The sequence below is a fragment of the Notolepis coatsorum genome (genome assembly GCF_963971535.1).
Source record: "Notolepis coatsorum genome assembly, chromosome: 5".
NCBI lineage: Eukaryota > Metazoa > Chordata > Actinopteri > Aulopiformes > Paralepididae > Notolepis > Notolepis coatsorum.
In genome coordinates, this window is record NC_140169.1 from 173,355,947 (window position 1) to 173,428,035 (window position 72,089).

The 72,089-nt window shown below is 44.5% G+C and overlaps 2 protein-coding genes across 2 annotated transcripts in view; one reads left to right on the forward strand and one right to left on the reverse strand.

Moving 5' to 3' along the window:
• The first annotated feature begins 2,169 nt into the window (after positions 1 to 2,169).
• Positions 2,170 to 39,471, forward strand: nmi (N-myc (and STAT) interactor). Its single transcript, XM_084314901.1, has 10 exons — positions 2,170 to 2,248; positions 2,386 to 2,416; positions 2,519 to 2,584; positions 5,388 to 5,546; positions 8,571 to 8,687; positions 8,916 to 9,078; positions 35,916 to 36,034; positions 36,695 to 36,881; positions 37,500 to 37,597; positions 38,816 to 39,471. Exons 3-10 carry the CDS (start codon positions 2,519 to 2,521, stop codon positions 38,999 to 39,001), a joined length of 1,095 nt encoding a protein of 364 aa, XP_084171027.1. The 5' UTR covers positions 2,170 to 2,248; positions 2,386 to 2,416; the 3' UTR covers positions 39,002 to 39,471.
• Positions 39,472 to 59,331: 19,860 nt separating this feature from the next.
• Positions 59,332 to 72,089, reverse strand: part of LOC311228468 (serine/threonine-protein kinase pim-2-like) — a gene marked incomplete at its 5' end in the record, with an annotated part of 31,669 nt that continues 18,911 nt past the window's right edge. Inside the window, 3 exons of the mRNA XM_084314374.1 lie at positions 59,332 to 59,412; positions 67,406 to 67,607; positions 68,038 to 68,190. Of these exons, the coding sequence (XP_084170500.1) occupies positions 59,379 to 59,412; positions 67,406 to 67,607; positions 68,038 to 68,190 (389 nt within the window). The 3' untranslated portion in view covers positions 59,332 to 59,378. The remainder of the gene's footprint in view (positions 59,413 to 67,405; positions 67,608 to 68,037; positions 68,191 to 72,089) is intronic.

Here is a 72,089-nt window from a genome sequence, read left to right on the forward strand (position 1 = left end):
AGAAGGAGTCAGGAAAAGGGAGTATATACATTTGACGTAGAAACTGTACATTGGAGGAGGTTGGGTGGGGGGGGGGTTGGGTACACTGGGATATTGACAACCATACTGGGTAATCTACATTGGAGGTGGTTGGGGGGGGGGCACACTGTATATACAAGCAAAACTGTACATTGAGGGGGGGGGGGGGGAGACACTGTACAAACAAACAAAATTGTACATTGGACTATTGACAAAACCATACTAGGTAAATGACTGTACATTGGAGGGGGTTGGGTTAGGATATTTACAGGGGCCAGTGTTGAATTGCAGTCTCCCGTAGGTGTCCCTTGAGAGAGGTTTTGAAAGTGGGTAGTGATCCACATTCCTTTACAGCTTTGGGTAGGGCGTTCCACATTGATGTGGCATAATTGCGAAACGTGTTTAGTCCCTTATTTGAGCCGAATCTGGGTTTAACATGATTTGTGGAGCTCCCTCTGGTGTTGTGATCGTGGTATTCACTGACCTTTGGGAAGTATTTTGACATGTACATGGGCACCCCGGTCGTGTAGTGTATCTTGTAGACCAGGCCCATTGCAAGTTGCTGTACTCTGTCGTCTACTCTAAGCCATCCTAGGTTGTCAAAGTGGGCAGGGGTGAGGTGGGTTCTAGGAGTAAGGTCACCCACTGTAACTGAGAAGCCGTCGGTCTTGCTGAGTTTGTTATTTGAACCGAAGAGAATGGACTCTGTTTTGCCCATGTGTAATGATAGTTTGTTATCAGCGAGCCATGCCATATGCAGATTCTGCCTAGTTCCGAGCTGAGGGTTTTTTCAACCTGTAACTTGTTCTTGTCAGAGACCAGCAGGGCTGAGTCGTCCGCAAACAGGAACAAGTTGCAGTCACAAGCTGACGACATGTCATTTGCGTAAATTAGGAACAGTAGCGGTCCTAGTATGCTTCCTTGTGGAACACCACAGCTCACTGTGAGGGGGGGGGATAGGGTACCGTTTACCTCCACCATCTGTTCCCTCCCCTCAAGGTAGGATTGCATCCAGCTCACTGATAGACTATCAAAACCAATTGCTTTTAGCTTGTCAATCAGAATGGAGTGATTGACCGTGTCAAAGGCCTTTTGTAGGTCCAGCATGACCATGCCGCAGTATTTGCCTGCGTCCACCTCTTGTTTGATGTGGTCATTCAAATAGAGAAGGCATGTGTCAGTGGAGTGGGATGTTCTGAAGCCAGATTGGAATTCGTAGATTCGATTTTTTTCCGCTAGGTACTTTTCGACCTGTTCGTAGACTATTTTTTCCATGACTTTCGAGATGGAGGTGAGAATAGAAACAGGGCGGTAGTTGCCTGGGTCTAATTTGCTGCCCTTTTTGTGCAGAGGGGTCACCCTCGCAATTTTGAAGTCCTTGGGGACGTGTCCCTGTTTTATGGAGAGGTTTATTATGTGTGTGATGATTGGGGTGATGGCGGCTGCTGAGTCTCTGAGGAATTTGGAAGGGATGTTGTCGTGGCCAGTGGCCTTGTTAGGTTGGAGGGCGCTCAGTTTATTGAGTACCTCATCTGTTGTTACCATTTCCAGCTTGAAGTCGTCCTTGCGGACCCCTAGGTTTTTGTAGTAAGCTACTATGTGTTCTACCCCATAAAGCCCTGAGTGGGAGGGTAGTTTGTTTACCAGTGTTGTGGCTATGTTTGTGAAGAAAATGTTTAAGTAATTGGCTACATCCAGCTTGTCTGTGATGAGCGTGTTGTCCGTTTTTATGTTTATGTTTGAGAATCTGGTTTTAAGTTTTTTACTGCATCCTAGTTGATTATTGAGTAATTTCCAAAGTTCACGTGGTTTGTTTTTGTTTTCCTCAGTTTTGTCATTGATGAAATTCTTTTTTGCAGTTTTGATCATAGAGTTTACGTCGTTTCTTAGTCTGTTTCTTTCTAGTTTGAGTTCAGTCACGTTGTCTGCATCCCCTTAACAATTGTATGTATTGAGCCGTACTGTATTGTACCCATTCTGCAATCTGTTAAATAAAGTTTTCATTCATTCAAAGAGTGCCTAATTATAAGCTTAACCAGTGAAAGAAACTGGCGTCACACGATTGGGCGCACATGTCACATGAAGTGGCCAATCAGAGAGCGTCTCCGCAAAATGCGGCTACGAAAAAAATAACGCCCCCAGCAGTACTGGTGGTAACTTTCACTTTCGGTGTCAACACGCCACTTCATTCTCGGCTCAAATAGTTCACTCTCAGCAGTGCATTTACTTGGTAAGCAAGCAACACCATACAGCTGTTAACATGAACGTTTTATGTAAATCATGATTGTTGTGTTGATAATATATCAATTATGTATGCGACTGATTGCGACATCTGTAACTATCTGTTTCGATTTCTTACAACAACAGGCAGTGTCCGACCTTCCGGTAACACGAGACGGTAAGGAGTTAGGAATTGCCATGACAAGTTTAATCACTTTGATTTATATGCAGAAATCATAATGGTATCCGAATCGACTACATGAGTATTCATTGTTTTCAGATGGATAATGGTCACGACGATCAAGAAGCTCTCACCAAAGCCCTAGAAGAGCTGGAGAAATGGAGGGTAAGTTATGTATGGGGGTAGATTCTATCAAAAATAAACAAACGCAAAAGTAGAATCCACAATCGTAAATACGATCCACACACACACACACCGATTGATTGAAAATTGTATTAACAGATTGCAGAATGGGTACAATACAGTACAGCTCAATACACACAATTGTTAAGAGGATGCAGACCAGAGAAAGACTTTCGTCTTGTTTACATCAGGGTCCCCTATTTTCAATTCATCAGGCCATATATATGACATACATGACATACAGATAGACAGTACTACATCTATACATTTATGACATACCAGATTTACAAACACAGTACTGTTTGTGATACAAAAAGAGCCCAGAAAAGAGAGTATATACATTTGACGTAAAAACTGGACATTGGAGGAGGTTGGGTAGGTGGGGTGCGGTTGGGTGGGTGGGGGGGGGGGGGGGGGGGGGCTGTACATTGTAGGTGGTTGGGTGGGGGGGGGGGGGGGGGGTTGACAGCCTCTCGCCTAGTCTCGCACGGCAGATATCGCGTTCACGTTCGCACACACACATACACACCTGTCCAGCTCATTATAATGCGAGGGCCGCGTGCACAATTAGATTAGATTAAAATGTACAGCACACCATATACTGCTATAGTGGAATATACTATTCATATACCATAATGTATACCATCTTGTTGCTCGCTCCAGTCCTGCCCACCACAGCTCGCGAGCGCTACAAGTGGTCAAAATTGCACATTATCTTTAGCCCTAAGCATCAACATTCCATTATGATGCAGTTGTTTGTTAAAATGTGGTGGCGGACTGTAATAATTTCTGTATCAAATATGAAATATATGAATAATAATAATGATAATCATACAGATATTTTATATCATTTGAAAGCCCTAATTGTTATCTTCAAAATGGTACTATATATATTTAGTTTGAGCATACATTTTCATAATGGAATGTTGATAAAGATTTTGGCCACTTGTAGCGCTCATGAGCTGAACACACACACAACCGTGTTCGTGTAACGGAGGTACCGCAGTATATCCACAGTCACGGGTACAAGTAGTGACGTGGCTGTGGATGGTAAGCGGTACTGCAAGTAAACTCACTCCCCAGAGGCATCCAGACCCGGAAGCAAGCAGTGAATTCACTTCTTGCTTAGTGGTCTGTGATGCCGCCCGCGACGCCGGCGTCCGGGGTTCAACTCCCACTCAGGGCGATCCCTTAACAGGGGTCGAATCGACTTTAAACACAACGCAGACAAGATCACACCGGCTACATGTGGTGCCGTGACCCGGATGCCCTGGGTGGTGTGAGTTTAGTGGGGTGAGTGTAACGGAGGTACCGCAGTATATCCACAGTCACGGGTACAAGTAGTGACGTGGCTGTGGATGGTAAGCGGTACTGCAAGTAAACTCACTCCCCAGAGGCATCCAGACCCGGAAGCAAGCAGTGAATTCACTTCTTGCTTAGTGGTCTGTGATGCCGCCCGCGACGCCGGCGTCCGGGGTTCAACTCCCACTCAGGGCGATCCCTTAACAGGGGTCGAATCGACTTTAAACACAACGCAGACAAGATCACACCGGCTACATTCGGTAGCACCGAAGAAGAAGAAGCTTCACACACGAATCCACACGAGGAAAAACAGCGAAATATTTGTCTCAAAATTCCGTTCGTAACTCCAAGCAGATCAAGCGTGTCCTTAGAATTCCGTACGTAACTCCAAGCTGATCAAGCGTGTCCTTAGAATTCCGTACGTAACTCTAAGCAGATCAAGCGTGTTTTTAGAATTCCGTACGTAAATCTAAGCAGATCAAGCGTGTTTTTAGAATTCCGTACGTAAATCTAAGCAGATCAAGTGTGTCCTTATGATTTACAAAACACAAATTGAGGTGTGTGTGGATAGTTTTTACGATTGTGGATTCTACTTTTGCGTTTGTTTATTTTTGATAGAAATCTACCCCCATAGTTATGTGTTATGTGACAAAAATGGCAACCAATGTAATAAAAAAAGTCAATCAACGAACAATATTCTTGTACCGGATCTCCTCTATGCCTGGTAAACAAGAATACCTTGAAGACTAACAGGAGCACTCATTCAAGGGTACTACGACTGCTTGCACCTCGAAGGCCCTAAAAACAAGACTACAAACATCACAAAACAAACTGGTCAGATTACTGCTTGACCTTACTCCTAAAACCCACCTTACCCCTGCCCATTTTGACAACCCAGAATGGCTTAGATTAGATGACAGAGTACAGCAACTTGCAATGGGCCTGGTCTACAAGATACACTACACCACTAAGATACCCATTTACATGTCGAAATACTTCCCAAAGGTCAGTGAATTCCACGACCACAACACCAGAGGAAGTTCCACAAATCATGTTCAACCCAGATTCGGCTCAAACAAGGGACTAAAAACGTTTAGCAATTATGCCACAAAAATGTGGAACGCCCTACCAACAGCCATAAAATAATGTGAATCCCTACCCTTCTTCAAAACCGCTCTCAAAGAGCACTGCAATTAGAAAATGTCCAAACAAACATTTTTCTGGTCTGCATCCTCTTAGCAGTTGTTTGTATTGAGCCGTACTGTATTCTACCCATTCTGCAATCTGGTAATAACGTTTTCAATCAATAACTCAATGTTACATGAACTGAAATGTCTTACTACTACTTTTAGTCTACTACTCGTGTAGTAAAATAAATCTCTTGAGACATCTTTGATTTAAAAACAACAAAACATTTTAGGTGGTGGGCTATTCCCCTTTTGATTTAGATTTTATCACAAGTTATTTATTTGGTTTGTTTAAGGCTATGGTGGAGGTGGCAGGTGACGAGAAAGCCAGACTGCTGTTAGACAAATTGACGGAAGAGGATGCCAAGAAAGAGGCCCAAAAAAACATGGAGGCCCTTTTGGTGGAACAGGAGCAACATGAACAAGAATTCAATGAGACCATGAAAGGAATACAGGTAGGCATCTATACAGGTACAGGTAGGCATCTGTACAGGTAGGCATCTATACAGCTACAGGTAGCCTACATGGATTCCAATAACAACACTATACTGTATAGCCTATTGTAAATATCTCTTGTTCGTGTCCAGACCTTTTGGACCTCTTCCTGCTGTGGAAACTACTCAAAAACGATTTCACCAAACTACAGCGACAGTGGATCGGGAGGTAGAGCAGTTGTCTGGTAATCCGGAGGTTCCCGGTTAGATTCCCACTCCTCCCGGGCAGTGTGTCGAAGCGTCCTTGAGCAAGACAATTAACCCCTAATTGCTCCTGATGAGCAGGTTGGCACCTTGCATGGTTGCCTCCACCGTCTGTGTGTGAATGTGAGTGAATGGGTAAAATGTGAGGAACAAATGGATAAAAGTGCTATATAAATGCAGCCATTTACCATTTACTAGCTACTCCACAATGATTAGATGTCAAACTACATATTAAATTTAGTTGTTCAAACTGACACTACTTTGAAAACTATATCCACTTATATAAAATCTGTAGCAAAATAATGTAAAGGACTTGCATATTTCTGTTAGGCTTGCCGCGGTAGTCGGTAATGGAAATAGTTGTAATCATCTTTGGAACGGTGTGCATCTGGAGAAAAGCGAGAAAGAAAAAACGATTTCCTCAAAGGGAAAGTTGTTATGCCAAGTTCTGCAAAAAACAAATATGCTGATATATATAATATATAATATATAATAATTATAATAATAATAATAATAATAACTTTATTTGTATAGCACTTTTCATACAGAGGTTGCAGTTCAAAGTGCTTCACAACAGTAAAAAATACAGGCATAAGCGAGCATAAAAAGATAGACAGGTAGAATCACAGTGTTTCACATTAGGATCTAGCATCCCAATAGGCTCTCCGCTTACAGTTTTCAGTAACACAAATAGTAAAAATAGTTTAAAATTATTCAGTTTAAAAAATTCAGTCAAAAAATTATAAAATAGAACAGACATAAAAAATACAGACATGAGCGAGCATAGCAAGATATGGCAAATAATCACAGTGTTTCACATTTGGATCTAGCAAATAATAAAAATAGTTTAAAATTATTCAGTTTAAAAATAGTCATCAGTAAGAAGTAAAAAGTGCAATAACCGACACATGAATTTGATAGGCAGTGTATAAGAGTAGGCAGGGTAAGAATAGTGCAGGTAAATACAAGTTGTGTCAGGATATCCCTGATGTTTCCTCTTGCCACTAGGTGGTAGCAGATATCTATCAGTGAAATGCCTGAGCAAAGAGATAGGTTTTAAGCTGTCTTTTAAAGATGTCTAGCGAGTTGGCTTCCCTGATGTTTTGGGGTAGTTTGTTCCATAGATTTGGGGCATAGTTGATAAAGGCTGCATTACCGATCCTCTTTTGACTGCTTCTGGGAGCCTCTAGTAGTCCAGCAGCTGATGATCGCAGTGTTCTTGCTGGTGTGTAATTTATTAGAGTGTTGGCGATGTAGCTAGGTCCCTGTCCATTTAGAGCTTTGTATGTAAGGAGAAGGACCTTAAAGTCAATTCTAAATGTTACAGGAAGCCAGTGTAAAGCGGCTAAGACTGGACTAATGTGCTCTCTCCTTTTGGTTCTAGTTAGCAGTCGGGCTGCAGAGTTTTGGATTAGCTGAAGCCTCTCTGTGGTTTTCTTAGGGAGACCTGTGAAAAGTGCATTACAGTAGTCTAACCGGCTAGATATGAATGCATGAATTAGCTTCTCAGCATTGTTCTGATTAATAAATGGTCGTACTTTTGCTATATTTCTGAGATGGAAGAACGATGTTTTCGTCACTTTGCTAATATGAGAATTGAAGTTCAGTTCTGAATCTATGATAACCCCAAGACTAGTGACCTCAGATTTGATCCAAGGGGTTAGTCCCCCCAGGTTCTTTATTAATGTTTCTTTTTTAGTTTTGGAGCCGATAATTAGAATTTCAGTTTTGTTCTCGTTTAGTTTCAGGAAGTTCTTACTCATCCATTTATTTATTGCCAGTAAGCAGTCTGTAATGGAGCTAATCGCTGTATCATTTGGTTCAGCAGATATGTACAGTTGTGTATCATCCGCATAGCTATGGAAATCTACATTATGTTCTCTGATGATATCACCCAGCGGTAACATGTAAAGGGAGAAGAGTAAAGGACCTAAGCAACTCCCTTGTGCAACTCCATAGTTGTTGTCGTATATATCAGACATGTGATCTCCTAGTTTAACATAGAATTTCCTCCCTCTGATGTATGTTTTAAACCAGCCCAGCACATGTTCTGAGAAACCGACATGGTTTTCAAGACGATCGATTAGAATATCGTGATCGATTGTATCAAATGCTGCACTGAGATCTAACAGGATAAGGATGGAGATCTTATTCTCGTCAGAGTTTAGTCTGAGGTCACTGATTATTTTGGTGAGGGCAGTTTCAGTGCTATGATATTTTCTGAATCCTGACTGAAATTCTTCTAAGATGTTGTTTTCTTCAAGAAAGGAATTTATTTGAACTGAAACTATATAAGTATCGTGTACATAACAAAATATACATAAATGGTAAATGGCTGCATTTATATAGTGCTTTTATCCAAAGCGCTTTACAATTTGTTCCTCACATTTTACCCATTCATTCACACACTGATGGCGGAGGCAACCATGCAAGGTGCCAACCTGCTCATCGGGAGCAGTTGGGGGTTAAGTGTCTTGCTCAAGGACACTTCGACACACTGCCCGGGAGGAGTGGGAATCGAACCGAGAACCTTCGGATTACCAGACAACTGCTCTACCTCCACATGCTAAATGGATGGGTAGGGCCAAGTGGTAGGGCCATGGGGGGTATTGGGATTGGGCCTTTAGTCTACAGTTTTCACTGTGGATCAGATTGGTACTCCGCATCGGAAAGTTTAGGTCTTGGAACCGGGTATCGGTGGAGAAAAATGGAATTGATGCATCTCTAATGTAATGTATATACTATTGATTGTGATTTCATGTCTTCCTCTCTTTTATGTAGCATTCTATTCTCAAGCTTGAAGAAGATAATGCATATTTGAAGGACAAACTGAGCCGCTGCCAGGCTGACCTAGAAGCCAGAAAGGCAGAGTCTGTTCAAATAAAGCACAAATCCAAGGTAAGTAGCAATAGAATACTTTGTGATTGTGTGTGCTGGGGGGGGGGGGGGGGACGACGACGACGTGACGACGACTTATATATATATATATATATATATATATATATCTGTTATATAACATTTGTTTTATGAATCTAAAATGATCCCTGAACTGTAAATACATTGTAGTGTGGATGAAACAGTGTGAGGTTCTCCAATACTCTTTTATTTGTTACCATTATTATCCAGATTAATGTCCAAATCCCAGAGGTACGGGTGAAGTTCACCGGTCAGGAGAAGAAGGCGAGCGAGGGCGCTGTCCATCAGATCAAGGGGGTCTTCACCGTCACTCAGAGACCCACCGTGCTCCTCACGGGAGGCCAGGCACTCATCACCTTTGAGGAAGAGGAAGGTACAGAATGTCACCCTGCACGTCATCTACACCGACTACACGGCTCTTTCTGGCGTCTATAGGCCTATTTGCTGACGACAACACACGTTAATGTCCCCATGGGCCGTACAGGTCTTCTTTAAACAAGTCAAGAAGAAAACATAACAATAAGTCAAGAACAGAACAAGAACACCATAAGGTCCAAACATTTTTAGATGAATGCAAATAAATGAAAGAATGCAAGCACTCCCAGACATACCCCACGCGAAGGTAAGGAAAAACTCACTAAAACCTAACAATAGGGAAAAAAGCTCCACAGGCAGTGTGGAGGAGAGAAACCTTAGAAGGGCCATTCAAGGGGGGATCTCCCTTCTTAGATATTGGTGATAGTAGTGTTGCAGACGGACAGTTGGTAAGCATGCACTCATGTGTGTAGTGAAACACAGATGAGTGCATGCAATAGCAACTGAACATTTTGAAAGATTAAAGATGGAGCTAATAGCGATAGCAACTGAACATTTTGAAAGATTAAAGATAGAGCTGATAGCGGATCTATTTGAGGCACAGGGGCGGCGCAAAGAGGGTCACGTCCTCCCCGTCTTAGTCACGGGACATTCAACACTCTGGTCATTGCTCAGGGACAGCCGGAGACAGGGAGATAGGGGGCGGCGCAGAGAGGGTCGCGAACTCCCCGACATCATCGCGGGACATCCGGCACTCCGGTCACCACTACGAGACCTCCGGAGACAGGGGGGCACGCAGAGGGGGTCACAACCTCCCGGCCTTCATCACGGGACGTCCGACACTCCGGTCAGCACTCCAGGACAGCAAGTCATAGGGGGACAGGGAGACGGGACAGGCCTTAGACAGCTCATGAGATTGTAGTGGGCGGACATAGCAATAGATACAAGTGGTAAGCATATATGTGAATGGAGTAGATATATGAAGTAAGCGTATTATGTGAATAGAATAGAAGTACTTAACCCAACCTTAGCTAATATATATGCGCCCAACGGGTCGTCCTCAGACTTTTTCCATGAAGTATGTGAGGTGATCAGGAAAATAGGGAATAGCAACGTAATCATAGGGGGGGGACTTCAACCTGGTTGGAAACACCTTAATGGACAAATCGTATCAACCCAGGACCGCTGACAACACAGGGAGACTGGCGGTTGGTGTACTGATAGAGGAATTGGGTCTAGTGGATATTTGGAGGGTTATGAACCCACAGGAAAGAGACTACACGTTTTACTCTCACCCGCATTCCTCATACTCTAGAATAGATTATTTCCTGATCTCTAGCGCGCTGGTAGAACAGGTAGCAGATACTGGGATAGGGAACATTGTAATATCTGACCATGCTCCGGTTGATTTAGTGATCACATCCATGGAGGAAGGGCAACGATCTCGGAGATGGCGATTCAATAACCTGATGTTAAACGATGAAGGATCGTGTGCATACATTAGAACTATATTTAAGGAATTCTGGGAACTTAATGAAGGGTCAATAGATGATAGTGGCATAATGTGGGACACATGTAAAGCTTACATGAGAGGACGACTCATACAATACGGTGCAATACTAAAAAGGGCAGAGAAACAAAAAATGACAGCGTTAGATGAAGAAATTAAAATACTCTCGAAACAGCACAGTCAGAGACCAGACCCAGAAACGTGGAGAAACCTAAACAAATCCAAATACGAATTGAACAACATATATCAAAAGAAGGCTGAATATGCGTTATTTAGGACCAACCAAAGATATTATGAACAAGGGGAGAGAGCGGGTAAAATACTAGCGAATCGGGTTAAACAAATGCAAAATCAAAATATTATATCCTCAATTCGTAATAAAGATGACAAGATTATTACAGACAAAAAGGAAATTAATAATGTTTTCAGGTGCTTCTACCAGGATTTATATACCCCACAGAAGGCGGTGGATCAGGTAAAAATGGACGCGTTCTTCGACAAAATCAAATTACCGTCGTTATCGAAACAACAAGTAAAATCAATGGAGGGGGGGTCTCGATAGAGGAAATACACGCGGCAATCAACAGCCTTAAATTGGGTAAAGCACCAGGAGACGACGGGTTTACTCCCGATTTCTACAAACAATTCAGTGATATAATCGCTCCGAGACTATTAAAAGTATATGAGGATTCATTGTTAAAAGGGGGATTGCCCACTAGCTTGAGATCGGCCACTATTACGTTACTACAGAAAAAGGGCAAAGACCCTCAATACTGTGGAAACTATAGGCCTATATCCCTGAGCAATTTGGAAGAAAAAGTATTGGCAAAGATACTTGCGAATAGAATAGAAGATGTACTACCAACTTTGGTGCATTCAGATCAAGTGGGCTTTGTGAAGGGGAGAAATTCAGCTGATAATATCCGCAGACTCCTACACATAATGTGGAAGGTCAGGAATGATACAGAACCTACAGTGGCCTTCTCATTGGATGCCGAAAAGGCCTTTGATAAGGTGGAATTTGCATTCTTATTTCACACGCTAGAGCGCTTCGGGTTCGGACCATCGTTTACTGGGTGGGTAAAACTGTTATACACAAATCCGATGGCATCAGTATTGACCAACGGGATCGTATCCTCGCCCTTTAATCTAGGGTGGGGGACGAGGCAAGGTTCTCCGCTTTCTCCCCAAATGTTTGCGCTCTTCCTCGAACCACTTGCTATCGCACTAAGGACTAATCAAGACATCAAAGGGGTAATAGCGGGGCAGGTAGAACATAAATTATTTTTATATGCGGACGATATCTTATTGGTATCCAGCAATCCCCAAACAGCAGCTGGGGTCATTGGAACTATTATCGAGTCCTTCTCCGAAATATCTGGATACACAATCAACTGGAGCAAGTCAGAAGCAATGCCTCTCTCTAAATGTTGTCCCCCTGCTATCAGGAGGGGGTGGCAATACAGATGGATGCCGTCAGGGTTGATATACCTAGGAATAAAGCTGATCCCAGGTCTGAAAGAGTTAATGCAAGCCAATATTGCCCCTATAATCGAACACATTAGTGCTCTGACCCAGAATTGGGCCAAGATGAATATGTCCCTCCTGGGGAAGATAAAATTAGTAAAAATGATATTGGCTCCCAAATTAAATTATATCCTATATATACATTTACATTTAGTCATTTAGCTGACGCTTTTATCCAAAGCGACTTACAAGTTCTGTACGACAAGCCATCAGGAAGAGCACAACTCTATCAGCTGAGTAACAATGTTCATCAAAGTGTTGAGTGCTACAGTGTAGGTTAGTTTATTAGGACAAGTGCATGACAGTATGGTTAGTTAGGGTTAGATTTTTTTTTTTTTTTTTTCAGATAATGGTTGAAGAAGTGAGTCTTTAGTCGACGGCGAAAGATTGGACGTGTTTCGGCTGTCCTAACTGGGGTGGGTAGTTCATTCCACCATTGTGGGGCAAGGACTGAGAATAGGCGACTTCTCTTTGATGACCCTCCCGGAGCTTGGATAGGAGTAGGTCTGAGGCGGCCAGAAGATGCAGAGCGTAGGGGTCTTGAGGGTGTGTAGTTAGAGACCATTGACCGGAGGTAGGCGGGAGCAGTTCCCTTTGCCGCACGGTATGCTAGGTCAAGGGCCTTGAAGCGGATTCGTGCAGCAATGGGGAGCCAGTGCAGGTCCCTAAGAAGTGGGGTGACATGGGCCGACTTCGGTAGGTTTGAGATCAGGCGGGCCGCTGCGTTCTGAATGAGTTGAAGAGGCTTAGTGGCAGTGGCCGGGAGGCCAGCGAGCAGTGCGTTGCAGTAGTCGAGGCGGGAGATGACTGTTGATTGGACGAGGAGTTGGGTGGTTTCTTTTGTCAGGAAGGGGCGTATCCTTCTGACGTTGCTCAGGAGGAATCGGCAGGTTCTGGTTGTCGCTGCGATGTGAGCAGAGAAGTTCAACTGGTCGTCGAGGACAACACCAAGGTTCTTGGCGGTCGGGGACGCGGTCACAGCTGCATTCTCGACTGTGATGGAAAGGTCGGTCAGGGGGGAGGATTTGGCCGGCAGGTGGAGCAATTCTGTTTTGCTTAGGTTCAGTTTGAGGTGGTTGGTCGTCATCCAGGCGGAGATGTCGGACAGACAGGCCGAGATCCGCTCAGAGACGTGGATATCTGCCGCTGACTCTCCCGACCCAGTTACTCAAACAGTATGACAAAGTCATTAATGTATATCTGTGGGGGGGCAAAAGGCCGCTATTTGGACGGGCCAAAATGTATTCAGCAAAGGAAAATGGCGGCTTATCCCTGCCTAAACTAGACTGTTATCACTATGCATTCTCGCTCTCCCAGCTCTCCAAACTGAATCACTCTCATCTCTGGAATCCTTCCTGACACAATCAGACAGACCTATACCTTTTAAAAACCCTTTAATGGCATTTATCAGGGAAACTTGGAATCAATCGCACAGAATGACTGGTGATAGCCCATATTTAACTACAAGAGCCTCTATTAGAGCCATATGAAATCCGCGTTCACGGAATCGGCCTAATCTGGACTGAAATTTCGTTTTTGGGTGGAACGTTTGGTGCACACACGACCGGGGACGTTTGGTTACACACAACACAGCCGCGGTGCTCAAGCGTCTGGCTGCTTCAGTGTTAACATCGTCAAGAAGCTAAACTATTCCACAATAAGCCCTCAATTCAGAGCAGAACAGTATCCTAATGACTTTTATGCCTCCGGTGATAAGGTGTTTTGCTAATTCTGTCAACGTTCCGTGGACTGGACCCGCAAAAACACTTGCGACACTATTGTGATTAAATAGCTATAACGTTAGGACGTTTAGCTTCTAGCTAAATCTAGTGCACCCATCCATTTGTTTAATGCAAACGATTGTCATTATACACTGCCCTTTATAAACTAAATACATTTAAATAGCTATGTAACGTTATAGGACTATCTATGGAAATGATAGCTTCTAGAAGTTCTAGCTAAATCTGGTGCACCCATCCATTTGTTTAATGCAAAGGATTTTCATTATACACTGCCCTTTATAATCTAAATAAACTTAAATAGCTATGAAACGTTACAGTACATAGGACTATAGATGGAAATGATAGCTTCTTGCTAAATCTAGTGCACCCATCCATTTGTTTAATGCAAACGATTGCCATTATACACTGTCCTTTATAAACGAAATAAACTAAACTAAAGGTGCCTAAATTATGCATTACTATATTTCATCACAATATAATAGATATAGCTAGGTTACTGACATTGTCATTGTGATAATGTCAGTAGTAGCTAGCTGTATCTATTGTTTACACTTGAAATATGTATTTTTATTTTGTCACAATATTAATTGAAAAATATTGTGTAAAATTGAACTGTATTTCTGAGTTGCAGCACTTAAAAACATTAAATGGACTGTTATATTTATTCATTCCCACTTATTAGACACTATTTCTGATGGTAAAATGAGCATAAAAGGCAAAATACAGAATTCTGAAATATTAAAACGGGAAAAAATGGAATTTGGGAAAAAATAAAATGGAATTTGGAAAATAATAAAACTGATTTCATATGGCTCTAGCCTCTATATCAGGGGTGGCCAACCCGCGGCTCGCGAGCCGCATGCGGCTCTTTGCCCGTCAATGTGCGGCTCTTCCACCCATAAATTTTTTTTTTTAATTTTTTTTTTTAATTTTTTTTTTTACTTTTTTTTTTTTTTTTTTTTTTTTTATGTCACTCATTCCATAAGGACGTAGAATAAACATTTACAATTTTTTTTTAAATGGTCCATTTGCATGTTCTTGGTATCTGAATCTAGGGACATATATGGATCAGTGTCAGAAATAGTGTGTCTGTTACTAGGCTTGAGTAAATTGTAATGAACCAAAGGAGAATATCAATTCTATTTAAAAAAAAATGTATCTTTGACTGTAAATAACACCATGCTAAAATTGACCAGACCTGAAAAATCTAAGCAAATGAATAAAGGGAAGATGAATAAACAGAAGGTTTTGTAGATACAGTACTGAATTCTGCCATCTTTTTTATAATGTAAATTTCTCCACCATTTTCATCATATTGCAACACCGTTTTTTGCAAGACGTTCACAGAAAGGTAGAGAAACTAACTGCGTTCTGTTTTATGGCAATAACGTTCAGGTTTGTGGGAGATAATCCCAAAAAATAAGAGAAATTAAAAAGTAAATCCAGAAGTCAGATGATTGACGGGCTGGTGTGAGCTGGGTAGGGTAGTTTTTCGAAATTTGAAAGCCCTGAGTCTCTTCCTTCAAAAGACTACACTCACTTTTGGCTGTGCCACTTCCTCCTGTCAATATGCGCCGGTTTCCGACTCAATGCCCTGAGATTTCTATAATCTTATATTTCACTAATAACAGTTAAAATAATTGGTAAACAAACATAATGCTGAAAATATACACTTTTACTGTATATCTCGGGCTTAAGAGGTTAACCCTGTGAGGCCCAAATTAAAAAGAAATTAGCAACTTCAGAGGCCAGAGGGTGGGACATATAAACACATTTACTATCAAATAGCATTGTGAGGCTGAACAACAGGACCAATTGACTATACATGTGCTTAAAGGGGAACTATCTTATAAATGGCTTTTTTCAGTGTTTACCATTGTTTCTTAGCTATGTGGACTTATATTAGTGCTTTGAGAAGCTAGTAAAGGGCTACATCTGCTCCTCCCTCCCCATCAACATGGACCCCCTGCAATTTGCATACCGCCCCAACAGGTCCACGGAGGACGCCATATCCCATGTGCTGCACACAGCAGCATCACACCTGGACAAGAGGCAGGGGAACTATGTGAGAATGCTATTCATCGACTACAGCTCGGCATTCAATACCATAGTCCCCTCCATACTCATAGCCAAGCTCAGGGACCTGGGCTTGGGCTATGACCTCTGCCAGTGGGTCTTGGACTTCCTGACTGGCAGACCCCAGGTGGTGAGAGCAGGCAACTGCACCTCCTCATCCATCACCCTCAACATAGGGGCCCCCCAGGGCTGTGTTCTGAGTCCCCTCCTCTACTCCCTGTACACACACGACTGTGTGGCTCAGCGGAGTAGCAATACAATCGTCAAATTTGCTGACGACACAGTGGTGGTGGGCCTGATCTCTGCCAACGACGAGAGGGCCTACCTGGAAGAGGTCAAGGTCCTGGCGGGATGGTGCCAGGAAAACAGCCTCTCCCTGAACGTCAGCAAAACAAAGGAGATGATTGTGGACTTCAGGAGGTCGGGGGTCAAGGACTACAGCCCCCTCAGCATCGACGGGGCACCGGTTGAGAGAGTCAACAGCTTTAAGTACCTCGGAGCCTACATATCCGAGGACTTGACATGGACCACACACATTAACAGTGTTGTGAAGAAGGCACGACAACGCCTCTACTTCCTCAGGCGCCTAAGGAAGTTCCAAGTCAGCCAGAAGATCCTTAAGAACTTCTACTCATGTACAATAGAGAGCATCTTGACCGGCAACATCACCTCCTGGTTTGGGAATAGCACTGCACAAGACCAAAGCAGACTACAAAGAGTGACACGTTCAGCCGAACGCACAATTGGAGGGGGGCTCCCCACCCTCCAGAACATTTACTACAAGCGTTGCAAGGGCAAGGCTAAGAGAATCATTAAAGACTCCAGTCACCCGAACAACTGCCTCTTTGAACTGCTGCGGTCAGGCAAGCGATACAGGAGTCTCAAGGCGAGCACAGAAAGACTCAGAAGAAGCTTCTATCCCCAGGCCATCAGGCTGCTAAACGAACAATGAATGAACACTACACAACAACAACCACCAAACGCACATAGCACACACATCCACACGCACACACTCACTTTAAACAAACACACTGTAGCACCCGCTCCACACACTTATAGCACACACCCACTTTAAACAAACACACTGTAGCACCCACTCCCCACACTTTATATTTATGGATGAAGGATTGCACTACAACTCGTACACCTTACTGTAAATTGTACCTAAAATTGTACCTCATCCCATTTCTGCTTTGCACTAGATAGTACTGTACATTAGTACACTGCATAGTATTGTGTATTGTATATTATATGGTAACTCAGAACATTGTACATATGTCTATACCGAACACTGTGACCTCATTTTCTTCTTCTAAATTCATGCTATATTATGTTATTATGTTATTTGATACTATCTTGTCTAGCGCAGTCTCTGGAGCGTAACAGTAAGAAGCATTTTGTATGAAAGTATTCTGTACTTCTGTATGACAACTATTAAAGAACTTGAACTATTAATAGGATATATGTCTCTAATTCTCATATTGGCGAATTCTTCCAATTCTCCTCTCACAATATTCACCCTCACTGAACTGAGTCATCTGAAAATGTGCATATCTGTGATGTCAGAGATTTCTCAGCTGCATAATAATGTGGCAGTTGATGTGGCAGTTGGCACCAGGCCACACAGTGGTTGGAGCCCAGCCTCAAAACGGCTTAAGATCTTGAGGTAGAAAAATGCGGTTTTTAGTACTTGATTAGAAATACAAAACAATGCATTTTTTTTGAAAAAAACCTAGGTGTTCCATAGACTCACAGGAATTGTGTAAAAGTGCCCAAATAGTGAAAGAAATAGTAAAATAGTTCCCCTTTAACATTTTTTAAATAAACATTATTTTTTTAAATGGCTAAAAGTGATTTTGTAATTTTGCAACCGTGGGTCTCACAGGGTACTTTTAACCCTGTGAGGCCCTAATAAAAAAGACAACTTCAGAGGCCAGAGGGTGAGACCTATAAACACATGAAGGGTGCCGTGACTGAAAAAAAAGGTTGAGAAACGCTGGTATATGGTGTGGCTCTTTGTGGTACCACAGTAATTTTTTTGTGGCTCTTAGTCTCTGACTGGTTGGCCACCCCTGCTCTATATGGTATAATAAAAAACTAAAGATTGGTAAGAAATCAGTCATATGGGACAATTGGATTAAAAGGGGGATACATGTACTAGGTGATATAGCCGGGGAAGATGGGGTTTTGCCTTTTGAGGATATTAAAGAGGATTTTGATATAGATAATAAAAACTTTTATAAATTCCTACAGATTAGACATTGTATATCGTCATCAATAGGAGGGCCAAAGTGTGGCCCGATTACTGCAATTCAAGAAATATTCTATAAAGGATGGCGTAGGAAAGGCGGTGCGTCAAGATTTTATGACGTTATAAGAGAATACAATGCACCCAAATTGGCGGGTCTGAGGTTGAGCTGGGAGAACGATGTACGTGAGGATATTACTGAGGAAATGTGGGAGAAGCTGGTGTCCAAATGGAGTAAATTCTCTCGGGAGGCGCAATCACAACTTATCTTTTACAAAGTGTTGAACAGAAGCTATTGGACGCCTAGTAAACTGGCCAGACTAAAATTAAGGGACACTGACATCTGCTGGAGATGTGAGAAGGAGACAGGCACTTTACTACATATGCTGTACGAATGTGAGAAGGTCCGAAAAATGTGGGATCAAATTGTAATATTCCTAAGTAAGGTTCTGAATGTGAAGATAAATAACTCCCCATTGGCATGTGTTTTGGGTGTGGTGCCGAAAGGGATTAAACTGCCTAAATACCGGGGAATATGGTATAGAATGGCCATGATATCAGGATGTAGAATTGCATTACGACATTGGAAATCACCCGTGGATATTACTTTTAAAGAATGGATGGAATTAATGTTCCGTACAGCATCATATGAAAGGGTGACGTATAGAGTCGCAGGGAGAGAGGATATTTTCGCTGAGGTATGGGACAGTTTTCTACACCTGACTGAACGGTCTGGGGACAAATGATTAAGGTGGGGTTACAATGATATCAAGGATGAATATGAAAAAGGGGATCTGATCTGATGGTACTTGTACTTTATTATGTATGTATGTGCATGGATTTTATGTCCGGATGGTGTATCTATGGAACGGTCACTGTCTCTATCACACTCACATATGCGCATGTATAGCCGCATACAAGTATCTAGGATACACATATTCGTATGTGTACATAATAGGATTACACACACTCGTATGCACAAGGATAAGTTATACATGTCAGGGGCACACATACATGCACATACTCACTTATAGGAAATAGGCATACACACACCTACATATACACATAGTTGAAGTATAGGCTCTCACTGACACATATGGGGGATACACATGTACATAGGAGACACACACATACGTAGCTGAGACGCACATATATATACACACCTGAGATATACACTCACATAGGGGGCAGAGGCACACATGGATACGAGACACACACAAGAGATAGGAGTACAGTCACATACCTGGAAGATGCACACACACACACATGTGAGGCATGTACACATGCTTACGTGATACACGTACCCACATACGTGTGTTGGAGACACACATGCATGCATGCTATCATGCACACCTACATGTATCTGGGACGCTTTCTCTCACATGCAATATGGAGAAGGGTGGCATCCCGATAGAGGATGCAGCACATACCTGCTCGAAGGTAGATCGGTCTACATGCAAAGTATATATATCAGGGATGTATACGCACAATGTATAGTATAGTATTTTTCTTTTTTCGTAAGTCTTTTTTTATTTTTTATGTCAGTTGTTAACACTTTGGCTGCCATGGGTTAAATTCATTATCAACCGTAGGTTGCCGGCTCTATTTGTCTATAGAGAAAGTCCCCTTCTTTGCAGGGCTATAACTTTTTAAATTCTATTGCTACATTGCCATTATTAGGGCCCATTCAAAGTCCTATATGTATTGTTCATTGTGTAGCAACGTTAAACTTTTTCATTCACATATTCATAGTAAAGTATGGTCTAATGTATAAGTATGTTTTCATCTCTTTCTGCAGCTTTCTCCAGAACGTGATCTATAGCCCCAAATACATTATATTGATGATGCAATACAGTTTTATGGCAATCAGCACGATATAAAAAATTCCAACTAGACGTACTTCTAGAAGTTACTACACGTCATCTGATGTTGACCGGATGGGCTAGGGGGCGTTTATAATTCCGTGGGCAGCGTTATACCAATCATCTAAGGGGCGACAGTGGCTCAGGAGGTAGAGCAGTCGTCTGGCAATCCGGAGGTTCCCGGTTCGATTCCCACTCCTGGGCAGCGTGTCGATGTGTCCTTGAGCAAGACACTTAACCCCTAATTGCTCCCGATGAGCAGGCTGGCACCTTGCATGGTTGCCTCCACTGTCGGTGTGTGAATGGGTAATATGTAAGTAACAAATTGTGAAGCGCTTTGGATAAAAGCGCTATATAAAAAAGCAGCCATTTATAATGTGGGTCAAATGTTGATAATGGCAGTTAGTATCGAAGACGGTAACTTTACACGCTAAAACTCACCCCAGTCTCTGCGCGCCGTTGGGCGATCATCGTAGAGTAGAAATGTTATCATTATGGGATGTAGATTTACCCGGTCCATCTCCAGCTTGTATAATGGTATATACGTCTGTAACTGACCGCCAAGGGTAAAGATGCCTATCATCTTTACTGTCAGTAAGCTTTGATTTGCGTTGGTCTAGATGATCAACTTCTCTGTATTGGCTCAGAATACTGAGCTCTCTATTTATCTATTTAAGAAAATAATATTTCGGAGCCACTTGTGCATTTTCATTTAGTGTCCACATGGGGGCAGAGCTCGTCTTCCTTTAGTATAAAAGTCACAGCTTCCTGTGTGACCAAGGCGGAAGTAACTCAGAGATAACGACGGAGCAGGCAGCGAATTATGTATGATAGAAGGACCTTACTCCAGTTAAATTAACTACCCTTGGTAAAGCGGAATAAGGTATGTCGAACACTCAAATGTATTATTATTATTACTGTTGTTGAAGATATGTTGTTGTATATTTATGTGTGTAACCGCCAAACATTTATAAACATATAAAGTGGTGCACTCACGAAGTAGCTTCTAATCAAAGGCACCTGCTGCCGGACAAGTAACGTTATTATATATCATTGTTTTTCCCTGAGTGCCTTTGTTATGGAAGACGAGTTCACCTTTAAATATCTTTGAATGCAATTGTTTGTTTGAACACGTTGGTATAATAATGAACAACATGTGAACAATATTGAACTGTGAAATATGTAACTAATTGTATGTTTGTGTTTGACTGTCCTATGCAGTTTTCACGGTGCAAACGGGGTGCAAACGAGGTGCAAACGGGGTGCAAACGGAGCAAATGAGGCAACCGTCACTACCTGTACAAACGACAAACTACCAAAGAAAAGCTACAGTACTGCTAAGCTGAAATGCAAAAGAGAAAATAAATAAAAGCATCTGTACGAAACATAACCGCATCTTTGTTTCAACATCAAGCCGGGGGGCAGTTACAGTGAAAACTTACCGACTCTGAAGAGTGAAAACGTACCGACCAGTGGTGAGTGAAAACTTACCGACCAGTGGTGAGCGAAGACTTACCCATACTCTGAAGATGATAAACAGTGAGTAAAACCCGTACTCTGAAGATGATCAACAGTGAGTAAAACCCATACTCTGAAGATGATAAACAGTGAGTAAAACCCATACTCTGAAGATGATAAACTGTGAGTAAACCCATACTCTGAAGATGATAAACAGTGAGTAAAACCCATACTCTGAAGAGGATAAATGTATTATGAAACCTCATTCTGAAGTGGATAAATGTGAAGTAGACCTTACTCTGAAGAGGATAGATGTTCTGAAGAGGATGGATGTATTATGAAGACTTTATTCTGAAGTGGATAAATGTACAATGAAGACCACCATCCGAAGAAAATACATGTATGTTGAAGATCTTACTCCAAAGAAAATACATGTATGTTGAAGATCTTACTCCGAAGAAAATACATGTATGTTGAAGATCTTACTCCAAAGAAAATACATGTATGTTGAAGATCTTACTCCGAAGAAAATACATGTATGTTGAAGATCTTACTCCGAAGAAAATACATGTATGTTGAAGATCTTACTCCGAAGAAAATACATGTATGTTGAAGATCTTACTCCAAAGAAAATACATGTATGTTGAAGATCTTACTCCGAAGAAAATACATGTATGTTGAAGATCTTACTCCAAAGAAAATACATGCATGTTGAAGATCTTACTCCGAAGAAAATACATGTATGTTGAAGATCTTACTCCGAAGAAAATACATGTATGTTGAAGATCTTACTCCGAAGAAAATACATGTATGTTGAAGATCTTACTCCGAAGAAAATACATGTATGTTGAAGATCTTACTCCGAAGAAAATACATGTATGTTGAAGATCTTACTCCGAAGAAAATACATGTATGTTGAAGATCTTACTCCGAAGAAAATACATGTATGTTGAAGACCTTACTCCGAAAAGAATACATGTATGTTGAAGATCTTACTCCGAAGAGAATACATGTATGTTGAGGACCCTACACTAAAGAAAATACATGTATGAAGAGAAGGAAGAATGAACCTACTGAGTTAACCCTATGCTGTCTGGTATCCATTCCAGCAAAAGCACGGACGTGTGGCAACTCCTGTATATCTAATTAACCCTATGCTGTCTGGTATCCATCCCAGCAAAACCACGGACGTGTGGCAACTCCTGTATATCTAATTAACCCTATGCTGTCTGGTATCCATCCCAGCAAAACCACGGACGTGTGGCAACTTCTGTATATCTAATTACCCTTATGCTGTCTGGTATCCATCCCAGCAATACCACGGACGTGTGGCAACTCCTGTATATTTAATGAATATTATGCTGTCTGATATCCATCCCAGCAAGTGGAACTCTTAAATACCATCTATTTATTTGATATTTTGAGTGTGTGTGATCAAGCACAATGTCGGCCCAAGAAGACGATGCTGGCAACCTCTTGGAGATGGAACGGAACAGGACAGGTGCTCGCAGAGGAACTCTAACAGAGAAAGGAAAGGAGAATCGTGAGGTGGAAAATATGAAAAATGATCAAGGTATTTAACAAGGTTTACCACACCTGGAGGAAGATGGCAAAGGAAATTAGAGGAAAACTGAGAGCCTTCTGTCCGACAGAAGAACTTGGAAAATTAAAACAAGACATTCAAACAAGTTGTGACCTAGTATATAGTGTGTATGAGTCAATTCTATGCAATCATGCCACAACTCCAGAGATAGCAGATAAAATGGACGCCTGTATCCAGCTGACGACAGACACACAGGAACTTGTTTGTAAACGATTGGAAACAAAGGAAGAAGATTGTAATGAACGACATGAAAAGGAGAGAGTGAGGATAGCACTGAATAAAGCGTCAAGCAGAAGGATGGAAGCTGAACTTGCAGCTAAAAAGGAAGAGGTGAAGGCCATCTGGGGAATACAGGCTCTGCAAACAAATCTCAAACTAGAGGAGGAAGAGGCAGCCATGCTAACGGAAATGGAGCAGATGAAGGTGGAGAGTCGACGTAGGCTGGAGACGGAAAGGATGAAGCTACAGCAGCTACAAGCAGAAAATGAAGTTAAGGTAGCAGCAGCCCGAGTGAGGGCATACGGTTCTGGAAGTGATCAAGATAACAAAGAAGAAGAAGAAAACACTGATCATGAAATAAAAACTGCTCACCAAAAACCTGAAGATAGTGCTCTGCTACATCCAACATGCCAACGTCAAGTATCTCCTGGAGCAACTGTGAACCAAGAGGCCTTCAGTCTAGCCCAAGCAAGCGCACTAAGCAGGAACCACCTACCTAACCCTCATCTGGACAGACAAGGGAGTCAGAGCTTCGTACATAGAGTCGCAGTAAAAGAAATACCAGCCCCGTCTACAACAGATGTCCTGAAAGCCCTTGAGTCCGACTTCTCTGAAAGGAACTACAAGGACAAGTACGTGTCTCAAGAAGATGTTCGCTTCATACAAATTCTCAGTAACCACATCAGACAGAAAGAAGATGGACACTACGAGATGCCTTTACCTTTCAAGGGTAGCGGCCCACCATCTCTACCAAACAAGAAACGAGCCACTGTCCGCCTTCAGAAGAAACTAAAGACAAATAAAGAATATCACGAACGCTATAAGATTTTCATGAAGGAAATCATTGAGAAAGGTGATGCAGAACTGGACCATACAACAGCAAAGGGAGAGACTGCCTGGTACCTTCCTCATCACAGCACCTACCATCCCAAAAGGCCCAACAAGCTAAGGGTCGTGTTCGTCGACTGCTCAGCAAAACTATTCGCCACGCCTGAATCCCGAAAGTACCTTAAGTTCCTATGGTGGGAGGAAGGAGATTTGGGAAAAGAACCACCGGAAAACAAGATGACAGTTCACCTATTCGGAGCTGCTTCGTCTCCTGGATGTGCCAACTTAGGCCTAAGGTACATGGCACACCAACACAGAGAAGACTACCCATCAGCCTCAGCCTTCATTGAGAAGAACTTTTACGTTGATGATGGGTTAGCCAGCGTTTCATCAGTCGAAGAGGCCAAGAAACTGATCATCAAGGCACAAAAATTGTGCAAACGAGGAGGCCTACGCCTCCACAAATTCAACTCTAACCACAAATACGTCCTCGACTGTGTGAAACCCTCAGAAAGAGCAACAATCACTGACCCTCTCGAACTTAAGCTGGAAGCGACCCCAACTGAGCATGCACTTGGCCTTCAGTGGTCTATAGACAACGACACCTTCAGCTTCAATGTCAACATGAAAGACCAGCCTTCAACCCGTCGAGGAATCCTCTCCATCGTTGCCTCTCTTTATGACCCACTCGGGTTTGTTGCCCCATTCACCCTAAGCGGAAAACGCATACTCCAAGAACTATGCCGCAGAGGCATAAGATGGGACGATCCACTGCCAGATGACTTAAAGCCACGGTGGGAGGAATGGAAGATCGGGCTATATAACTTAAAGGAATTCACAATCCCTAGATGCTATCACCCACATGACTTCGGCAACATCATCAAGACGGAACTGCATCACTTTGCCGATGCCAGCAGCATGGGGTATGGCGCTTGTTCCTACCTCAGGTACAAAAATGACAAAAATACAGTACACTCCAGTCTTGTGATGGCCAAAGCAAGAGTAGCACCCACAAAGGTCTCAAGCATCCCACGACTAGAGCTCTCAGCGGCAGTGGTCGCAACCAAATTAAGTGTGTTGCTGAAAAGAGAACTGCAGATGAAGATCGATGAAGAATTCTTCTGGACAGATTCACAAGTAGTTCTGGGCTACATCAATAATGAGGCAAGAAGGTTCCATGTGTTCGTCGCGAACAGAGTCCAACTGATAAGAGAAAACACTGACCCAAGTAAATGGCACTATATCGAAACAGCAGAGAACCCGGCAGATCATGCCTCCAGAGGCCTTCAGGCATCTCACATTCCTTCAACAAACTGGATGTCAGGTCCTACATTTCTCTGGGAGCAAGAAGTACATCCCAAACTGAATCCCTTCGCAGACCTACTCGTAGGCGATCCTGAGGTTAAGGCTGTCCAAGCTTTCACAACCAAAGTTAACAGTTGTACAGACACTCTAATTCGCCTAAATCAGATCTCTTCATGGTCAAAGATCCTGAAAGTAGTCGCAAGAATCAAGAGGCTGGGATCGGGAAAAGTACACAACACCGAACTGGTGACAGTCGAAGAACGAGAAAGAGCTGCCAAAATAGTGATCAAGCTTGTCCAGCAGCAAGCCTTCTCTCAGGAAATTAAGAGATGCCAGGAAGGAGATGCTCTTCCAAGTTCAAGTGCTCTTCATTCCCTTGATCCAATTCTGCATCGAGAACTTCTCTGTGTGGGTGGAAGATTGAGACGCTCATCCCTCAGTCAAGAAATGAAACATCCCATCATTTTGCCAAAAGACAGCCCTATCACCAAGCTAATTACGGCTCATCACCACGCTCAAGTTTGTCACCAAGGCCGAAGTCAAACCCAAATGGAACTGAGAGCAAATGGATTCTGGGTCATTGGTGGGAGCAAATTAGTAGCCAAGCTGATTCACAACTGTGTACGATGCAGGAAACTCCGACGACCTACTGAAGAGCAGCAAATGGCTGAACTCCCTAAAGAGCGTGTGAAAGACTCACCGCCTTTCTCATACAGTGGCATGGACTGCTTCGGCCCCTTCCTGATTAAAAAGGCTCGAAAGGAGTACAAAAGGTATGGCCTGATACTAACTTGCCTAGCTTCACGAGCTGTCCACATCGAGATGCTTGAAGACTTATCAACAGACTCATTCATTAACGCCTTGAGATGCTTCATCAGCCTCAGAGGAGCTGTTCGGCAACTTCATTGCGACCACGGTACTAACTTCGTGGGAGCTAGAAACCAGTTTAAAGAAGCACTCAAACAATGTGACGCCAGTTTACTGGAGATCTTTCTAGCAGAGAAACAGTGTGAATTTGTCTTCAACGCTCCATCCGCCAGCCATGCAGGTGGTGTCTGGGAACGTCAAATCAGGACAGTAAGAAATGTGCTGAACGCCACTATCACTCTGTGTCCAGGCAGACTTGATGACGCCTCTCTTAGAACACTCTTCTATGAAGCTACAGCTATTGTAAACAGCCGACCACTGACAGTAGATGGTATCAACGATCCTATGGCGCTAGAACCCTTAACACCAAACCATCTCGTCATGATGAAGTCTAAAATCGCTCTTCCACCCCCTGGGAGATTTGTTAAAGAGGACATGTATGCAACCAAGAGATGGCGCAGAGTCCAGTACCTAATCGAACAATTCTGGAGCCGCTGGAAGAAGGAATACCTCCTGAACATTTCTACACGCCAGAAGTGGCACGTACCACGGCGTAACCTCAAGGTGAACGACATAGTCATCCTCAAGGACAGTAACCTGCCAAGAAGCCAGTGGCAACTATGTCGGGTCGTCGAAGCCACTCAAGAGAGCGACGGTCTAGTACGTCGAGTAAAAATACAGACTGGGGAGCGAAAAGATCACTCTGCCAGACCTTCAGTCCTCGAGCGACCGATCCAGAAATTGGTACTCCTCCTCGAGAGTAATTAGTATAGAAACGCTTGAATTGTATTATTTTGATGCTATGTGAAATCTAAAAGGAAATCCTGTATGACTAAATTAATTGTTTTGTGCTTATCCGTCATAGCAGGATTTGGTGGGAGTGTAACTGACCGCCAAGGGTAAAGATGCCTATCATCTTTACTGTCAGTAAGCTTTGATTTGCGTTGGTCTAGATGATCAACTTCTCTGTATTGGCTCAGAATACTGAGCTCTCTATTTATCTATTTAAGAAAATAATATTTCGGAGCCACTTGTGCATTTTCATTTAGTGTCCACATGGGGGCAGAGCTTGTCTTCCTTTAGTATAAAAGTCACAGCTTCCTGTGTGACCAAGGCGGAAGTAACTCAGAGATAACGACGGAGCAGGCAGCGAATTATGTATGATAGAAGGACCTTACTCCAGTTAAATTAACTACCCTTGGTAAAGCGGAATAAGGTATGTCGAACACTCAAATGTATTATTATTATTACTGTTGTTGAAGATATGTTGTTGTATATTTATGTGTGTAACCGCCAAACATTTATAAACATATAAAGTGGTGCACTCACGAAGTAGCTTCTAATCAAAGGCACCTGCTGCCGGACAAGTAACGTTATTATATATCATTGTTTTTCCCTGAGTGCCTTTGTTATGGAAGACGAGTTCACCTTTAAATATCTTTGAATGCAATTGTTTGTTTGAACACGTTGGTATAATAATGAACAACATGTGAACAATATTGAACTGTGAAATATGTAACTAATTGTATGTTTGTGTTTGACTGTCCTATGCAGTTTTCAGGGTGCAAACGGGGTGCAAACGAGGTGCAAACGGGGTGCAAACGGAGCAAATGAGGCAACCGTCACTACCTGTACAAACGACAAACTACCAAAGAAAAGCTACAGTACTGCTAAGCTGAAATGCAAAAGAGAAAATAAATAAAAGCATCTGTACGAAACATAACCGCATCTTTATTTCAACACCAAGCCGGGGGGCAGTTACAACGTCCAAATCATGTTGTTTATCGAGTTATTGGCAATCGATCGCTATGTAGTGTGACGAGCCAGAGTCCCGGCACATGTACCGAGTGCCCGGAAGTAATACGGCCGTCCAGCACAACCTCTACAGCACTTCCTGTTAAGCGATTGCGCCGATCGGCCACCAGATGGCGCTCCTGAACCGCCAGAGAGCTCAGTGGGTCCTCCTGGTGGATCTCAGGCCAGCGGAGGGGACATATGAATCCGATCCCAGATTTTTGAAATATTGATATCAAAGACGCTGTAAAGCGTGTTCGGCAACTTGAGCATGGCCGGGAATGACGTGTTTAAGCGTTTCCCGGCACCCAAAGTGTTAATGTATTTGTATGAGTCCTTTACATGTTTTGTATGTTCTTACAAAAAAGAAAAAGGCAAATCTTGGAAGTTGCATATGGTGATGTGGAAAGAGATGTTTTGAATATTGGAGAGATTTGTGCAAAAAAGATAAAAAAAAAGTACTTAACCCAGCAATGAAACCGCGTTGACTGTTAATCTGTTAACAGTCTGTTAATACTGTTAATCAGTTGACAGGACCACGGACAGACGACGGTGAATAACTGATCCAAGGCCTCGGAGGTGCATGTAGAGCAGTCACTACAATCTTGGCCAAGACCCCGAGGCATCCATCACCTTAGTCAGCGCCAGGAGACGGGCACTCAGAGAGATGGGGGAGGGAGGGGGAGAGTTGGAGAGTTCCCATGTTTGTGGTGCTGCAAAAGAGCAGACATGTAGTACCCTGTGGTGCCATGTAGTACCCTGTAGTACCCTGTAGTGCCATGTAGTACCCTGTAGTACCATGTAGTACCATGTAGTACCCTGTAGTACCCTGTAGTACCCTGTACCCTAACTAAACTAGACAGATTAATCTAAAGGTCAGTCCCCGACCAGGTGAGATCAGGGTAGGTTGAAGGAGAGAGAGAAAAGATGAGTCTTAAGCAGGGATTTAAAAGCTTCGACAGAGCAGGCGCCCCTCATGACGGCAGGTAATTTGTTCCACAGGTAGGGAGCGCAGTAGACAAAGGCTCTGTGGCTGGCGGATTTCTTTTTAACCCTAGGGGTCGATAGAAGCCCCGCATTTTGTGAGCGCAGAGCACGAGCGGGCGAGTATCGGGAGATGAGATCGGATAGATAGAGCGGTGCAAGCCCATTTCAAATTTTGTAGGTGAGGAGTAGCACTTTAAAGTCAGAACGGGCTTGGATAGGAAGCCAGTGTAGGGCGGACAAAACTGGTGTGATGTGATCAAATTTTCTAGTTCTAGTTAGTATCCGTGCAGCCGCATTTTGCACGAGTTGAAGATTTTTGATGCTTGAATTAGGTAGGCCTGAAAAAAGTGCATTACAGTAGTCCAGACGTGATGAGACAAAAGCATGAATCAGGGTTTCAGCATCAGCCAGAGTTAAAATGGGGCGTATTTTTGCGATATTACGAAGATGGAAGAATGCAATTTTGGTGACATTTTTTATATGTGCATTAAATGAGAGGGAGGAATCAAAAATGACTGAGGTTTTTTATGGTGGAGCTCTGGGATACATGACGGGTATCAAAGTTGAGGGAGATGTCCTGAAACAGGCCTCTGTGGTTTGGGGGGCCAACAATTAACATCTCAGTTTTATCTGCATTAAGGAGTAGAAAGTTTTGCGACATCCATTTTTTTGACGGCAAGCAAGCAGGCCTCAAGGTTTTGTAGTTGGGAGGAATCATTTGGCTTAATAGGTATATATAATTGGGTGTCATCAGCGTAAAAATGAAAGTTTATGCCAAATTTGCGTATGATATCGCCGAGGGGTAGCATGTAAATCGAAAATAGCAAAGGGCCCAGGACGCGTGTTGCTTTTTAACAGCGCAGCAGTGCAAGAATGTGACAATTTGACCATGTGACCGCGGGAGAGCGGCTATCTATCTAGGTCGTCCTCGGACGGGCCCTCCATCGGTGCTTCCAGTCATCCCGATCCTCCATGCATCTGGCTAGCTCGCCGGTGCTTTCTGTTCCCACATCTCTCCTGAGTACGTCCACATAGGTTAACGTGGGACGTCCTCGTGATCGATGCCCGTGTGTTGGTTCCCACAGTACAAGTTTGCTGGTTGGCATCTCATGGTGTCTCTGGCAGTGACCTGCCAGCCTCATTCTCCTGACTGCCACTTTATCGCTCACCTTTAGCACCCCCCCATACAAGTTTGCATTAGTGACATGCTCATCCCTGTTGATGTTGAGCACCACACGCATCATTCTGGTGTAGCACCCATCCAAGGACTTCTGCAGGGTGGGCTTCAAGGTCCAGCATTCACTGCCATACAAAAGGACAGACTCAACTGTTGCATGAAAGAAGTTGAGCTTGATTTGACGGGGGAGGTTGGATTTCCACACACTGGTCATGCCGTTCAGAGCCCTCCACGCAAGTGCCTTCCTCACTTTAAGGTCTTGCTCGGACGAGTTGACCCACGAGCCCAGGTACTTGAAATCACTGACTTCCTTTAGAGCAGAGCCTCCTGTTGTCCTTAGAGGCAGTGCGGAAATAGGCTGTCTCTAAGACAAACTCTAACCTTAACCAGCTCCTTAACAGCGCCTAAACTTAACCGTTCTAACCTTAACCAACTCCGAAACAATGCCTAACCTTAACCTTAACCTTAACCATGCCTAACCTTAACCATAGAAAGAATATTGCCATTCTCTAAGACAAACTCTAACCTTAACCAGCTCCTTAACAGCGCCTAAACTTAACCGTTCTAACCTTAACCAACTCCGAAACAATGCCTAACCTTAACCTTAACCTTAACCATGCCTAACCTTAACCGGCGAAAGAATACATGTTAAAAAAAAAATCACGTTAAAAAAAAAATGTGATGGGATTCGAACTCGTCAACAACGGACCGCAGGACCGCTGCTCTGCCAGGTGAGCTGAAGCGCCGAATGAAAATCATGGCGGGTTACTGGGGCGGTTAGATAATTCCGCAAGCTCTGCCGCTCCGCTCTGCGGTTGCCGCGCCTGCCGCGGGGCATGGCGCAGCCAATCAGGGAAAACACGGAAGCAAAAGCAGCACTGCTGCGCTGTTATTAAGCAATAGGCGCCCAGGACAGAGCCTTGTGGGACACCACATTGCACTGGGAGGGTCTCGGATGTTAAATCATTATAGACCACGCAGTGTGTTCTATCAGTTAAATAGGATTTAAACCAAGCTAGTGCGAGACCCCGAATGCCAACATGATTCTCAAGCCAACCTAGAAGAATTGAGTGATCGATAGTGTCAAAGGCTGCACTGAGATCAAGCAATAAGAGCACAGAAGTGAGGTTTGAGTCAAGAGAGAGCAGTAAGTCATTTGTGACTTTGGTAACCGCCGTTTCGGTGGAGTGTAAGGCTCTAAAGCCAGATTGAAATGATTCATTAAGATTATTGTTTGATAAATGGTCAGTAAGTTGCGTTGCGACGATCCGTTCTAACACTTTGGATAGGAATGGAAGATTGGAGATAGGTCTGTAATTTTTCAAGATTAGAGGGTCGAGGTTCGGTTTTTTAAGTAGTGGTTTAATGACGGCTGATTTAAAGGCCAGGGGCACCACGCCAGTAGACAAGGAGGTGTTGAAGATATTGAGTAGTAGAGTTGGGAAGAGTTTTTTGATGAGAGTTGCTGGGAGAGGGTCAAACAGACAGGTTGAGGGTTTAGCCGCACCAACCAGTTTAGAGAGGGCACTAAGTGAGACGTTTTCAAGGCAGCATAGCGTATGACTGGAATCAAAGTCAGGGGGAATGCCCGTCAAAGGTTGGGAGGGACTCTTGATTGTTGAGTAAAGCAACAATTTCATCTCTAATGAGGTCAATTTTCTTGGTAAAAAATTTCATGAATTCGTTAGCCGAGAACGCATGGTTTAGGGCACTTGGTTGTTTCTGCGTAAGTTTTGCAACTGTGTCAAACAGAAACTTTGAGTTGTTTTTGTTTTCATTTATGAGCCTGGAGAAATATGAGGTTTTGGCAAGTGAGAGTGCCTTTTTGTAGTTACGTAAACTATCATTCCAGGCGAGGCGGAATACTTCGAGTTTGGTCGAACGCCATTTATGTTCAAGTTTGCGACAAGCCTTTTTAAAGGAGCGCGTTTCCTCCGTAAACCAGGGAGTTAGTTTTTGCGGAGCACGTTTAATTTTAGGTTTAAGGGGAGCGACAATGTCGAGCGTGCTACGAAGGGCGGCATTTAGTTTGTCTGTAAAGAGATCAAGGGGGCCAGAGTAAGAGAGGAAGGGAGAGAGGGTGTCTGGTAGGCAGTTAACTAGAATTGGGACAGTTGAGGCGTTAATACGACGGCTCATGTAGGATTCTACACTGTCTGGGCGAGAAACCGTCAGATCAATTTGAAATTTGATGAGGTAGTGGTCTGAGAGAGCAGGAACATAGGGGGAGACGGTCAAATTTGACACAGTGAGACCGCAGGCTAGGACTAGGTCAAGGGTGTTCCCACCACTGTGAGTGGGTTGGTCAACGATTTGAATGAGACCGACAGAGTCAATGATGTCGGTAAAAGCCTTATTTAGGGGATCTAGAGTTTTGTTGGAATGAATGTTAAAATCACCAACAATTAAAATGTTATCTGAGCGCATAACAAGCTCAGAGATTAAAGTTGAAAATTCATCTAGGAAGAGGGTGTAAGGGCCTGGGGGGCGGTATAGGACAGCCATTACAAAGGATGCAGTGGAGGTAGGAATCAGACCGCCACACTTTCTGTTGGGTGGAGAGGGATGCAACAGGAGCACCTCAAACGAGGAAAACTTACAGTTTGCGTCGGATGTAAAGTTGTGCTTAGAGTCATAAATTAGAGCAACTCCGCCTCCTTTCTTGGAGGTGCGTGCGATGTGGGAGCTACTAAAATTAGGGGGCGAGGCCTTGTTTAAGGGCAGAAAGTCATTAGGTTTAAGCCATGTCTCAGTGAGGCCCAATAGGTCGAGACTATGGTCTGTTATCAGTTCATTTACCAAAAGAGCTTTGGTTGGCAGAGAGCGGATGTTGATAAGGCCAACCTTCACACACTCTGTATACTTAGCAGCGCGGTTTTCAGCCATGCGGGTAGGTTTAATCGCAATTAAGTTGGCATGGTTTATCGCACAAGGACGAGCTGGGTAAAGCGGAGCGTAACGGGATATTCTAGTTTTGATTGGGTATACAGGTTTAAGGGTAGAGATAGAAAGAGAGGAGTGGGGAGCCTGGTGGAGGAGGGACCGAGCAAGAAAGGTATAAGGATTGGCAGGCTCCATCGGTTTAGCATGACTAGCAGGCTCGCTAAGAGCCTGCACCCTGGCATGCTTGTGGGGTGGCTGTCAGCCCGAAGCTATAATCTTGTCTATATTGCGAGATAAGAGAGAGGCGCCTTGCATGTTAGGATGCACGCCGTCCTTTCTCAGCAAGCCAGGGCGCCCCCAGAAAGAGGACCAGTTATCCACGAACCCTAAGCCCTGTTCTTTACAGTATTTTTCCAGCCATCGGTGTAGAGAAGCTGTCCTACTCATGAACTCATCATCATGCCGGTTTACAGGCAGGGGGCCAGAGAAGATTACTCGATGCCGACTCATCTTTCTGGCGAGGTCAGAAAGCCTAACTATGTTGATCTTTGTGACCTCAGAGACTTTCATCCTACAGTCATTATTTCCGACGTGTATAACAATATGGTCGAATTTATCTTCAGTGGGTGGGATATGTGGGTTACCTTTTGCCTTGACTATGCTATTCGCCAGAAATCTCAGGTTGGCTTCAATGTCGGTAGCTCTGGCTCCCCCATAACATTTGATCTCGGCTGGCTTACCTAGCTTAATATGCCGGGTGATGGAGTCGCCAATCACAAGGACGGGAAGACGGGGTTGCAGTGGAGGCCGCTGCGTACTGGGACCGGAACCCGCAACACGTGTAAAATCATGTTGCGGAGCAGGTGCTGTTGAGGCCGAGGCCGAGCGGTTACACTGCCGCTCCGTATTGGGCGCAAAAGGCCTTGTCCTGAGCACTATGTCTGGGACTCTCCAGACAAGAAGACCTCGCTAGAGGCTCCTTAGAAAAGCCTGTAGTGTCCGAGACGTCTAAAGCTGACTGTTTTCCTGACTCAAGTTCAAGGACACGACTCTCTAACCGAGTTAACCTTTCTAGGAGAGAGGGACAGACAGGACAGACAGAACACATAGCCATGCTTACACCAGGTAGAGCAGGAACAAATAAAAATACGAAGTACTATGGATCAACTGCTAAAGGCTATGTGTATGAAGCCGATTTAAGATTTAGCTAAGGAGCTAAAACCAGTGGGTCGAGTTAGTTGACAAGCTAACAAGGCAAGACCAGAAAAAGCAGGTACAAAAGAGTGGCCTGCTAGAGGAGGGCAGGTGAGGGGCAGTAGATATGCACTCGGTTGGCTCCTCGGAGAACTCCAAGTCTTTGTCTGTCTTAGTCGGTCGCCGGCGCTCTGCTGGCGCTTGGATAGATAGACTACACTTAAATCCCTAATAATCCCTAATCCCTGTAGGGGGCTGGTCTCTGAGTGATTGGACTAATTAGCACAGGCTGCTCAAGTCAAACCCAATAGGGTGAATAGAGCCTGATTGATTCAGAGAACAAACAATTACCAAAATATACAATGGATTGGGAACTAACTTACATTACTCAGCAAGATCAGTGTAGTCATCTCAGGCTTAGAGCAATGTGAGCTACAGGCAGCTGTATTTAACACAGGCCTTGACTCTGAGTGATTGGACTAATTACCACAGGCTGCTCAAGTCAAACCCAATAGGGTGAATAGAGCCTGATTGATTCAGAGAACAAACAATTACCAAAATATACAATGGATTGGGAACTAACTTACATTACTCAGCAAGATCAGTGTAGTCAGCTCAGGCTTAGAGCAATGTGAGCTACAGGCAGCTGTATTTAACACAGGCCTTGACTCTGAGTGATTGGACTAATTACCACAGGCTGCTCAAGTCTACAAACTAGGGATGCTCGATATTGGCTTTTTTACCGATACCGATATACCGATATTGTCCAACTCTTAATTTCCGATACCGATATCAACCGATACCGATATATGCAGGGTTTCCCCCCCCCAAAAATGGAATAATTTCAGGTAATTAACATTACATATCTCTTGTTGTGGAATTAACACAACATTATGCATACTTTTGACAATAAATAAAATCAGAATTTGTTCTTACTTGCTTGCCTGGGTAAATAAAGGTTCTAGAAATGTAAAACAATTTTTTTTTTTTTTTTTTTGAAAACCGATACCGATATTTTCCGATATCACATTTTAATGCCGATATCGGCCGATAATATCGGTAGGCCGATAATATCGGACATCCCTACCACAAACCAATGCAAAGTCGATAGGACAAGCTCTTGTCTGTACAAGCTTACTGAGGCTCACTGAAATGTACTCCACAATGCACGCGCACGTCTTTTTTCAGTGAGCCTCAGTCCGCTTCTACAGACGTGAACTCAACCCCATTGACTTAGCATTGGTTTGTGGCTACCTAATCAGAGCTAGTATGGGGAACAGAATGGATGCGCTGAGAAAGGACTCTTACCAAGCAACATCATCATTGGCAAGTAAGAAACAGTGCTAGGGTTGCAAACATCAGAACTATCCCTTTTAACTTACATTGCGCTGAATGTTGTTTAGTGACGTTTTGTACCGTTATGTCCCGTGAGGTCCTACTGTCCCCATACGCTACCACGTGTGTCAGAATGTACTGTTTCTTTCTTTCTTTCTTTCTTTCTTTCTTTCTTTCTTTCTTTCTTTCTTTCTTTCTTTCTTTCTTTCTTTCTTTCTTTCTTTCTTTCTTTCTTTCTTTCTTTCTTTCTTGCTTTCTTGCTTTCTGTTCTCTCTTCCAGTGGCGTCTCAGATCCTGAGGATGGCCCAGTGCTCCGTGACCTGTGAGGGCACAAAGTTCAACGTGAAGCCCAAGCGTCTGACGCTGGAGCCCAGCGCGAAGCCCGGTGTGAAGTTTGAGGTACATTTCATGTCACGCCAACATTATGGGAAATGCGTTTGCCGTCTTCTCCAGAGTCGGACAAGACGATGGGATACCACTTTTCTCTCTGCGCATTCAGTAGAAGGCTATCTGGCTGCACGCTCGCCTAGCTTAGCACAAATGAATGGAAGAGGTGGGAGAGGTGTTTTTGGCCAACGGCTGGGCTACCTGATCCGTATCTTGCAGGCTAGCTTGCGGTCGGATAGCTTTCTACTGGACGCACAGAGATGAAATTGGTATTTATCTTCTTCTCGTCTGACTCTGGAGAAGATGGTAAAGGCATTTCCCAAAATGTTGCTGTATTCCTTTTAAAGCAGACACGACAACCCCAGCCTTTCTCTCACTCCATTACAAAAGCTGGGGAGCTTTGTGACAGACTCACCCACTGAAAAAAGGTGGCCACTTAACTGTATTTGTCTTGCTTTCTTGAGAAATTAAGTTATAGGAGAGGTCTTTGTATAAGTCCTCAGGCCTTCTACACCCTGCTTTACATACATTGGACTTCACTTTCTTCAAAACGAGTTTTCAAGTTCTTCAACACTTTTGCTGTGTGGATTAGTGTTCACAAAACCACGACATCTCTCACGTTCAATTCTAACCGTCGCCAGTACATGACACCGTGGCTGCCGTATGTCGCAGGTCCACATCGACGTCTCCAAGAAGGAGCTCATGTTCTCCAATGCCCTGCCTTCTCCGTCGGAGGAGCAGACGAGGGACCGTCTGGAGATGAGTTTCTCCCGGCCCAGTAGAGGAGGAGGAGAGGTGGAGCGAGTCGACTACGACCCCGACACTGGCGAAGGCAAAATCACCTTCCTTCACACTGGAGGTACAGTGCAAGCTGTGGGGGGGGGGGGGGGGGGGGGCTGAAGAAACAGATGGCTGGGCTTCTGAAAAGGTTCTCTCCTACACACACACACACACACACACACACACACACACACACACACACACACACACACACATACATATACATGCACACTGAGAGAGACTGGCTCAATGCCAGCGGTTATTTAGACACACACACACACACACACACACACACACACACACACACACACACACACACACACACACACACACACACACACACACACACACACACACACACAGTGACTGATACCATTTTCAAAAGCGAGTAATTTCATTCAGTAATTGGCTACATTTTTATCAAAGCAGCAGCAAATCCAATTTGTAATATTTTTGTTTTAAATCTGGTCATCATACCTTGTATCTTGGATGAACAAGTGCTTGGTCACCAGAAATCTTCCCTGTTTGTCCCATCTTATAGGCAGGGCTGGGGGGGAGCAATATATTCATGTGGGGGACTGTCTTTTCTTGTGAGGTTATTCTAAGAGATAGCTAGACTGAGTCTTTACTGAGAATACTACTGTTTTTCTTTTACTGAGAATACTACTGTTTTGACTGAGAATACTACTGTGTCTAGTTGCCGAGAACCTGAGCCTGGCGACTGAGTATCCAGTGGACTCTCGAGTGAGCGTGAACGTCAGCCCCGCTTACAACGTCCAACTGCGGCAGTTTCAGGTACGACCTAGCGAGATAACGACAACCTGTCTTGTACAAAACGCGTTTGGTTTGAGAGTTGTTGAGCTAAAGAGATGGAAATGTGCAATGTCTCATATTCCAGGAAGTATTAAATATAGCTCACTGAAATGATGGAAATTAAAACAATATTAATGCATTAGTGAGCGATTAACAGCTCTTGGAAAGGAACATGCAAAGGCCTTGATGATGATACCCAACCCCATTGTCAAAAGAAAGTCTAAAATGCCTATAAATAATTATAGTATGGAACTTCACACTAAGCATGTATTTTATTACGTGCCCATAATGGCCCCCAAACAGTATTGCTAACTTCATCAGACGCACGCCCCCTACCACATTACCCATAATGGCCACCACAAACCAAAGGTGTGGATAGATGAGCAGTGAGAGTCACCAGGGCTATCGAGTGGGCACCTCCGTTTGTTGGTGTTTCGTTAAGCCCACAACACCTTGGGAAGGCTCAACAGCTGGCATCCCAGAACCACCCCCTTCCATACCATCCAAGTAAAAAAAGAAAAATAGTATACTTACTTCCTATGTATTCAGAAAGTATACTAAAGTTGTGTTAAATTTATACCACGTAAGTTGTACTTAAGTTCTACTTGAATATATTGAAATTATACTTTTGATGTATTTTTGGTTACTTTTGCTCATCAAAATAGTACACTTTGAATACGTTCATTGAAGTACAACTTACATTTGGTAAACATATTTTCTTAAATGTATTTATTATACATTTATTTTGTGATGCCTGTAAAAAAAAATATCCATTCTAATCAAGACATGAGTGGAATAAATTCTGTTTATCTTGAAAATATGAATGAAATAAGGAGGCAGAGGGTGAAGGTACACAGGGGAACCTTTGTGTTTGTACCTACCATGTTTATCTTTTTTCACCTACAATTAACTCACTTTGGGGTCCAGGGGTACACAGTGTGCACTTCATGAAAATGTGTTATTTTACACGTTCTTCACAGAAAATTAGGCCAATAAGTCTCATGTTGAAAAAAAACTATTTATTGTATCATTTATCTTTTTAATAAAACATTGAAAACGGGTCCCACAGATCCGAACACCATACAAGTGTTGATGCACGGGTAGCAGAATGGTATAAATGAATGCAGCACACACACAGCCTCCATCAGCATTTCCTACAAACTGTGGCCTGGCTTGATATTCACTCCCTTACTACCCCAGACCTTCTGTGGCGTCCCAAAGCGTACCGTCCTCCTGGACGGCATAAAAGACATGGGAGAAGAAGATGACCTCGAGGACATACTGGTGATCCACTTCCAGCGGGACACCAATGGTGGCGGCGAGGTGGAGAGCATCAAATACGTCTCTTCTGGCAAGAACTGTGAGGCCTATTTCAGAGAGGCCTAATGGCCCATAGTTATATATATAAGATAAGATATTACTTTATTGATCCCCTTGGGGAACTTCAGGCATCATAGCAGCATGGGGGAAGGGGGGGGGGGGTACAGGTAGTAAAAACAACACAAGCAGTGTAAACAAATAGGTCAATATAATTTACTATCTAACTAACTGAAATATATATTATTCACAGTATCACAGTATCCACATAAGGTGCAGTATGCCTAAGGTAGTGTTATTGTCCTCCTTGGGTTCCTAGTTCCTAATATATTTGACCATGTGTGCTTATACAATAACAAAATATAAATTAATATGATAATTTGTTTTCCAACTGAAAGAGTGTGAGTTCTATTTTATGTTGCTTTTATATATATGCAATTGTGTCCGTTCTTTCAAAAGGAGCATGACTGCATAGTTGTACTACGGATGTATTGAAAACAAATAAACACTGATTGAGGGGGGAAAAAAAGGTGTGTTTGAATTGGCGTCATTAGTATTGGTATATTACTATTATGAAACATGTACTTTTTCCAGTGCTTGTGCACATACATTTGGGTTTCTGATGGGCCTACTAACACAAAATTTGAATAAAACACTCCAGTCAAATGGTCTGGGGCTGCCTATGTCAGAAAACATGTCATTCAACAAGCCATTCAGATTTGCCCCGCTCTCATACGTTAAGTGGGGGCTCATGGACCATGCGTGGAAAATGTTATCTATAGCACCTTTAAGACATGTATTTGTACAAGGTATACTATACACAAGACTAGGTTTGGAGAGGGTGTACAGAGGACTGTACGGAGATACTGGTAACTTGCAGTGATGCCGCAACTCTGGCGGCCTATTGCTTATTAACAGCGGAGGAGTGCGCCGAATGCTTCCGCATTTTCCCTGATTGGCTGCGACACGCCCCGCGGCAGGCGCAGAGCTCTGCCGCGGAGCGTCAGAGCTTGCGGCATTATGTAGCCCTAAACCGCGATGATTCTCATTCGAAGCATAGCTCACCTGGCAGCGCGGCGGTCCTCCGGTCCTGCGGTCCGTTGGTTTCAAGTTCGAATCCCATCATTTTTTTTTTTTTTTTACCGTGTATTCTTTCGCCGGTTAAGGTTAGGCATGGTTAAGGTTAAGGTTAGGCATTGTTTCGGAGTTGGTTAAGGTTAGAAAGGTTAAGTTTAGGCGCTGTTAAGGAGCTGGTTAAGGTTAGAGTTTGTCTTAGAGAATGGCAATATTCTTTCTATGGTTAAGGTTAAGGTTAGGCAAGGTTAAGGTTAGGCATTGTTTCGGAGTTGGTTAAGGTTAGAAAGGTTAAGTTTAGGCGCTGTTAAGGAGCTGGTTAAGGTTAGCGTTTGTCTTAGAGAATGGCAATAGACAGCCTATTTCCGCACTGCCGCTCTCTCGCGCTGCCGCGGTCACATGGTCACATTGTCACATTCTTGCACTCCTCCGCTGTTAAAAAGCAACACGCACTCTGGCGTGAGACCAGCAACTTGCAAAATGCATGCATTTCCTAACAATGGCCTCCGGGTGGTGCTGCAGTATCAGTATTCCAACACATCTGTAGCAGCGGGACACAGGTTTTCTGCAGTGCCAAGCTGACCTTGAATAGCCCATTTCTAAGTACTCAAAGGACTAATATATTTATTATATGATAATACATATGTATGCAAAACACCCCACACATCCCACTAAACTATAAGGTTTAAATTAAACGTACATTTTTAGCTTACATCCCATTATCAGCCAGTGCAGTCTATAGCCTGTTTATCTGAACTGTCTGATACACAATCATTACAATAGACACTAAAAGTGCACCATTTGACTCCAATCACTGCAATGCAATGTCATAAGCGTCAGTCGTGCGCAGCCATTTTATTTATTGATTTGCCCTGACTTAACCTCCATGGTAAATCAATTGGTGACATAAATATTAATGTATTTGAATGGGGATTACAATTAAAATTCCTCTCACTGCTCCTAGGGTTTAGACCATGTTGCTGTGCCTGAATGTTACTGTAAACACTTTACTTTAAGTTTGGGTGTGTTATATTCTCTCTCACATTAGGAACGGTTGTCATAACTTTTTTTTAATTATGTTTTTGGTAGATTCTTTATTGGTTTTTTACTACCGGGCAGTCCGGTAGAGAGAGAGAGAGAGAGAGAGATAGGAAGAATGGGAGATAGACGGGGGGAAGACATTCGGCAAAGGTCGCCGGTTCCGGGAGTCGAACCCGGGACGGCCGTGTTGCGACACAGCGCAGTACGTGGTGTGCTACTTGAGTGCCCCACTTTTCTAGCATTAAGTTAATTGTATTTCTCAGACAATAAAGTTCAAATGTTATTATTAATAATAATACTAACAATAAAACGTATAACAATAATATACACATTGGACGCCAACAACGTGATAATTCGTTATTGCCCGCCATGCGTTGAACGCCAACAACGAATAAACACGTTTTTGGGATCAATATTTCATTTTTTCGCCATGGCATTCATAATTCATCCAGCCTCCCTCCGGGACTGCAGCTGGACCCTGTCTGATATTGCAACGCCTCAATACTGTCGCCTGGTGGATGTCCGGTGAGTTACACTCCAAGCCAAACCGGAAGTTGCGCTTGGTGCATCGAGGAAATCCCTCCGGCAGTAATATCTTGTTACGTGGATCCAGACAAACACTTGAGTGCATCGGATCGCTTTTGAAACGCAATAATCAATATGATTTCGGCGTGTATTGCGTCATACAAACGGGAAATGGATCTAGCAGATCGACGTCAAATAATTGGAATATTTTTGCTCCAGTCTCATCGGCGAACCGTAAGAGGAATATAACGTTATTTTCAGCCCGATTGTTTATTCATTTCACGGCAATACATCTGATCAACATAACCCATACTAAATAAAGCCGTTACTGACGATCAAGGAATTATAAACGACCCCCCCCCCCCTTCACGCATGATGAAGCATAATGTATACCGATCATATACATTTGAATTTTTTAAGGAAAGAAACGCCAATAGGAAAGAAACGCCAATCGATAATCTATCATATGCGTCAGGGCCTATAACTCACGTTTTAGGAATTACTGCAGAAGACCTTAAAAACATACTTATATTGTCGACTGTATTAACACAACAATGTATGAATGAAAAAATATAACGTTCCCACATCCGGAACGATAGATACCCGATGTTGAATGGGCCATAGTAATGTTGATATATAGCTATAACATTTAAAAAGTTATAGCCCTGCAAAGAACGTAAACATCTCCATAGGGTTACAGCGCTGGCAGACTGGGCATAAGGATGGGCATACTGCGTGGCAATCAAATAATAGTAATTCAATTTTTTATTATTATAATTTTATATTCCAAATTTGTGTGTGGATGATTCTAATGCACAGTCAAGGTGCCAAAGCAATGTCAACTCTTTAGGTTTTCTATATCTTTTGGCCATATCAGTTGTTAACTGAGGTAACAAACAGCCACAGTGTGTGACAGCCAGGCTCAGTGTTAAGTTAAGTAGTAGTTAAGCATAAGCAGCAGTCACACTCGGCAGCCTCTGTCTTGTTCCATAATTGGAATGTGAAATGGGGAAGAAGGATCCCTTAATGATTTAACCATGGTCTGTCACTGTGCAGGTGTCTCACAGACCGGCTCAACTCTTTGTCAGGCAGATACTTAACCAGGCCATGTCCCCTTCTGCCAAGGCCTGGTCCTACCAGACAGTCATCATATTACTGCAGCTTCTGCCAAGGCCTGGTCCTACCAGACAGTCATATTACTGCAGCTTGTGTCACTGGCACTGTCCTTGCCTGATAAGCTGAGATCAGCAGGAAGGAGGATATAATCAAATTTGCATTTCTCTGAGGTGTAGTTGTTTACCCTTTAAGGAAAACACACAAGTAGCATGGGGTGTAAGTACATTTTACACTGATGGGCAAGATTATACAAAACTGAATTCCCTCCAAATGGCACATTCCTACAGTATCTCATAATCTTCTGTGCCTGCCGTGTGAGGGATATTGCTCATTAAAACATTGCTGGCATAAGCTGCTCCAACAAACTTGTGTGCCAGGCCATTGGCGGCTGGCGTCCTGAAACCCACATAAATAAAGCCCAACAAATGTCCTGGCTTGAATTGTTTAGCATTTTCTCAGTATTGCTCCAAATAAGAGAAATGCCACAATTTGTGAATAATTCATGACATGAGTAGTCCACATGCCAAAATAACTGGCCCCAGACCACACTGATACAAAACCAGTAACCCACCCATTTGGGGCATATTGCTTATTTATATAGCACCCTTCACAGCACAAATGCACAGGGTGCTTTACACTACAGCTTAATATAAAAACTAAGGCTGTCAAAGTTAACGCGATATTAACACGTTAACTCCCGATTCTATTAATGCCACTATTTCTTTTACCTCAAGATTAACTAAAATTAGTATTATTATTATTTTTTACTTTTTTTTTTTTTTTTTTTTTTAACTATCATTGATACTATGTTTGTTTCTGAAGTGTGTGTGTGTGAGAGATATATAGAGAGAGGGGGGTGAGAGAGATGAGGAAGGGGCAAGAGAGAAAGAGAGCTGGGAGAGTGTGTGTGTGAGTGAGAGAGGGGGTGTGTGATTAATTAATTGTGAATGTAACAAGTTCCTAACGTTTTCTTTCCCCTATTTCATGCACACTTTATTCATTGTTTTAAATTATTATTTTCTTTTAAGTTATTTTGTGCATCACTCTGTTTTGAATTTGATGCAAATTTGCAATGCATGAGGGTCATCCTTTTGTGTTAAATGGCTGCATAAAGCAAGCATTTGTTGACTCGCATGTTGATAAGAGTATTAAAACTTGGAACTTGAAAAAGATCCGTTTAACACTTTAATCGCCATGGGTTAAATTCATAATTTACCATCCCTCGCCAGCTCTATTTGTCTATGGAGAAGTTCCCCTTCTTTGCAGGGCTATAACTTTTTAAATTCTATTGCTAAATTGCCATTATTATGGCCCATTCAATGTCCTATATGTATTGTTCAGGGTGTAGCAACGTTAAACTTTTTCATTCACATATTCATACTAAAATATGGTCTAAAGTATAAGTATGTTTTTATCGTTTTCTGCAGCTTTCTTCAGAACGTGATTTATAGCCCTAAATGCATTATATTGATGATCAAATACAGTTTGGTAGGAATCTGTGCGAGATAAAAAGTTTCAACTGGACGTGGTTCTAGAAGTTTCTACGCATCATCTGATGATGACCGGATGGGCGGGGGATCGTTTATAATTCCGTGGGCAGCGTTAGATGATTCATCCAGAGTGGGTCATATGTTCATCAGATCAGTTAGTATAGAAGACGTTAGAAAATAACGCTGAATCTTACCGTGGCTTCCTCGCGCCGCTGGCAGATGAGCGTGGAACAGATTTTTTTCTATTATGGGATGTAGAAATGCCCGATCCATTTCCAGGTTGTATAATAGTATATACGTCCAAATAACGTTGTTTATTGAGTTAGGGCGAGCAATCTATTATCCAGTGTTTCAAGATGGAGTCGCGGGAGCTATAGCGAGTGGTCGGACCACATATGGAGTGAGCACTTCCGGTTCAAAGGGTGATTTCCGGTTGGCGATCTGCCGATCGGCCACCAGATGGCGCTCTTGAACCGCTAGAGAGTTGAGAGGAGATCAGCAGTGTGTCTCAGGGCTCCGGAAAGGAAATATGATTTCGATGATAGATTTTTGAAATATTGACATCAAAGACGAGTTACGGCGTCTTCGGCAGAATGAGCATGGCCCGGAATGACGTGAAAACTCGTCCGCGGTGATCATAGTGTTAAAGAGGAACTATCTTATAAATGGCCTTTTTCAGTGTTTAGCATTGTTTCCTAGCTATGTGGACTTATATTAATATGATCTATGTCTCTAATTCTCATATTGGCGCATTCTTCCAATTCTCCTCACAATATTCACCCTCACTGAACTGAGTCATCTGAAAATGTGCTGATTTGTGATGTCAGAGAGACACCGCTGCATGATAATGTTCATGCGAGGCAGTGGTTTACCTTTGTGGTTGGAGCCCAGCCTCAAAACGGCTTAAGATCTTGAGGTAGAAAAATGCTGTTTTTGAGGACTTGATTAGAAATACAAAACAATGAATTAAAAAAAATAAGAAATTACAGAGGTGTTCCATAAACTCACAGGAATTGTGTAAAAGTGCCCAAATAGTGAAAGAAATAGTAAAATAGTTCCCCTTTAAGGTAAAAAAAATTAAAATGCGATTAATTTGCGATTAATCGTGAGTTAAATATGGACAATCATGCGATTAATCGAGTTAAATATTTTAATCGTTTGACAGCACTAATAAAAACACAATAAAACAAAATCAGAAATAAATGACAACAACAACAGACAGTAGTTAAAAAAGACAGTGAAACCAGATAGAAAAAGTAGAATAAAAGAATTTGGATAAAATCATGAGTCACTAATTAAAACAAAACTATAGGAACAGTGAGGACAAGAAAAAGAAAAAGTGCCTATGTATGACCAAAGGCCTGTCTGAACAAATGTGTTTTTAGTTGTTTTTTAAAAGTTTTCAGAGGGGGCAGTTCGCAGGTCCAGGGGGAGAGCGTTCCAGAGCCTTGGTGCTGTCACCTCGAAGGCTCGATCACCCCTTGTTTTCAGCCTGGACCTGGGGACCACCAGGAGGTGCTGATCGGCAGATCTGAGTGAGTGGGTGTTGGTGTAGGGATGGATGAGCATGGGCAACTGGACCACAGCCAGATTCCTGGGATCCACCAGTGTCATGGCAACATATTGACCTTCGATATTGTATTATTATATGTATTATTTTACCTGCCGAATGAGGTGATGGATAAGACTGTCTAGTACTGGAGGTAGCTACAGTAAGACTGTATAGTACTGGAGGTAGCTACAGTAAGAAAGACGTTGAAGTAACCAAGGGTTCTATGTTCTGTTCTGATGAGATCAGAACCAGCACTCTGCGTTGTGAATTGTCCGTCCTAATTCCCTTGTACTTTCAAAAGACCATAAATCTGGCCTTGTTCGACGGCAGCTATGCAGGAGAATGACAGAGGAGAATGTAGTTATTTCAAAAGTAGTGGTTTTATTAAAATCCACAAAGTTATACAAAAATGATCTGTTTCAATTAAAATGAAAGTGCTATAACATTGAGGTACCGAAAGCACTATGCCGCTTGCCCTCAATATTAGACTAAGAAAGCAGTTAAAAAGACTAACGAATTGTTGAATTGTTGATGGTCTTTGTTGTCTTGCTGACAACAAAGGATTCTGTTCTCGTTCCAAAAGTTTCTCCTCCGTGTGTTCCTTTGTTCCTGCTGCCGTTCCTCTGTGTGAAGGTGGGAGGTCTTCCTGTGTTGGTTCCGTTTTCAGTGTGTCCCTTCACAGTCACAGCACCCCCCTTTTTATCAATGAGCCTGGCGGGTCTGCGTGATGTCACAGGAGTGACGTCAAGAAGATGTTTTCCTCCAATCACGGGCTCTCAGTTTGAATTTGAAATAAGGGCTGTCCTTTGGAGCCCACTAGCTGTTCTCCTTTGTTTCCAATCAAAGAATAGCTTTACTGTCTAAATTTACTTTATAGTTTTGTTTTACAATTCAAGATGCATATTTTTGAATCGGGGATAACCAGATGACCACATAGACATAGCTGTCAACATTTCGTTTTGAGAAAACGTGCATGTTTTAGCCCCGCCCCTTCTCCTGGCCCCGCCCCCTCAGCCCGCCCCCTCCAACACGGCCCCGCCCCCTCCCAATGGAGCTGCCTCGTCGCTGCCATCTGCTGGTCAAAACCTGTATGTACCCAGCCATTTCGTTGTAGGGTAAACTTTTCCTACTTAGAGTGTAAATGCTATGTAAATTATGGTTTTGTTGAACATTTGTATTTCACAGGAGAGAAACTGTATTCAAAGAAAGCTATTAAAATAGTCTTTGAATCTAAATATACTTTCTTTGTGTTGATTTGACATTAATTCCATGATTTTACTCAAGTAAATATCTGTTACAAGCTTCGGTTTTATGTAGAAAAATGCTGTTTTTAATCTAGATTAATCTAGATTGATTACAGAAAATTGTGAGATTGATTAGTTAATTTTTTTTATCTATTGGCGGCGCTGGTGTATATATTATATATATATATATGTGTATGTGTATATATGTAATGTGTGTATATATGTCAGAGAATCAGCCCCTTGCGTCCTTAGTGTAATGTGTATGTGTATATATGTAATGTGTGTATATATGTCAGAGAATCAGCCCCTTGCGTCCTTAGTGTAAAGCATATGACATGGTGTATGTTTGTTCATTGATGTGACAGTGTCTGGCAACATACTATTGTTCTTTTTATTTCTTTGTGTTTGTGATTTGTCTTGATGTGTTTGTGAAACTATAAAAGCAATCAATCAATGTATTACCATAGTGTCTTTATACCTTCATCACTGTAGGCTACATATTAATACTACAACTCGTTAAAGCTATAAAAAAAATACCTATGGTCATTAATTTAGCAGTGGGAATATCATTTTGGAACAGTGTGTGTCTACAGAGAAATGTGAGATAGAAAAAAAGCCAATGCGATTTTGTGTTTTTCCTCAATATCTCTGCAATGCCTGCGAGTTACCAGTAACTGTATTTGTCATACCATGACAATTCACGACAACTTTTAAAACGGATCAATTATTATTTATAAATCGCATTCAGGAAATTGGGCGTCAGAGTGAAGGAGGGGGACGCCGAGGCGCAGAGCAAACGGCTGTTCACCAAGACATTTACACATTCCTTCCTGCATCACATACACAGTAACTTTGTATTGTTTTATCCACAGAAGATTTGCAAACCCTTTGTTCCAGAGACAAAAGCCACAGAGTGGGCAATCAAGAGACACTGGCTAAGTTGATTTGACACCCTCGGTGCCGCATCAGTCTCTCCCCTGAGCTCTGAGCAAATCCGCTCGCTGTTCTGTTCTTATTCTTCTTCGGTGATAACGGTCTAATCTACACTGCTGCCACCTGTCGTCACGGAGGAGAATTGCACCCATTTTGTAAAAAAAATAATAATAATAATTAGTACAAAATACGTACCAATCCGTGCGCCGTAAAGACGCCGTGCAGAGGGTCGAAATACAGGAGAATCCCGGTAAAACCGTGCGTGTTGACAGCTATGCACATAGATACCATTTTTTACTCAAAACAGCTTTATACTTGACCAGAATCACAGTCTTTTATCATTAATTCCACTTATATAGTTTTCTAATCATATTCTTTTAACTTAAATCAATATCTATTTTATACAGTTATTATACAGCACTTTGAGTATTTTCCCATGTAGTTTCAGAAGTGGCTTAATTTCAAACTCTGTGATTCTTAATCATAAACATTGCATATTTCATATCATTAGATTCATATTTATTACCACAACCTAACAGGAATATTTGCAGTTCATTGTAAGCTAATTTAAGTATAGAAACAGACATTTGAAAGTGTACTTGTGTTACTGAAATAGTGAATCCTAGTCCCTCCTCTGCAGCTGTTCCCACATGTCGTGCCACAGGGCCAGTTTAACAGATACCACCGATATGTGACTCTTGACCTATTGTCTGCAGCTGTTGCCAACACTTTGTATGCAAATCTACCTTGTTGTGAGCCCAAGTCTCTGTAACCACACACAATCTATAGTTTTGTTACTCTAGTCAAATCAGGTTTATTTGATCTCCAACTGTTACTCTTTGACTGTTCTATAAGACTAAACACATGATAATGATTAGTTACTGAATTCCTTAACCCAAGGTAACAGACATCCTTTTCTCTTATCTATTTGAACACAAGTTTCAGGCAGAATGTAGCTTTGAGGGTTTTTGCAACCTAGTGATCTTTCATGACTTGCAGAGGACAGCTGTCTTCTGACCTTCTGTGCTTAAACCTTTTCTTTTAGGAACATTTTAGGATTTATGGTTATCAATAATACTACAACGTCATAAGACAAGTTTTCCTAAGATGAAAGATGAAAATAAACACAAATTAATGACAAAAACAAGCAATATTCATAATATCACTGATGTACTGCTAAGAGGAACTGTTTGGAAATGTTGTTGTCTTTGTTCTTTGATCTGGCAGTTATTGAGAGGTTTCATGTTACAATATACCTACCTGTAGTGTAGCACTTTGGGATCCCAGCTAACAAAGTGCATTACAAATTCAATCTATTATTATTTATTATTATTTTATAACAGAGGTGTGTGGACAAATTTAATTACTTCAGACTCGAAAACGTCAAAATAATAAAAGACTTGTTCGACTTTGAATTTAACACCAATGATTCATAACTTCACTCGGACTTGAGCCTCGTGACTTGAAAGACTTTGTACTCTCCCCATGCCCAAAATGTTAAAGAATGATGCCATAAAAAGTATAAAGTGAATACATTTATTTCCCTGATTACAGTTCCACTTTGGACCAATCCGTCAGCCGCCAAAGTTGCGTGAGCAGAGAACGAAGTTGAGTATAAGTGCAGAATCATTCAATATACTACTAACTATTACTCTGTTGGCTTTAACATTTTGAAATGGCATTACATTTGTAAAGAACACATTAGGACTTGTTTAGGACTCAAAACCCAAAGTTTCAGACTTGTGACTTGCTTGAGACTTGCCAGTCTTGACTTGGGTCTTGAGTGTACACAGACTTGAGCCTTACTTGGGACTTGAGTGTACACAGACTTGAGCCTTACTTGGGATTTGAGTGTACACAGACTTGAGCCTTACTTGGGATTTGAGTGTACACAGACTTGAGCCTTACTTGGGATTTGAGTGTACACAGACTTGAGCCTTACTTGGGACTTGAGTGTACACAGACTTGAGCCTTACTTGGGATTTGAGTGTACACAGACTTGAGCCTTACTTGGGACTTGAGTGTACACAGACTTGAGCCTTACTTGGGACTTGCAAATCAATGACTTGGTCCCAACTCTGCAATAATAGCCTATCGATTCAATTCTACTTCACAAGCAACAGTCACTGTAGTTCTGTAGTCTACTAATGCAGTATAGCATAACAGGGGACTGCTATGTCGGTCACTAATGTACAAAGTGAGGGAAACTAGCAACCAACTAACAAGCGACAGAAGTCTATAAAAGACTGTGGAATGAGATACACAATGGCAGGCCTGATGAAGGTGCCGTGATGTCATTTAGGTTTCTCCAAGAGTCCGGTCAAAGCAAGGGAGGTTGACAGGGGCGATGTCACCAAAGATGTCACTTGTCATATTGCGTCAATACAGTTTGGCTGCATTTCCATCAGCTTGGTCCCTGAACACTCCAGCAATCTGTGCAGGGGAGGGGGGGGGGGGGGGGGGGGGGTGCGCACGTGGGGGCGACAGTGGCTCAGGAGGTAGATCGGTCGTCTGGTAGTCGAAAGGTTCCTGGTTCGATTCCCGCTCCTCCCGGGCAACGTGTCAATGTGTCCTTGAGCAAGACACTTATCCTCCTAATGTGCAGGTTGGCACCTTGCATGGTTGCCTCCGCCGTCAGTGTGTGAATGTGTGAGGGGATGGGTGAAGGTGAGCAACAAAATTGTAAAGCTCTTTGGATAAAAGTGCACGCCACACACGCCACACACACACCAGAGACTGTGTATGTTTGTGTGTGCGTGTGTGTGTGTCTCCCATGGGCTTTTGATTAACACATTATTTAATATAACTTTTACAACATCACTACACACACACGCTAGGTTACCTGAGCACACAACTAAGGAATACACACACACACATAAATCAAGTCCCTGCAAGTTGTTAATTAAGGGTTATGCTTCCTCTGTATTTCTAGTATTTTATTGTGATGAGTTTGATGAATTTTATGATGACAATGATGATGTTTTTAAATAAAGAGATTTCTAAGATGTCTTCATTTTGTAACTGATTATTCCAACATGATGATTCTAAATAGAGTATATTACAGAGGTCACGGAAGGGGTTTCATGTTTAAAGTTAGCAAAATGTTCCATTGTTGTATTAAGGTGCTATGGGTAACATTCTGCCACTAGGTGTCGGACTAGAGCACCGCCATGTCATTTATCCAATCGGGTGCATTCCACTAATGATGATGTCACAGTGTGGATGAGGCTGCGTCTATGCTTTTACCAACGCGTTCGTGTTTCCGGGTTCCCGTTTTGCGCTCTGATTGGCCACTGAGCTACGCTAGTACGCCCCCCTCGCTATGAGCATAGCAGGACGCTGAAATGCAAATGCATATCACAGTACTGCCTCCAGGAACAGCTGTTTCCGCGTGACTTTATGTGCGCTAAAGTTCTGGTAAGTTTAAAGTGCTTAGAAATGCCGGTAAATGCCGGTTCATTCATGCTTTGAGGCACGCTTCCTGACAGGATTTTATAATATTGTATTTTATAATAACAATTCATGACAGCTTGTATAGCTCAACTGGTTAGTCCCCTGCCTGTGTACCATATGGTCCCTGGTTAGAATCTCTTGGATACTTATTTTTTCTCTGTAACGTTAATTAATTTATCCACTCTGGTTGATAAAATAAGATATTCCTTTATTGATCCCCTTGGGGTAATTCAGGCATCATGGGGGGGGGGGGGGGGGGGGGGGGGGGGGGGTACACAGGTAGTGAAAACAACACAAGCAGTGTAAACAAATAAGTCAATAGAATTGACTATCTAACCAACTGAAATATACAGTATTCACAGTATCACAGTATTCACATAAGGTGCAGTATGCATAAGGTGGTGTTATTGTCCTTTTTGGGACACCAGAGTGGATAGATTATTTAACGTTACGAAAAGAAAAAAAGGTAAGCAAGAGATTCAAACCAGGGACCATATGGTCCACAGGCAGGGCACTAACCAGTTGAGCTATACAAGCTGTCATGAATTCTTACTGACTAATCCAGGGGTTCCCAAACTTTTCAGGCCGGGACCCAGAAAATAAGGCGTCAGAGAGCCGCGGCCCAATGCACATCGTCAGGCTTTATTTAAAAAAAAAAATTGCCAGGCGACCGATTTTTTAAGCCAAATATCACTTCAATCCTATTGTTAGTTCAAGTTAGTTATTCATTTATATGTGCTATTTATGAGAGGGCTAACTTGTTGCAAAATAATAATGATAATAATAGCCTCATTAAAATACTATTGTTGCTTTGGTTGTTTTCAGCGTTTTATGTGCATAATCTGTTATTTAGTTTGAAATGTTCGTTGAAATAAGTCGATTTTTCGTTTTTGTTTATTTATTAAGTTAATATAAAACCATATAGTCACATTTTAGAATACAATAGAATAGAATTTTAGAATACAACTAGAAACACTGTCCTGGCCTGCTTCTAAGTTCAGTGGCCTGACATTTTTTTTATTTTCTTTTATTTTCTTTTATTTTTATTTTTTTTAAATCATCTCGCGGCCCTCCCGTGGCTGCTCGCGGCCCACCTTTGGGTCGCGACCCCAACTTTTGGAACCACTGGACTAATCCATCATTTACACTTTTCAAGTGCCAATTGCGGTCATCGTCCATTATTTGGCATTAATAAATCAGATATCATGCGTGTATGCTTTTGTGTGGGCGCTCTCGCGCTGACTCGCCTTTCCCTACGCATATTCATTTCTGGAGCATTTCTTTATCCACTCTGGCGTGATGGTGTATTGTACTCGCAAATCGCTTCCTGTTGAATGAATCGGTTGAGTGCAGCGCCGACTCTCTACTTACGAGGGGGGCGTACTAGCGTAGGTCAGTGGCCAATCAGAGCGCAAAACGGGAACCCGGAAACACGAACACGTTGGTAAAAGCATAGACGCGCCCGGCGCGTGATACGCATTTGCATTTCAGCGTCCTGCTATGCTCATAGCGAGGGGGGCGTACTAGCGTAGGTCAGTGGCCAATCAGAGCGCAAAACGGGAACCCGGAAACACAAACGCGTTGGTAAAAGCATAGACGCGATGAGGCTGGGTGGCCGCGGCCCAATAGAAGATCAGAAGACGTTGTCATGGAAACGGAACACATATCGCTGTATTGAAATTAACTTTGACCTTTGCAAATTACCAAATAATAACACACTCTTCATTTCAGTTGTAATGAGGCTAAATGCCCTGAACACTATTTATAGTTTTACTATTGCACTTTACTGTTACATTTGCACTCTGGGTAGATGCCAATTTATCTTCATTATACTGTACTTGCGCTGTATGATGACAATACATTTTAATCTACAGTAATATACAGTAATATGTGCATTGTGGTGTTATTATTGATAGAGTAACATATGTCTCACCTGTCCAGCTGACCAGAAACTCACCTTTATTATTTTGTTCATATTTTACCTTGTTCTTTACCTTTTACTCTTATATTTCTTTATTATCATATATCATATATGAATTTCAAGTACCATATTGATCATCTCATAAAAACACTATCTAAATATGTTGGCTTGTTCTTTAAGTTAAGACACTGTCTTCCACATTCAGCTCTTCTCACCTTATATAAATCTCTATTTGAACCTCACTTAAACCACTGCAACATAGGGTCCAACACTTTTCCCAGTTACATTAAAATAAAACACTACAAGCATTACAAAACAAAGTTATACACGCCATATCATGGTCTGACTACAGAGACCCAACTGGACCTTTATTTAGTAACCTTGGATTAAAGCTTAAGCTTGCAGAACTAAACATGTATGAAAATGCTGCTATCATGCCTGGGGAGGGTGTAGAACGTACGGTTATGTCTATAACCATAGTTATATGAGTATAGCGGACGCTCAGCGTCCTACTGGAATCTATCCCTATATCAGTACTAGCACCACATGCATAAATCTCCACATGCACCTTTACACACCTATTCGCCTGGCCACACCCCCATCCGCTCCTCTACATAAGCAGGGGTGTGGCCATATTAACAGCTCTTTCCCAAGTCTTTCACCACCAAGGCGAAGACCACGGGGTCCTCAGTGAGTCCGACGCAGAGCGTCCGCTATACTCATATAACTATGGTTATAGACATAACCGTACGTTATATATCGTATTCCTACTGGAATACAGGAGCTGAGCAGAGCGGAAGCTCGACAAATGTACCCGCTGAGGCCCCCCACAACCATCAGAACCGGGGAGGACCCGAGCCCCCCAGACCCCCCTAGTGGAGGACGGGAGGCAATCGGATCCGACTGTGTGAAGAGGGGTTTAGCAACTCAAACGCACAGGGTGAGCAGACCGTGGGACTTACCTTCCCAGAAGAACCCACGACTACACAAACGCGCAACCCACATGCCACTAGGGAATGAACGGGAAGAAATAAAAACCCTGTTACAACCCCTAACATCACGGGGGGCAAGGGCAAAAACCCAACCCCGTGGCAAGGCCGTAGCAGCGGAGCACGAAGGAGGACCCAGCCCCAGGAAGGGACTGGACCCCCCGGAAAAGGGGGCCTGGTGAGGCCAACGACGCCGCAGCATCGAGACCCCACCAGGCGGTCACTAGTGACACCACCCCCCACATCGCCAGCGTATTCGGACAGGGCCCATCCAAGAGCAGGCCCTTCCCCCCACAGCACGCCGCCCCGAAGCACTCAAGAGGCTACACCCACAGCGGGACCAGGCAGCGCACCGGGGAGACAACCCCCAAAAGAGGTCGATCCCTCAATCCAGGCAACAGGCCACTCGACCTGAGCCTGGAGCACTGCGGACTAGACAGGCGCCAAAGGGGTCTGCTGAAAACAGCACCCCGGCGGAAGGGGCGTATGCTGGTATGCTGTGCACCATGTCGCAGCCTCCACAAAATAAACCTGGCCCTCTAGAGGGGCCGAGGCAGAGAATGCTGACATGATTGGCAGACGTCATGAAAGGTGCGGGGGCACACTCACAGGCAGACGGGGCCAAGCCCGGCCTACCCCGAGAGTTGACTCCGCTACCAACACACCTGGAAACCAACCACCACCTTGGTTCTAACATGAGGCGGTTATTCCTATAACCCCCTGTGACGTACATGGGTACGTGGGTTGGTCATTACCATTATTACTGTATTTATGACACCATCTGAACATCAGGTTAGTATATGTAAATGTACTGTTTTGTATGTGTGATGTTGTGCCATCTCCTAATCTTCTGTTTCTGTTCCGCAGATGCCACTCATCTCCCTGATTGGATTGGTTGCACCTGATTGGTGCATCTTCAGGCAGGCAGTGGCGATGAGTGGATAACAGAGTGGGAAATGACACACGTCCGGGCGCCTCATTTGAATCACTGCCATGTTCCAGAATGGAGTGAGGAGGTTGCCCTCTCGTCTAGCTGTCTGGAAGTGATATCTTGTGGTTTCTCTTTGTGTCCCATGACGGGCACAATTGTATTTATATTATTTACTAAGTGTTTGTTTGTATATATGTATGTCTTGTTTGTCCTCCCCTACCTTTTCCCCTTGTGCATTATGGTGGAGGTTTCAATCCCTATCACCATAAATATATAATTTACTATTTGGAAAACATCTTGTGTTGTGGCTTTCTTACCTACCTGGGACATTGCTTTAAACGCATTTACTGAGAGAGGCTGTTTTTTGTTCATGTGCAGCCGGCTCCAGTTATTATTCTGTGTGGTCCTTAGACCTTTGTACATGACACCCCCCAAGAAAAAACTCCAAAACTCCAAAACACAACTGCGGGTATACACTGGCTATACAGCAGTACAAATAATTTCAGTTTTCAAGAAGGGGTTAACCCAGGCCAACAGGTAGACGAAAACAAATTCGGACCTGGGCCCGGCGGACCGGGACGTACACAGGGATGCCAGAGGGGTACAAGAACCACCTCGACAGCCCCCTCCCAACCCCGCCAAGCAGGAGAAGAGAGGGGCGAAAAAAAGAATGGAGAAGGACCAGGCTCCTTAGCACAGCGCAAGGTACAACACAATATGGACCAAGCAACAGTGAGGGATAACACGCAGTAACATAACCACGAAAAATCTCCATAACATCAAACCCTGCAACGCCCGGGCCGACCCGCACAAGTCCCTCAGGGTACCAGAACAGCAGATCTGCGCCCCGGCGGACAACGGGTTAACCGACCTGGTCCGGCGCGACCAGAACCAGTCCTGTGTCCTAACCATGCCGCCATCCCCAGTCCCAGGAGGGGGGTAGGTACGCGTGTCGATCCAAAACATCACAGAGGGCGCCACCCAGACGGTCAGAACACAAAGCACCGCGCCCGGTGGCCCACCCCAAGGGCATGAGACCCCTCTACCAATGCTTCGATCTATTCCGTTATCATCCCCCAGAGATGAACGAGAATTCGTCGAGACAAGCCTAGTACACTGGCGCTCGGAAGAGACAAACTCCATCCCAGTTGCCCCATAAAAAACGCTGTTTCAATGATGAGCAACCAAGGCGCGCAAGCCCATGCGTGGTTCCTATCAGAAGCACCCAGGGCCAGCACTATGTACACGTCGAGACCCAAAACATATCAATGGTAATTCTAACAAGAACCCAGATATCGACGCCACCAGAGGAGCCGTCAACCTATCGGCCGCCCGTCCACTGGCGGGGGAACCAGAGCTGGAACTAGGCCATCTCACGGGAGACAGCCTTGGCTCAACAGCCCCTCGGAGAGGCAAACTCCCCACCGGACGCCGCTCGGTGCCTCTGACTGCCACGACCGTGGAGTCAGAGCAGCCCCACGACGCACGGCAGAGGCGGCAATGGAAAACCGTTGGTGAAGGGTGTCGTTGTGAGCGCTCGAACCCTCCGATCTGGATGAAGACATTCTCTTAGCTTTTTCTTATAAAACTGTGAGAGAAAGAAAAAACAAGAAAAAATTTCCACGTAGCTCCTTTCCAACAATTACTTTACACTAAACTCAAGTGGTGTATACAGACACTTGCCGTGGTGAAAATAAGGAAGGAGCTGTTAGTATGGCCACACCCCTGCTTATGTAGAGGAGCGGATGGGGGTGTGGCCAGGCGAATAGGTGTGTAAAGGTGCATGTGGAGGTTTATTCAGTGCTAGTACTGATATAGGGATAGATTCCAGTAGGACGCAGACTCAACTACCACATGCCTCCTCCAATACATGTGGAGTCGCCAGCCGCTTCTTTTCACCTGACAGCGAGGAGATTCACTGGGGGAACGTTAGGTTCACGCTATTTCCCCCAGATCCCCTCCCTGCTGAACAGGCGCCCCGATGAATCACAAAGAGGGCTTCTTGTCGGTGCAGTGGCTTTGTTCATTCTTCTCTCAACCGTCTCAATCATGTCATCACTTTACATACCCTAGTCGTACCTGTTCCCGGTCATGTGACCACAACACCCAATAGACCTGTTCGCTGTTTACAAACATACCGTGTTGGAGCCAATCAGCAATACCAACTGAGTCACGTGACTAAGTTACCCTGGACCTGCGCGAGCTGGTGTGCTAAAAGAATACGACAGGGCTCTCTGGAGAAACCATGACATTCCCCTGACTAAAAGTAGTTTCAAATGAAAACTGCTGGATGTCATTTTGCCAAATCAGCATGGCTGTGAGTGTGAGTCTTTCACCTTTTACATATCTAGCTTTGGCATGGATTGATTGTTTAGATTGCTAGCATGGCTAACAAATGCAAATATATTGTAGTCTGCCCCGTTGTTCTGACCAGGATTACATTCCGGTGATGCCGGTGATGCGCGTGCACACTGAGTCTGACGTATACGGCGCACAGGTAGTATATTGTACCATATCTGTACTGTGTTATGTTCTATTTAATATGTATTGTTTTGTTCTATATAACATATCTTGTTTTGTTGTTGTGGGTTTTTTCCTTTTCGTACAACCACATCTTATAACAACATGATCTGTATGATGCTTGTCTTTTGTATGAATACAAATATATCATATCGTATCTTATATATTGTTATAGTAATTTATAATATAATAATAATTTATATTACCCTTTGGATTCCGAGGAAAGCAACAGTTGTGATTGCAAGATCAAGAAAGGAGAGCGGGTTTGAGATACTGTAAGTACATTTTGACAGGTTCTACTGAAGTGAAATATCTGTTGTGAGGGAAATGTTATCTATGTCCATTGTCCATCTGTGTTAAATCTCTGTACAGCTTGACTAGTTGATGTGATCAACTAGCTACAGCCCAGCCACTAGGCTACAGTGTATTATGTATTTAATCTAAGTTCTGACCAGACCGCTTTGTCACTTTCTGGTCAGACGCTCGTGTGTATGTCTGATTATAAATAAATTATATATCTGATTATAAATATGTTCTATATTTTTATACAAACTGACTCGATCTGAAATTCCTACAGCTTACTGTCATGGATTATTTGAATATTCCACAACACTGTTTAAGACTTGTAGGAGAGCTGAGTTCTAAGGCTAGACAGCTTTTATGCACTCAGATTTGCATATTACCACGACTAAGTACCAAGCCTCCTACCCGATTGGCTAAAAAGGTATATGGAATTGTCTTTCAGTCAACCGTGCACACGGCTGGGTTGACCCGTGTCAAAGTACTGGTCGCTATGAACATGGCGTATTGCCTATATATTATATTAGATATATGGTATATTATATTGAGATGACAGACTTATGTTAATATTTAATTAAAAAAAATTCATTTAAGATATTTAAACAATACAATACATGTTTTTAATGATGTTAAATGTTTAATGATGAACATGTTAATGATGAACATGTTAAATGTATTGATAAGATTAGATTAGATTCTTTAATGACCACCAATCTTATTTTTTGACACCCAGCGTCCATGGGGTAAGAGGGGGAGGCGCTGTCGCCCAGCGTCCATACCCCCCTCCAGGGGGTGGGGTAAGAGGGGGAGGCGCTGTCGCCCAGCTCTCTGGTGGTGGCTCTCTGGTGGTGAGCTCTCTGGTGGTGGCTCTCTGGTGGGGGAGTCTTCTAGGCCAGGGGGGTCATCACCATACAGCTGGAGCAACATGAATGAATGAATGAATGAAAACTTTATTTAACAGATTGCAGAATGGGTACAATACAGTACGGCTCAATACATACAATTGTGTTAAGGGGATGCAGACCTGAGAAAGACGTTTGTCTTGTTTCCATCAGGGTCCCCCATTTTCAATTCATATAGACATTTATGACATACACAACATACATGACATTTATGGCATAGGGACATATAGGTATTTAGTACTGATACATTTGTGACATAGGCGGTATTCAAATATACAGTACTGTTACCCCTAGATCCTGACAGAGTATATACATATGATGGGGAGGGGACTGTACATTAGGAGGGGGTGGGTGGGTGGGAGGGAAATATACATACGGCGGGGAGGGAATATATACATGCGGTGGGGAGGAGACTGTCTATTACTGTCTCTAGGGTTGGTCGGTCTGCAGGGTCTTTAGAGAGACAGGTCTGCAACATGTGCTGGCATCCTGGAGGGCGACAGAGAGACAGAGAGAGAGAGAGATTTTGGTGAAAATCTTTGCTGTGTGTAATATGTCTGCATTTACATGTTAAGTTCTTATCTAGAGCAACTATAAGTGCTTAAGTGCTCCAGTAAAGTTTGCACAAATTCCAGTATTGGCAACATAGCAAGTAGGCAGAGAAAGGAGCACTAAGAGCAGGTTAACAGCCCAGTCAACAGCCTGAGAACAGGAAGCCTAAAATAAAGATGTTCCACAATGAATGACTAGGTTACTAACAACAAGGACGCTTTTTGTGTGTGTGTGTGTGTGTGTGTGTGTGTGTGTGTGTGTGTGTGTGTGTGTGTGTGAGCGTGTGTGTGTGTGCCTTACCAATGTAGGGATCAAGGTAGAGGATCTCATGTGTCAGACATGTTTTTGTGATGAGTCATCGAATGGCTCTAGTGTGTTGGTGCAGGGGATCGGGATGGGCTTTGTGTCGGTGCCCCTCCATCAGATACATTTAACTTGCGGGTTGGCAAAGGGAGTATTCGAGGTGGGCGTGCGCCCATCATTGCCAGTGAGGGGTGTCACTTTTTTGTTGGGTAATGACATCGCTGGTGGCAGAGTTATGCCAAGTTTTGGAACGCCCTAATATTTTGCAACCTAATGTGTTGGCTCCAATGCTCCCTGAAATGTTACCAGTTTGTGCAGTCACCCGTGCTCAGCCTACTGTTGAGACGAGTGACCAAATGACACTTCAGCGGGGTACACTTGCCTCTGAGACAACACAGTTACCCGTGACTTGTGGTAAGCTGGTAGTTGCCCAGAATAGAGACGCTGGTTTGGCCACATGTTTTGTTACTGCTCTTGCTCCGGAGATGTGCTGGAAGCAACGAGGTGGTAAATTCTGTTGGAAATAATGTTCGGTCAATAAACCTCACTTTTTTTTTTTTTTTTTACCCTCTCTTTCTCTTTCTCTCTCTGTTTTGTCCCCATCCCAATTTAGTCGTTGTTTGCCAATTCCCCCCCTCCCCTACCTGTTTGTTGTGCGCATGTTCTCCTACTGGTCGGTACAAGGGAATCCTGAAGAATCCGCACGCTTCCTCCGACGCGTGCGGCGACAGCCAGTGACTCTCTTCTCACCTGGCAGCGAGGGCTCTCATTGGTGAAGTGTAACGTGTGGGAGGTCACGCTGCCTTCATCAAGTCCTGCCTCCGCTGAGCAAGCGCACAGACCTGACCTGTAGGCGTCGCTGTCCACAACGCCAGATCCCCACCCACGGCTTCCCTCCCCCTAACTCAGCCAAACGAGTTAGTATAGCGATCAGCCCAAGCCAAGGCAATGCTGACTCTCCGGGAGTCGAGACCGCAGCCTCTTGCATTGGTGATGAGCGTAATCTCCGCTACGCCACCTGACCGCCAATAAAAACCCCTTTGAGGCTGTTGAGGAAGCAGCTTATGGGAGAGACTATGCACAACAAACCTCAGGAGAGAGGTGTGTTGTCGTTTGTGTGCAGGCTTAAGAAGCGGCTGCATGAGGCTAGTAGTGTCTCTATGGGGAGTCTCTCTGCTGCTCAGGATATTAGAACGCTGCAGTTTGTACGGTTCTGTACAGACCTTTTCAGGATGTGTTTTTGTTTGTGAGAAAGAAGAGTGCAGCAATCTGGCATTGTGCATTTTAACCATGGACCATTCCTCTGTTTTTTTTTGTGAGGTGCCTTCTCAGACAGATCAGTCTTAAAACTTTTGATGTTGATGTTGGGAATGCTGTACCTCTAGACATGTAGTGTCAACAGCACCCCTGGTCATGTCAATGCTACCAAGAGAGGTATGAGGAGACGGAAGGTGATGGTCTGGTTGGTTGATGGCAGTGGTAGAGTATTTTGTGTTATGATGGATTGTGTCTTACATAGAGTAAGGTTGTGCTGTAAACCCTTTTGTTCCCCGTTGTGTTCTTTGAAGATTTTTTTTGGGGAATATTGTATGTGTTGTGTTATCGCCAGCCATGGGCTGACTCTTAATGGGGGGGGGAGTGTTACGGACCCTGTCCTTATGTATATATAGAGGGAGTTATGTATATTATCTGTTGTGTATATAGGCATGTTTTGTTTGTTGTTGTCTTTTGTCTCCCTCTTGTGTCTACATATCCCCATTCTCAGATGTCTCCCAGTTCCAGCAGTCAGCTGGTTACTCCTCTCTCCCTTCATATATCCCATTATGTGCAGTGTTAGTTCGCTATCTGGTTAATTGTTGTGGTAAAGTAGAGCTCTTGGTGTCTTAGGTGGTAAAGCTCTCTGTGTCTTTGGTAGTAACTCTCTTTGTGTCTTTTGGTAATAGAGCTGTGGCTCTTTGGGGTACATTTGTGTCAGAGCTGGTCAAAGCTCTGTTGGAGCTCATTTTGTGTCAGAGCTGGTCAAAGCTCTGGTTCTTTGCGCCACTTTCTATAGTATTGTATCTTTTGTGTTCCTGCCTGTTGTACATTTCTGTTTATCCCATAACCTGTGTGTTTTTGTTTAAGCCCTGTTCACTATGTGTTTTGTGTTGTCGTGTTTTTGTTGTGGCCTAACAGCCCTGGGACCATGACGGAAATAAGGGTTTTACTCTTTCTCATGTTATCCTTTGGATCCTTGTTGTGTGTTTTTAATCCATTGTAGAAATCGTCGGAAAGGAGAAACGCACAATTTCTATCTTGCGACAACACCAAGCCGTGTGTAATTTATTATATTTTTAGCACAAGTGACAGCTGTCAGATCTATGCCGTGCTAACCTCTGACAGCTCGAAGTAAACACACATTTTATCAATGACATTCCACCAGCGCGTCTTCTCTAAGCCCAACCCCAACCAACCTCCTTAAAGTGACAGTGCCCCATCAATACATCAAAACAATACAATGGTGAATTATGTCCATAGCACCCACTACATACGTCCCCCCAGAATTCATCATAACAAAAGAAGTCAATGAACAGGAGGGCGGAGAACTCTGCCATAACGGCTCCGCCTGACCCCTGTAGCGGCCGGCGCCTCTGTAGGGAAAACCTTAAGGGCCCTACGGCCACTCGGGCACAGGATAGGTGGCGAGGGGGTCTCGTGGGCCTTACTCAGAAGACTGGGCAAGGTAGGGGGTTGTCCCCGCCGTGGGGGCTGGGCCAGGTTTGCCCAAGTCCACATGAGCCGGTTTAAGGTGGTCTATGGAAATGTGTTCCAGCTTCCCGCCCATGTCCACGACAAGGTACTTGTCTCCAGCCTCCTGGACACGGAACGGACCGTCGTATGGAGGTTTCAAGGGGTCCCGATGGGCATCGTGACGGATGAAAACAAATTCCGCTGACTGCAGACTTGTAGGGACGTGCGACCGGGGGAGGCCGTGCTGCGAGGTGGGGACCGGTATGAATACCTTAGCCTTCTCCAGAAGCGCTGTCTGCTGCAGACCAGGGGGCAGTAATGTTAGGGATGAAATCCCCTGGCACCCGCAGAGACTGACCGTAAACCAGCTCGGCCGAGGAGGTCTGAAGATCTTCCTTGGGGGCCGTCTTGAGACCAAGCATGACCCACGGGAGCCGGTCGACCCAGCCGCTGTCAGTAAGGCTGGCCCGAAGTGCTGCTTTCATTGAGCGGTGAAAACGCTCGCATAACCCATTGGCCTGCGGGTGGTATGACGTAGTCCGGTGTAGCTTCACGCCCAGGCTCTTGTTCCAGAGCTCGGACGTGAACTGTGGGCCCCGGTCTGAAGAGAGGTCGGCTGGAGTGCCAAACCGGGCGACCCAGGTTCCAATAAAGGCCCTGGCCACCTCGGCGGACGTTGCGGCTGACAGTGGAACTGCCTCTGGCCAACGGGTAGTCCTGTCTACCATAGTAAAGAGGTAACTGAAGCTGTGTGAGGGGGGCAGGGGGCCCACTAGGTCAACGTTCACGTGGTTGAACCTCCTTTCAGGTACAGGGAAGTGCTGCAGGGGGGCCTTGGTGTGACGGTACACTTTAGCGCGCTGGCACTCCAAACAGGAGTCAGCCCAGTCTCTCACATCTTTCCTAAGCCATGGCCAGACAAACTTGGCGGACACTAGTCTCTGTGTAGGTTTCTTTCCCAGGTGGGAGAGGCCGTGAACAGCGTCTTAAACACGCCGCCTCCATCCTGTGGGAACAATGGGGCGGGGCTGTCCCATAGAGACATCACACAGGAGTGTGGTGCCAGCACTGTCAAAAACCACATCCTCTAGGCTTGAGGTGGCTGACCTGAAATCTCGCACTTCAGGGTCGGTAGCCTGGTCTGCCGCCATACCGGTGTAATCCAGCCCCAAGTGGATGGCGCCCGCTACAGCCCGGGAGAGGCAGTCTGCAACAAGGTTTGCTTTACCTGCCACATGTTGAATGTCAGTAGTGAACTCTGAGACATAATAGAGCTGTCGCTGTTGACGGGCGGACCATGGCTCAGACACCTTGGCCATGGCGAACGTCAGTGGCTTGTGATCCACGAAGGCCGTGAACTGGCGGGCCTCCAGCAGGAAACGAAAATGGCGGATGGCAAGGTAGAGGCCGAGGAGCTCCCGATCGAAGGTGCTATACCTCCGCTCGCTGGGGCTTAACTGGCGGCTGCGAGCGGCTGCCAAGCCAAACACTGTTCAAACACTGCGCCCACGGCAAAATCTGAGGCGTCGTGGTCTTAAAGGAAGGATGTGCCAGCATGGTGGCGTTGGCTAGGGCAGCCTTGGCATCCAGAAAAGCGTTGTCTCTCTCTGCAGACCAGTCGACAGCATGTTTTGGCGCTTTACCCCTAAGGGCCTCGTACAAAGGCCGCATAATCCGAGCCGCCTAGGGAATAAAGCGGTGATAAAAGTTGATCATTCCGAGAAACTCCTGCAGTGACCTAACCGTGGGCGGCCGGGGAAAATTCATCACAGCTTCCACCTTCATGGGAAGAGGGACCGCTCCCTCTTTAGTGACTCTGTGCCCCAGGAAGTTAATGGTCGACCGCCCAAACTGGCATTTGGCCGGGTTGATTATCAGTCCATGCTCATTTAGCTGCTCAAAAAGCATCCGGAGGTGGGACATGTGCTCAGCCTTAGAGGCGCTGGCTATGAGGATATCATCCAAGTATACAAAAATAAAATCCAAGTCTCGTAGCACAGAGTCCATAAGGCGCTGGAACGTCTGTGCAGCGTTTTTGAGGCCGAATGGCATGCGCAGAAACTCAAATAGTCCAAATGGAGTTATGACTGCTGTCTTGGGGACGTCCAGCGGTTGGAAGGGCACCTGATGATACCCACGCACAAGGTCCACCTTGGAAAACATTAATTTCCCTGAAAGGCGGGCAGAAAAGTCCTGAATGTGCGGGACTGGGTACCGGTCCGGCGTCGTAGCATCGTTGAGCCGGCGGTAATCCCCACACGGGCGCCACCCCCCTCCCGGCTTGGGGACAATGTGGAGGGGGGAGGCCCATGGGCTGTCGGAGCGACGGACAATGCCGAGGGGTTCCATGTTCTCGAACTCTGCCTTGGCAATGCTGAGCTTGACCGGGTCGAGGCGCCGAGCCCGGGCATAGACCGGAGGGCCGGTCGTGGCGATATGATGCTCCACTCCATGCTTGGCTGTAGATGATGAGAACGTGGGCCGCGTGAGGCCCGGGAACTCGGCGAGAAGGTGTTGAAACTCATCTGCGGCGGAGAGCATGCTAGAGAGTCTGATGGAGTCTGCACCTCCAAGCGCACCAGCATAAGAGCAGAACATAATGGCATCAATTAAAGGGGAACTCCAACATTTTGGGAAATTAGCTTATTTAACATCTTCCCTGGAGTTAGACAATAAGATACATACCTTTTTTGTCTCTGTGCGTGCATTTTAGCTTTGGGAATAGACTCTCCGTTAGCATAGCTTAGCTTCATCACTGGAAGTGAGGCAGGACAGTAGCCTTACAGTGTATTGCAAGGTCTGACATTGACCAAACTTGATATGCATGACCTTGGTGGGCTCTAGGTCAACTCCTGAAAAGGGGGTCAATGTCAGACTTTGCAATCAAAAGTTAGGGGGCTAATAACCCTTGCCATAATTTCAGTGCGCCCCCTAACTTTTGATTGCAAGGTCTGACATTGACCCCCTTTTCAGGAGTTGACCTAGAGCCCACCAAGGTCATGCATATCAAATTTGGTCAATGTCAGACCTTGCAATACACTGTAAGGCACTGTAAGGCTACTGTCCTGCCTCACTTCCAGTGATGAAGCTAAGCTATGCTAACGGAGCGTCTATTCCCAAAGCTAAAATGCACGCACAGAGACAAAAAAGGTATGTATCTTCTTGTCTAACTCCAGGGAAGATGTTAAATAAGCTAATTTCCCAAAATGTTGGAGTTCCCCTTTAAACGGCAATTTTTAACATCCACTAACAGTCCATAATCACACAAAAAATCAGCGCCTAGAAGAGGGATGGCTACATTAGCTGTGATAAAGTCCCAGCCAAACCGTTGGCCACTAAAACACATTTCGACATACCTGGTGCCGTTTGTGCGGATGGGGGTGCCGTTGGCGGCCTCCATGGGGGGTCCGTGTCCACCGGATAGGATGTCCACTCTAGAAGCCGGCAAGACGCTCCTCTGCGCACCCGTGTCGCACATGAAACGCCGCCCGGAGATGATGTCCTGGACAAACAGTAGCCTGCCAGCCCGACCGACGCTCATGGCCACTAACGAGCGCCGGCCCGGGCATTTCCCGGCCCACTGAAGCTGCACAGCGGGCGGCACTGCTTGGCTTTAGGTCCAAACCGTGCATGATAATAACACAGCCCCGCGTCACGCTGCTGGCGAGGGGCTGTCGCTGCGGCGGTGATATTCCAGTCTCCCGGCGGTGAAACAAAGGCTTGGGTTGGGAAAACTGCCGCTGCACAGTGCTGTTGACCAGCAAAAAAAAACGTATCAGCCTCCTCGGCCAGAGCGCGGCAATCGTCTATAGTGGTGTTGGCCAGAGCGGCCCGAACCGGAGAAGGCAGCTGACGCAGGAAAAGTTGCATAAAAAGGAAATCAGGCTTGTGCTCTCCCAATAAATCCAGCATCCTATCTATGAGCTCCGATGGCTTGCTATCACCAAGCCCTTGCAAAGAAAACAACCGGCTGGCCCGCTCGGTATCGGAAAGTTCGAATGTCTTTAATAGATGAGACTTGATCGTGCGATATTTATCTCGAGTCGGAGGATTCTTGAGGAGGCTCACCACTCTGCTGGCTGTCGAACTTCCCAGGGCTGACACCACATAATAATATCTTGTGGTATCCGAGGTAATCTCACGCAGCTCGAACTGTGCCTCCGTTTGCGCAAACCATGCCGAGGCTGATGACTCCCAGAACTCAGGTAATTTCAGCGAAACTGCGTTCGTAGACAGGAAGCGTCTTCAAAACTTATAACAGGGTCACCAATGTAGAAATCGTCGGAAAGGAGAAACGCACAATTTCTATCTTGCGACAACACCAAGCCGTGTGTCATTTATTATATTTTTAGCACAAGTGACAGCTGTCAGATCTATGCCGTGCTAACCTCTGACAGCTCGAAGTAAACAAACATTTTATCAATGACATTCCACCAGCGCGTCTTCTCTAAGCCCAACCAACCTCCTTAAAGTGACAGTGCCCCATCAATACATCAAAACAATACAATGGTGAATTATGTCCATAGCACCCACTACACCATCAGTAAAATAAAATAAAATAAAACCCAGCCTATGGTGATTCCTTTTTTCCTGTATATTAATCTTTTGTTTCGCACACAGGGACATTGAGGACAGGAAGATACCCTGGGTCTACATTTTTGCATCACGTAGGTGACCTGATGTTAAAGACACCAGCTTTAGAGTGAGCACCACCACCTGTAGTTTTGGGCGTTCAGCGCCTGTAAAGGGGAGGGTGGGATTTAATTTCCTTTTGTATTTTATTTGGTGCCACTAGGAAGTCCTCCTTGCTCTCTGTGTTGCTGAGTTTTTTTGTTGTAAAAAAAATACTATTTTGCAAATTGTTTCATGGTTTTAGTGTCACTGCACCCTCACCTACCCTGTCTGTGGCCTTGTGTTGCGTCCCCTTACTGGGGTACGTAACACCTGCTTTGACCATTCCTCCTCCTCCTCCTCATCATCTGTCACCACAAGATGGAGCCAGGGGTGCAGCAACATCTCCTCTAGGGTTGGTCGGTCTGCAGGGTCTTTAGAAAGACATCTCCACAACATATCCTTGCATCTTTTAGGGCGAGAGAGAGCTAGAGAGAGAGAAAGAGAGAGAGAGAGATTTTGGTGAAAATCTTTTCTGTGTGTAATATGTTTGCATTTACATGTTAAGCTCTTTTCTAGAGCAACTATAAGTGCTTAAGTGCTCCAGTAAAGTTTGCACAAATTCCAGTATTGGCAACATAGCAAGTAGGCAGAGAAAGCAGCACTAAGAGCAGGTTAACAGCCCAGTCAACAGCCTGAGAACAGGAAGCCTAAAATAAAGATGTTCCACAATGAATGACTAGGTTACTAACAACAAGGACACTTTGTGTGTGTGTTTGTGTGTGTGTGGGTGAGTGTGTGTGTGTGAGCGCGCACGTGTGTGTGTGTGAGTGTGTGTGTGTGAGCGTGTGTGTGTGTGGGTGTGAGCGTGTGTGTGTGTGGTGGGTGTGAGCGTGTGTGTGGGTGAGTGTGCCTTACCAATGTAGGGCTCATGGTAGAGCATCTCGTCTTGGGTCTTGAAGGGGTTGTAACCATGTAGCATGTAGTACAGCACCTCCCCCAACTGCCACACTGTGAACTCCACTGCCTTGTAGCCCTCATTGAGATAACACTCTGGAGGACGGTACGTTCCTGGAGAGAGACAGAGAAAGAAAACAATATGAAGAGAAGAATAAGAGAGATAGAGAGAGATATATAGAGGGAGAGAGAGAGAGACAGAGACAGAGAGAAACAATATGGAGAGAGAAACAATATGGAGAGAGATTGAGAGACTACACGTCTTAACAACCTGCCCACTATACCAAGACATCAGAGACATGCTTCCCACAAATTGCAAACACCCAAAGAGACTTTGAAATCATTGGCAAATAACTCAAAACTCCCATATCTACTGGGAGAAATACAACAATGTGCGAACACAGCAGCAAGATTTGTGAGCTGCTGTGACAAGAAAAGGACATCCAATGGAATGCAACCACCATAAAGACTGTCAATCACACAAAAAAATCCTTCTGTACTACTATGTAAACGTATGTTTCCCATGTCAATAAAGCAATAAAGAGATCGAGAGACAAAGGGCTGGGTAGTGAAGGGTCAGAACAGAACAGCAGGATGGAGGGCTGGGTAGTGAAGGGTCAGAACAGAACAGAACAGCAGGATGGAGGGCTGGGTAGTGAAAGGTCAGAACAGAACAGCAGGATGGAGGGCTGGGTAGTGAAGGGTCAGAACAGAACAGTAGGATGGAGGGCTGGGTAGTGAAGGGTCATAACAGAACAGAACAGTAGGATGGAGGGCTGGGTGGTGAAGGGTCAGAACAGAACAAAACAGAACAGTAGGATGGAGGGCTGGGTAGTGAAGGGTCATAACAGAACAGTAGGATGGAGGGCTGGGTAGTGAAGGGTCAGAACAGAACAGCAGGATGGAGGGCTGGGTAGTGAAGGGTCAGAACAGCAGCAGGATGGAGGGCTGGGTAGTGAAGGGTCAGAACAGAACAGAGCAGCAGGATGGAGGGCTGGGTAGTGAAGGGTCAGAACAGAACAGCAGGATGGAGGGCTGGGTAGTGAAGGGTCAGAACAGAACAGTACAGAACAGCAGGATGGAGGGCTGGGTAGTGAAGGGTCAGAACAGAACAGAACATTAGGATGGAGGGCTGGGTAGTGAAGGGTCATAACAGAACAGAACAGTAGGATGGAGGGCTGGGTAGTGAAGGGTCAGAACAGAACAGAACAGTAGGATGGAGGGCTGGGTAGTGAAGGGTCAGAACAGAACAGCAGGATGGAGGGCTGGGTAGTGAAGGGTCAGAACAGAACAGAACAGTAGGATGGAGGGCTGGGTAGTGAAGGGTCAGAACAGAACAGAACAGTAGGATGGAGGGCTGGGTAGTGAAAGGTCAACAGAACAGCAGGATGGAGGGCTGGGTAGTGAAGGGTCAGAACAGAACAGTAGGATGGAGGGCTGGGTAGTGAAGGGTCATAACAGAACAGAACAGTAGGATGGAGGGCTGGGTGGTGAAGGGTCAGAACAGAACAAAACAGAACAGTAGGATGGAGGGCTGACCCTTCACTACCCAGCCCTCCATCCTACTGTTCTGTTCTGTTATGACCCTTCACTACCCACTACCCACTAACAGCAGGATGGAGGGCTGGGTATTGAAGGGTCAGAACAGAACAGTACAGAACAGAACAGAACAGTAGGATGGAGGGCTGGGTAGTGAAGGGTCATAACAGAACAGAACAGTAGGATGGAGGGCTGGGTAGTGAAGGGTCAGAACAGAACAGCAGGATGGAGGGCTGGGTAGTGAAGGGTCAGAACAGCAGCAGGATGGAGGGCTGGGTAGTGAAGGGTCAGAACAGAACAGTAGGATGGAGGGCTGGGTAGTGAAGGGTCAGAACAGAACAGAGCAGCAGGATGGAGGGCTGGGTAGTGAAGGGTCAGAACAGAACAGAACAGTACAGAACAGAACAGCAGGATGGAGGGCTGGGTAGTGAAGGGTCAGAACAGAACAGAACAGAACAGAACAGCAGGATGGAGGGCTGGGTAGTGAAGGGTCAGAACAGAACAGCAGGATGGAGGGCTGGGTAGTGAAGGGTCCGAACAGAACAGTAGGATGGAGGGCTGGGTAGTGAAGGGTCATAACAGAACAGAACAGTAGGATGGAGGGCTGGGTAGTGAAGGGTCAGAACAGAACAGAACAGTAGGATGGAGGGCTGGGTAGTGAAGGGTCATAACAGAACAGCAGGATGGAGGGCTGGGTAGTGAAGGGTCAGAACAGAACAGAGCAGCAGGATGGAGGGCTGGGTAGTGAAGGGTCAGAACAGAACAGAGCAGCAGGATGGAGGGCTGGGTAGTGAAGGGTCAGAACAGAACAGTAGGATGGAGGGCTGGGTAGTGAAGGGTCAGAACAGAACAGAACAGTAGGATGGAGGGCTGGGTAGTGAAGGGTCATAACAGAACAGAACAGAACAGTAGGATGGAGCGCTGGGTAGTGAACGGTCAGAACAGAACAGCAGGATGGAGGGCTGGGTAGTGAAGGGTCAGAACAGAACAGAACAGTAGGATGGAGGGCTGGGTAGTGAAGGGTCAGAACAGAACAGAACAGTAGGATGGAGGGCTGGGTAGTGAAAGGTCAGAACAGAACAGCAGGATGGAGGGCTGGGTAGTGAAGGGTCAGAACAGAACAGTAGGATGGAGGGCTGGGTAGTGAAGGGTCATAACAGAACAGAACAGTAGGATGGAGGGCTGGGTGGTGAAGGGTCAGAACAGAACAAAACAGAACAGTAGGATGGAGGGCTGACCCTTCACTACCCAGCCCTCCATCCTACTGTTCTGTTCTGTTATGACCCTTCACTACCCACTACCCACTAACAGCAGGATGGAGGGCTGGGTAGTGAAGGGTCAGAACAGAACAGAACAGTACAGAACAGAACAGAACAGAACAGTAGGATGGAGGGCTGGGTAGTGAAGGGTCATAACAGAACAGAACAGTAGGATGGAGGGCTGGGTAGTGAAGGGTCAGAACAGAACAGCAGGATGGAGGGCTGGGTAGTGAAGGGTCAGAACAGAACAGCAGGATGGAGGGCTGGGTAGTGAAGGGTCAGAACAGAACAGAACAGCAGGATGGAGGGCTGGGTAGTGAAAGGTCAGAACAGAACAGCAGGATGGAGGGCTGGGTAGTGAAGGGTCAGAACAGAACAGTAGGATGGAGGGCTGGGTAGTGAAGGGTCATAACAGAACAGAACAGTAGGATGGAGGGCTGGGTGGTGAAGGGTCAGAACAGAACAAAACAGAACAGTAGGATGGAGGGCTGGGTAGTGAAGGGTCATAACAGAACAGTAGGATGGAGGGCTGGGTAGTGAAGGGTCAGAACAGAACAGCAGGATGGAGGGCTGGGTAGTGAAGGGTCAGAACAGCAGCAGGATGGAGGGCTGGGTAGTGAAGGGTCAGAACAGAACAGTAGGATGGAGGGCTAGGTAGTGAAGGGTCAGAACAGAACAGAGCAGCAGGATGGAGGGCTGGGTAGTGAAGGGTCAGAACAGAACAGCAGGATGGAGGGCTGGGTAGTGAAGGGTCAGAACAGAACAGTACAGAACAGCAGGATGGAGGGCTGGGTAGTGAAGGGTCAGAACAGAACAGCAGGATGGAGGGCTGGGTAGTGAAGGGTCAGAACAGAACAGAACATTAGGATGGAGGGCTGGGTAGTGAAGGGTCATAACAGAACAGAACAGTAGGATGGAGGGCTGGGTAGTGAAGGGTCAGAACAGAACAGAACAGTAGGATGGAGGGCTGGGTAGTGAAGGGTCATAACAGAACAGAACAGAACAGTGGGATGGAGGGCTGGGTAGTGAAGGGTCAGAACAGAACAGAACAGTACAGAACAGAACAGAACAGAACAGTAGGATGGAGGGCTGGGTAGTGAAGGGTCAGAACAGAACAGAACAGTAGGATGGAGGGCTGGGTAGTGAAGGGTCAGAACAGAACAGCAGGATGGAGGGCTGGGTAGTGAAGGGTCATAACAGAACAGAACAGTAGGA

What these genes read in the sequence shown, in the direction of transcription:
- nmi (XM_084314901.1), top strand. Translation starts at nt 2,519, where the DNA reads ATGGATAATGGTCACGACGATCAAGAAGCTCTCACCAAAGCCCTAGAA. An exon ending in AAGAGCTGGAGAAATGGAGG is followed by an intron (nt 2,585 to 5,387) that starts GTAAGTTATGTA and finishes GGTTTGTTTAAG; the next exon opens with GCTATGGTGGAGGTGGCAGG. An exon ending in AAATAAAGCACAAATCCAAG is followed by an intron (nt 8,688 to 8,915) that starts GTAAGTAGCAAT and finishes ATTATTATCCAG; the next exon opens with ATTAATGTCCAAATCCCAGA.